This window comes from Pezoporus wallicus, unplaced genomic scaffold (genome assembly GCF_028554395.1).
Source record: "Pezoporus wallicus isolate ANWC-B61680 ecotype Strahan unplaced genomic scaffold, APGP_CSIRO_Pwel_v1 contig_6217, whole genome shotgun sequence".
Lineage (NCBI taxonomy): Eukaryota > Metazoa > Chordata > Aves > Psittaciformes > Psittacidae > Pezoporus > Pezoporus wallicus.
In genome coordinates, this window is record NW_026637336.1 from 2,307,083 (window position 1) to 2,377,606 (window position 70,524).

Genomic DNA, 70,524 nt, shown 5'->3' on the forward strand with positions numbered 1-70,524 from the left:
TGCAGCCACTTCTAGAGAGCTATGAACTACCCAGGGGTCTCTGTGCAGAGATCCTTTAAAAACCTTCCTTCCTTCGCTCTTTTCAGCTATACTTGCTGCAAGCATCAGTTTTAAATGTGGTTTTGTCAGGAATTTCTCTTACATAATACAACAGCTGAGATCCACACAAAAGGGAGTTCACCAGCTGGATAAACCTTTAAGGAAGTCAGAAAATTCCTGACACTTGGGCATTCCAACTTATTTAATCCTTCTTTTAATCAGCAGAGCCATTGAGTGATTCTGCTCCCTCTCATCTGCCCACCAGACAGCTTAAAGAAAGCAAACCTTGGTCCTTTAGCTCATTAGAGCAGCAAGACCTTCCCAAAGGAGATGTTTGCACTGCTTGCATCAGACCTCGATCCTGTGAAGAGAAAACAGCTCCTTGAAACCCACAGCACTAGGCAAGGCTCTTGACATCAGCTACAAACAATTTGTGCAGCGGGTGCGCTGTGAGTCCCAGCTGTCAGATAAATCAGGAACTGAAGAAAAGGCAGAACACAGTCATGGTCATGCAATGGGTGGGATCCATTTGAACAGGAGACCTGCGGTGGCTCAGCCTTTCCACTGAAGCAGGAAGGATGAGCTACCTCACTCAAAACATAAACCCCTGCTACCCGCTGGGGTGAGACAACCAACACCCTGCATGGAGCACCAGGAGCTGAGCTGCGAAAAGACAACCCAAGACCTGAATGCTGATAAAGAGGGGACCACAGCAGGAAGGTATTCATTAAAAAAGTAGCTAGCAAGAACAACTGTGTGGTCGGTTTTCTCAAGGAGCAGGTCTTTACCTTGGCTCTGCTGCCTCCAATGAGGCAGTGATGCCAGCTACTTCTGACTGCAGCGATGGTGCTCAGGATAATGGAGCTGGAGAGGCACAGGACCACTGGGCATTGCAACACACACAGGATGTACCTGGGATCATCACCTCATAGAATCTGAGACCGGTTTCTATTGGAAGGGACCTTAAAGCTCCTCCAGCCCCAACCCCTGCCACAGGCAGGGACCCCTTCCACTAGAGCAGCTTGCTCCAAGCCCCTGTGTCCAACCTGGCCTTGAACACTGCCAGCGATGGGGCAGCCACAGCTTCTCTGGGCACCCTGTGCCAGTGCCTCAGCACCCTGAGAGTGCTCTGCCTAAGAGCTCAGCTCAGTCTCCCCTCTGGCAGGTTAAAGCCATTCCCCTTGGCCTGTCCCTCCATCCCTTGTCCCAAGCCCCTCTCCAGCTTTCCTGCAGCCCCTTCAGGCACTGGAGCTGCTCTCAGGTCTCCCCTTCAGGAGCCTTCTCTTCTCCAGGCTGCCCCAGCCCAGCTCTCTCAGCCTGGCTCCAGAGCAGAGCTGCTCCAGCCCTCGCAGCATCCCCATGGCCTCCTCTGGCCTCGCTCCAGCAGCTCCACGTCCCTCTTGTGCTGCTGCCCCAGAGCTGGATCAGGACTGCAGGGGGGGGTCTCCCCAGAGCACAGCAGAGGGGCAGGATCCCTTCCCTGAGCTGCTGCTCACGCTCTGGGATCAGCCCAGGATAAGAAGCAGCCATAGAAATGGCAGCATGGAACAGCCCCCAAAGTGATGTCCTCGAAGGAGCAGCCCCAGCTGAGCTCAGAACACAAAACAAAGCCTCTCACCAAGCCCTTCAGCACAGCCCCAGATGTGAGCAGCTGCATGGGGGGAGCAGCGCACGTTTCCACCTTCCACTGGGGCTCCCAGGACAAGCCACTTGGCTGCCGTCAGGGTGAGAACCAGCTTTTGGCTCCTAAGAACACTGCAGCAAAGCCTGTCTAACCGAAGAAATGATGTTGTTTACAGCTGGAAGTTGGTGTCCATTACACAACATGGCCATCCCCGCCAAGCTTCCAGGGAGAAGCTGCTCTTTGGGGGGTGGCTGCTTGAGAAAAGTGAAGAAGAAAACAGAACTTGCTGAAGGCAACACAGATTTAAGGGCACAGGACCCTCTGATCACACTTTTCTCCTTGGTACTATGGATATGGGATCAAACCCAGGAAAGACCCTGAGGAACTGAGTTTTTAGGGACCCAAGCCCAGCTCCAGGTGCTCAGTGACAGGTCTCAACCCTGCCGGGGACAGGCAGCACCCTGAAAGGGCAGCATGCCCTTGAGGCGCTCTGCATCTCGTCCGTGTATCATCTCCTACCACTCATAGATGGCCCAGGGCTTATCCCGAGGAGGTGCTCCACCAGGACACAGCAATCCCTGGCGCATTCCTGGCTGGCAGCAGGCATGAGGCTTGACGTCCTGCAGGCATCCCAGGGTGAGAAACCCCATCACATCTGTGGGCAGAGCTGCTCTTGGTCACCTTTGCTGAAGCTCTGGCTGAAGAACAGCATGAAACTCCCCTCCCAGAGCAGAGATCCAAGAGAATCCAGGGAACAGCGACCAAGCTGGTAGCAAGAGCCTCTCCCAGGCAGATCCCGAGGGGAACCTGTTACCTGCTGCTGTGTGCAGAGGGCAGGAGGTGGGAAAAACCACAGTGAGAGCGAAGAGGTGCCCCTGCCTCTCAGTGGTGCTCCTCACAGCAGGAGCTTAATCGGCTTTTATCCGTCTAAAGACTTGATCCCGCTGCTCGGCAGCAGGAAGAACGAGGGTTCAGTTTCAGTGTGCACCAAAGCACAGTCCAACCAGCCCTGCGGTGCTCGCGGTTCGCCTGCCCGAAAGGTACCTGCTCTTTTTCTTGCCTCCTTCTCTGCTGTCCACCAGGTATTAGATGCAGTGGCTGACGGGTGCCTGGCCATGTTCTTTCCTGCTGTATTTCTACTTACTTGCGCAGCCGAGGCTGGGCTGAGTCTCAATACCTCTGCTTCGTGCCCGAGCGTGTGCCAGTGTGCACCCGGAGAGAGCATCCACTGTAACAGAACGGGGCTGCGAGCCCTCCCGGGAGAAATCGCCACCTCCAGCGTCTCCCTAAACCTCTCCAACAACCACCTGCGGGGCCTCAGCACCAGCACCTTCAGGAACCTGACCTTCCTGCACAGCCTCTGGCTGGATGGGAACAACCTGACCTTCCTGTCCCCGGGCACCTTCCATGCGCTCAGCCAGCTGCGGGAGCTGCACCTCAGCAGGAACTCGCGCCTCACCTACCTGCACGCAAACACCTTCAGGGGGCTGGTAAACCTCCTCAGCCTGGACCTGTCCCACTGCAACATCTTTGAAATCCACCCGCTGCTCTTCTCGCACCTGCCTTCCTTGGAGAGGCTGGACTTAGCCTCCAACAACATGCGGTACGTCCCACAGGCCTTTAGGAACCTCTCCAGCCTCACCCAGCTGTCCCTGGAGGGCAACCACATAGAAGCCATTGGCAGAGATTCCCTGAAGGACTTGGAGAGCCTGTACGAGCTGAACCTCAGGAAGAACCGGATATGGATCATTCAAAACGGCGCTTTCACAAAGCTCCTCAGACTGGGAATGTTAAATTTAGGACACAACTTCATCGCTGATTTGCCTAATCAGCTTTTCGACGGGTTGATCCAGCTCAAGACTATGCACCTTGAAGCCAACAGGATCACTGCTGTCGCCTGCACCTTCAGGCATTTGCTCAACTTGAGGAACTTGTACCTGAACAACAACCAGATCTCCTCCATCTCAGACTCTGCTTTCCTGTACTTAAACAAGCTGCACTTCCTCCACCTGAGCAAGAACAACCTCAGCTCCCTCCCCAGCCGCCTGCTTGCTGAGCTGCCCAAGCTCAAGTACGTCTTCTTATCCCACAACCCCTGGAAATGCGACTGCAGGATGCTGTGGTTCTGGAGATGGGCGTCCACGCGCGGTGGAGCCATCCAGGGGCTGCACTGTGCCTTCCCCAGCCCTCACAACACCACAGCACCCCATGGCCCCCGGCCCGGGGACCTGACCCACTGCACCGGGCCCCCTGAGCTGCCCAGCGAGGACAAGTGCGGGGGCGATGGTACCAGTGCAGGCACCAGAACTCCCACTGTCCACAGCGGGGTCATCCTGCTGGTGCTCGCCTGCCAGGCGTGGTGCTGTGGGAGGGGATGGGGCAGCTCTCTTTGAATTAAAGGCCGCTTATTTCATCACAGAACCCCAGCCTGGGTTGGGCTGAAGGGACCTCAAAGCTCCTCCAGCTCCAACCCCTGCCACAGGCAGGGACACCTTCCACTGGAGCAGCTTGCTCCAAGCCCCTGTGTCCAACCTGCCCTTGAACACTGCCAGGGATGGGGCAGCCACAGCTTCTCTGGGCATCCTGTGCCCGTTCAAGGGAAAGGTTTTACAGAAGCCTGCCTGAAACACAGGTTGGGAACAACCTCACTGCCTGTGCCCAGAGCAATAACAAGATCTCCTCAAGCAAAGCCCTTACAGAGCAATGGACCTGGGGTAACACAAAAAGCTGAACTGAAGCATAGCTGAGCACCACTGAGGACAGGCTGCCGGGCCAGGGCAGTGTAAAGAAGGAGAGAAGTGTATATTTAAACGTTTTTATTTCAACTAATGCTTTGCCACCATATTACATCACTTTGAATAGCTTGGAATAGCAATATGATCTCAAAATATAGCAAAACAGCTTGCCAAAGCAAGATAATATTAAATCCTATTGATACAGCATCTTCCTTCTTTGGCGACAACACTTCCTTTTATCTGTAAAAATAGTTTTATGTTCCAGCACAGTTGCTGTTCAGTTTATTGAACCCTGCTGTTTCTAACATTTGCCTCTTCCCCTGCACAAAACCTCCCCCCCCACAGAGTATGGGTTTATATCCAACAGCATTTTAAATAAAAAACCCTAGAGTTTTCATGCAGATCTTTTGTAAAACTTACTTTCTAGGTGCACAGAACTGAACCAAGATGCAACAAAAATGCATTCACTTCCGTTCGCAGGTGTAACCGTGCCATCAGCAGCGTGATGCCATACGTGCGAGGTCCAAGGATGGTGGTGTTCTCAGAGATAACATAACTTTAAACCAAAGCCAAACCAAAGTAACAAAAAGGCCCCTTTTTTATAAGCAGCAAGAGGAAAAAAACCTGCCATGCTTGATTTGTAAATTAATCAATATAGTTAGATGTATAAAAAAGCACCATGTACAGAGAATACCAGAGGAAGACCCACCTTCCCAATTACACGTCTCATTTAGCATTGCGAGCTGGCCTGCAGGTCCCAACTTGTACTGTATTGATTTGCAAAGGAAATGGTCAAACCTAGAATATGCTTGGGTTATGTAGCAGAAATTAAACTGGACTGCAGATAGGAATTAGAGGTGTTTCCATTGCTACTCAAACCAACCACCTTATAGCCCTCAGGGGTAAAACAACACCAAGTAGCTGAGAAATAATGAAGTGAAGACAGCTCCAGAGCAGTATTGCAAGACACAGGGCTGTTATGAATGCATTTCTGTGAGCTCTTGAGAAGTTAACACTTTCCTTTGGGAAAAGAGCACGGCTGTTGGTTAAAACTCCTCTCCCTGAGAATGTTGGTAAGAGTTTGTCTTGCAAAGCAAAACCAAGTCCTTTGAACTTCGACAGTTCCTAAGCCAACAGCATGTCCACGTGGCCGCAGCTGATCTGCTACTCATGCACCCAGGGTGGCAGGTTGGGTTTGTGTTGCGGTTTGGGTTTAGTTTTCGTTACATAGCTCAGCCCTTTTATACTCGCTTCATGCCCCTGCCCATCAAGCAGGCAAACACCGTCATGACCATCTTCGGTTTCACCTCCACAAGGTCTTCTGGAAGAGCATAAACCCTGGCACCGATCCTTCTTGCCATAGACACCGCGTACCTGTTCACCATGGAGAGAGGAGTGGGTCAGTGCTGTCACCAGCAAACCACACGTCAGCTCCTGCCTCATCCAACACCATTTCCCCTCTTGTCCTCTTGGTTCACATTCGCACTGCGCAACAGTCCCCAAACCTGTTTGCTTTATAAAAGCACACAGCTCAAATCTGAGTTATAGATTTTGCTGGGTCTTCTACAGGAAAGTGTCTTTAATGCACAAACTGACCCTTGAACATCAAGTCCTCTTCACAGACAGGTAAAAACGTGCAATTAATACTTGTTAGGGCTAGCAGGGAGCCCACCGCACTGAGGGTTCCCCAGCAAGCAGTCACGTTTCCCCTTCTGCCTGCTCTCCAACAATCACCAGGTGAGACTGCTCTCTGCAAGAAACTTTGCTGCTGCTCAGCCCTGCAGAACACGCGTTCCAAAGGCAGGTTTTAATAGGCCTGCTTTACACCTGACAGCCCCTGGTGATTCCACAAGACATGGGACACCAGGCTGAGCCCTTCATCCTCCTGAGCAAACATAGGAGGAGCACATCACGGCTACGGACTGCTTGGGCGGCTCGGCTTCAGCAAGCAGAGTCCAGCCAACTGCTCCCTCCAGCGTTCCAGGCAAGGACAGCAACTGCATTTCAGCGGGCTGCCTGTCTATGAGGGTGTTAAAGGGGCTTAAAACCACAGCAGTAAGATCAAGGCCGAGGCACATAGAAGGTGCAGTGCATCAGTGCAAACCAGCTTTGGAAACGGGAAACTTACTTAGCATTGTTTTGTTTGTCATCTTCTGATAGATGACCGGTCTTTACAAGGTCGTAGTTGATACAACCAGGCTGTATAGCATCAATTAAATCCACAACGGCCAGGCTCGTGCTGATGGTCTTGTCCTGGAGAAAACAGGGGCGAGTAAAGATGAATGTAACCCTTAAAGCATGCTTCTCACCTCGATCCAGCTGCTCTGCTACATGCAACCAAACAAGCTTTAAAGAAGCCCTTCCAAAGCAGCAGTGTTAGGGATTATTCCCAGCTGGACCACACAGAGAAAACCAAACTGCTGCCACTCCTTTGGAATTAGCACAAGATCATTGCTCCAGTTTGCTGCAAGTGCTCTGAGAACACAAGGCTGTACCCGATGCTCAGCAGCTGACCAGATCCCAAGGGACAGCCCTCACCCTCCAACGCTCACCAGCTCCAGCCCTGTTCTTGCCACCATCTGATCCCAGAGCTTTCCTCCCTCCCCTCCCTCCTCTGCCGCCCCATCAGCTGCCTTGCCCCACACTGGGCAGTCCTAGTGTCTCCTCTGTTAGCTTGAAGCCAGTTTGCTCCCAGCACACAGATTTCCTGCCTTCCTAAGACACCCCCGACTGCTCCTCCAGCCAAGGGAATACTTTTTGGGCACCCCTCTCCTTTTGGATGCAAGAGGAGAACCTGCACCTTGAAGTTCTGGATGGAGGTGGACTTGCCAGCGTCTTTCAGGGTCTGGTTTACCCAGCTGACTATAATGTCATCGTTGGCTTTCTGACCGTCACCCAGGTCCTCGAGGACATTCAGCGTGTACCTGAGAACCAGCAGAGAGAAGAAGATGAAGCAAGAACCTGGGCAAAGCCGCAGGATGCAGTGTGAGCTCACGGCAGCTTGGAAAGCCTTCACATAGTCTCTGCTTCTTTTAACTCCTTTAGCAAAAAAGGACTTAATTATCTTATCTGAAGTGTGCTTTCTGCTAAAGCATTTCATCTTCCCAGCCTTTCAAGTCCTTACATATGAGCTCACAAAACTGCCTGGGCTCAGGACACTTGTTAAACCATTTCACCATTGACCATCTGCTCCATTGGGGTAGCACATTACCTAAAAGTTGTGCATCAGCTTAGGAGTACTCTGACCTCTAATGCCAAATGAGGAGCTACCATGTTCATACAGGTATGTATTTGCATCACCTTCAGAACCAGGTAAGAAAAAGGATGGTCAACTTCATCTGTTATTAAGTTTCTCCTTCCCCCCATTCTAACGCAAATGGGTGCTCTCATGGCAAAATACCCTGCCCAAGCTGTGCTGCATTCACAAAGTGCCTGGGACAGGCCCTACCTTCTCATCAACTGCCACACTAAGGCCAGTGTCAGCGTTGGGTTTCCATCATTCAGATCCTGCCCTCCGATGCCAACCAGGGAGAACTTTGCCGGATGCTTTCCCAAGTCCACAGCGTAGTTACAGTTTTCCAGCTACAAAGAGTTCAAACAGAAACCTCCCTCACAAAACACGCTCACTTGACTCGAAGCCCCATATAGGAAGTTTTAGCGTCTTTGAAATTCTTACCTTCTTCATATTTGCCCCAAGCTTGGGGTACGGAGGCTTGTTAACCTTATTCCAGTCAACAGGAACTTTGATCTTCTCGTACAGCTGTAGGATTACCAGTGCGTCTTGGAGATCGCTAAAGGGAAAGCGCTGGTTAAGCCCAATGGTTCTAGATCTATGTGCTCTCTGACTTGGTCACATCAGGAATGATTACTGTTCTTTACAGGTTGCTGCTGTTTCAACAACTCTAATGAGAAAAAGGATTCAAGGCATTCTGTAGTTTTCAGGGTAGGAGGAATGCTCCGTGCTTAACGCCAGCAGCAAAGCAGGTTTCAGCACGGGCATCAGCAATGGATCTCCAGAAGAATTTTGTTACACAAAACCCAAAGGAAGCCACCTCTCTTCACTGACTACAGGGACCCAGAGGATCTTGCCTCCTAATGTCTTGGTTAAGCCCTAAAGTTAGGTGACAGGGAAATTAGTTCCAATTGCTCTAATGCAGGTTACATTCCTGGCCCAGTTGCTCAAGCAGATCTAAATGTATCGGGATGTCAGGGTACCAATTTACACAAGGTAAGGGAAGATAAGCAAACTGTCTTCAGCCCTGCCTCTATGGACTGCAGGGAGGGCACAGCGAGCATCTCCCACTCCATACAATCACCCTTTCTTAAACTCTTTCCTTGCCCTTTGGTGACCAAGACACTGGTGTGGGCACATCTCCAGTCTGATCTCATTGGGCCTCTCCCACGAGCTTACCCGTAGAGGTGATTTACATGGGGGCTCACACCGAGGGAGTTCATCCAGTTGCGGAAGGTCCGTTCCTCACGCGTCTCTCCTAAATGGGAGAAAACAGGTTCATTCAGCTTCTGCAAGCTCGAAGCTGGGCAGGGGTTTCCCCTTGCAAGGCAGGGCGCTTTGAGTGGCACAGCTCATCACTTTGGGGGTTGAGCAGAAAAGGGGTATTTTTTTCCATGATAACTTTTCCAAAGGAAGAGGCTGCCCTGGGATCTAGTTCAGGACAGCAGTCCGACTTCACCAGGCCTCAGCACTGCCTTTTGCTCCTTCTGCAAGATAAAGCAGCAGGAAGGTCTTTCCCGTAGGTGCTGGCTCACTGCCGGCTGGGAGCCAGGCAGCCAAAGCCCTAACCCAGTTCTGCCAACAATCAGTGCTCCCATGAACGCCTCGCTGCATTACTGAGGGGCTCAACCCAACTCCCAGCCCTGGCACGGGCACTGACAGGCTGCTCCTGCAGGTTCGGGCTCCGCAGGCTGCAAAATGCCCTCCTGATCTGCCACAGATGAGTAAACCAGCACTGAAGCCTCAAATCACAGGTGTCACTTCAGTGGGCACAGCCTCTTGTGTTTACTTCAGGTATTTCCCTCCTGCCAGTTCCATCACCAATACGGCCATCACCTTCCAGCAAGGTCCAGTCGATGTCCTGGTTTTCAGGCTTGGTAAGTGCTGGGTACTTGTTGAACAGGTTGGCCACAAAGGCCAGGTTCAGTTTAGGGTTGCCGCTGACCACGTCAGCCGGCGTGACGAACTGCCGGCAGCCGAGGCGATCTGCCTGCTGCAGCATGTACTCTGCTCTCCGCAGGTCGTCCTTCTCCTGGGGAGGAAGCGAGACAAGAGCTGCCATGGAAGAGAACGGGCTGCAGAGCAGATGGAAAGCTCCTGGATGTCAGGCTGAGAGCACTGGGATTGTTCAGCCTTGGAGACATCAGAGCAGCTTCCAGTGTCTGACGGGGGCTACAAGGATGCTGCAGCGATAGGACAAGGGGTGATGGGTTCACACTGAAACAGTGGAAGTTCAGGTTGGGTATATCAGTTATACCTGAAGAAATTATTTACTGTGTGAGAGTGGCGAGGCCCTGGCACAGGTTGTTCAGAGAGAAATGGTAAATGCTCAGTCCCTGGCAGTGCTCAAGGCCAGGCTGGACAGAGTTGGGTGACATGAGGCATCCCTGCCCACGGCAGGGGGTTGGAACTAGATGATCTTAAGGTCCCTTCCAACCCAAACCACTCTATGATTCTATGCTACCTGGGGCAGTGTCACAATTCCAGCCGTGTTCCTTAGGCATCAGCTACTAATCAAAGGGAAGAATTGTGCTCAGTGCAGTTGTCCTGGTTTCTCCTGGTGTTCTCCCTAGCATGGTGCTTTCCAACTTCCATGCTTTTTGAACTTGATGGTTGAAAAGCAGGAGTCAGCATCCTCCCCAGCACAGCAAACCACAAACGGGGCTTCAATCACTTATATTAACCAGCAGGTAGTGACCAGGCCTGCATCAACCCCTCATTTAGCACATCCCCAAGGGGTGCACATCCCACTGACACTTATGCTCTAGAAATTAAGATTCCAGGTTACCCAGATGCCCTGGGGCAATTCTAGGGCACAGGGAGTTCTCAGCTGTACAGTGTGAGGACACGACAGCCCCAGTACTTACATTGAAACCCGACATGTTAATATCAATCTGGGGTTCTCCCTCTTTCTGTCCTTTAGGTGCAATTTGATGCAGGAGGTGGAAATAAGCTCTAGAATCCTGAAATGGATGAAAAAGACAATTCAGGCCTCCCACACAGCAGTGAATACAAGATAACTGACTTCAGGCTCATCTTTAACAAGTCACTCTGCATGGTTGGCTTATGTACCTTTACTGAATTACCAAAATCTGTAAGCTTAAAGCGAGCAGAAGGGCAGGGATCCAGGCAGCAGGAAAGGAAACAAAGAGAAAAGGTTAGAAATAGGTGACATTAAAGTTATGGGGGGTGCCTGTTTGAAAGCTGCCTTTGCTGCAGGCTCTGGTGTCACAGCTTCCTCCCCAACAGCAGGGACCCCGTGCTGCTCACCCTCATGGTCCCCCACATCTCCCAGGGTGGCCCTAACCCCCGGTCAACCATCCCTAGTGCTACAGCAACAGTGAAAAGGGCTCAGTGAAGAGAAAGCCCAGGCAAAACAATGACGATGAGGAGTCTGTTTTCTCCTGTGCTTGCCCATTAGCTAGAACAGCTTAAAGGAGAGGCCAGGGATTGTCACAAAGCAGGAGGAGCAAATAGCTGCGCTAATTATTTATCAGCTACAAGTCCTTGTAGTCCACAGCACTAAGAACCACCTGGCAGCCTGTGGATTACACCAGACAAGCCAGCAGCTGTGAGTACTTCTGAAGCTGGCAATAAGAGTGACCACTCGTACGGGCACACAGGGGAGCTCTGGGCTCCACATGCACCTCAAGTACCCTTTTTTTCCCCACCCCAACAGTCCTTTAACCTGGAATCCACCTCAATCCTCTCTCATTGGCACAGGGTGCCCAGAGAAGCTGTGGCTGCCCCATCCCTGGCAGTGATCAAGGCCAGGTTGGACACAGGGGCTTGGAGCAACCTGGTCCATAAAACCCTTGCTAAGCCTGCTCAGTGTGCTGAGGTTAAGGAAGGTCCTGTCCAAGGAGGAAGGATGCAAACACAGCCCCAGCCAGCTCCCAACCTTTCCCCAGGCACATGCAGGCCAGGAGAGCTCTCGGTACCTTGATATCTGCACTGAAGTTATTGATCTTGTGCCAGCCTGCGTTCTCCAGGTGGAAGTTGGCCCATCTTAGGAGCAGCTCCTCCGGGGAGAGCTTCATGAGGTCTTCCAGATTTTCACCATCACGAAGTAAGGCAGCCAGTGCTAGAAGAGAAATGCTTGTGAGGGGAAGGAAGGAGATTTCAAGAGGCAAACCTGCATGCCAGAGGAAGAGCTGCAGCCACAATTCACGGGAAGAAGGCAGGGACAACAGCAACTAGTGATGAAGTGAAAATAACGTGGGTATTAATGGAGCTTTCCCAAGCTGGTTGTTACACAGAGAATTGCATATGAGAAATATTTTCCATTCTCTTGTATAACAAAATTCCCTGGATTTTACACTCAGGCTGATGACTGTAAGAAATGCAAATGGGCTCCAGTCTCCATGAAAAAGTGCTTCCAAGCAGTTTCACAAGAATAAGCCAAGATGAGCATCCTTCCAGCTGGCCAGTGCTTCCCATGCCACGGATTCTCAATCTAAGCCAAACAACAGTACCAGTTCACTATGGGCAAGTTAAATGGAAGACATGGAAGCCCCTGCATCCATCTGGGCACTCCGATAGCCCGTGCAGGAGTAACCACAGCTCTGCAATTGATTTGCAAAGTTCAGAGTTTGGAGGCTGTCAGTGCAGGACGAAGCAGCACAAGGGAGAGCTCTGCAGCAGCGAGAGCTCAGCTGCCCCGCTGCCGGCACCAGGGAGGGGTGTAGGAGAACCAAATCACTGGAGGAGAGGAGGGGAAGGAAGAGGCAGTGGTGGGGCTGGCAGTGACAGCACAAGCAACGCGGTGGTCAGGCTCTATCGTTTCATTTACCTTCATTTCTGCTGAGCTCGATGTCGGCGAACAAGCCGATCTTAATGATCTGCCAGAGGAGCCCCAGGACCAGGTGGGGTTTCCCCTCCCTCAGGTCCTCTGCTCCGATATTGACAACGTGACAGCCGATGGCGGAGGCGGAATTGAGCGCCAGGTTCAGGTTCTCCTGCGAACAGCGACAGCCGCGTGAGGCACAGCGCGGGGAGACGCTGCTTCGCCTTTCATCCAGCCCCAGCAGGGAGATCCCCCCTTGGCCCTTGCTCCAACAGCAGCCGCTCGGGGGAGATGCTCCTCGATGCTGAGCAGTTTTAGCAGCACTGTGGTGGCTGAATCAACATGAACTGAACGAGGCACCAGGGTTGAATTTCAGCCTCTGGTATTTAGTTTCAGCCTCTGAGTCAGTCGCATCGAGTGGTGCCAATAAGAATAAGGCTGAGAAGTGTTAAGTTATACTCACACGCAGGCATCCTCACAAAAACCTGCTGTACCATGGGAAGCTCCATGGACAGGCAACTCCGGTGACCATCTTGTTTTACTGTGTGTAATCACCGCAGCAATACAAGGTGCACACAGCATTTCAGCTGGTTTGCCCCTGATTAAATTCATTTTTGTCTCTTGAACTGCACTCATACCCCCAAAACTGCCCTTCATCATTAAACCCAAGTTATAAAAGTCCAGAGCTTCACAATAGCGATGCCTCAGGCCACCACGCTGCCTCCATCAGTGCTAGCAGAACCTGAATTCCAGCAAAAACAGGGGAACGTGTAATACCTGAATGATGAATGGGGTGAGCTTCTTCTTGTTAATCGCTCTTTCATCAATGGTGTCCGGAACAGAAAGATTGATCATTTTGCTGGTGGGAAGAAAACCAACACCATGTGAACACTGAGCAGTGAATCTCAACAAAGCCCAGCGCACCGATACAAAACACGTTTCCTTTTGCCTCTTTGGTTTTGGGGATTCTTATTTCTTAAAATAAAGGCTGTGTAAATCAGAAGTTAATATTTACACGATCAAGGATGTGTTTGTAATTAATAGCTAAGCCTGAAACCTTAAACACGCTCCTGGGCACTCCTGATCTCAGCTGCTGGAGCAAAAAGAGCACATGAATTATTCACAGCACAGTCTCGGAACTAGCGAGGACTCATTGCTCCGTTGATGCCTGCTGCAGATTCCAGTACAACAATGTGCTTCCTGCTCTTGTAAAGGTGCGCTGCTGCTGGCAAGAACCAACCTGCTCCCCAAGGCACGAACACCTCAAGAGCTCTGGGGGGAGCACCTGAGCACAGGGAATTAGGCAACAGCAAGCACAGGCATGTTTTCCCTTGATGGCATGAACTACATCCTACTCAATTCAGTCTTCAGGTGAAGCCCTGAATTACTTGAAACTGGGGAAATAAAATCTCATTAAAATAAATCAATCACAGGCTAAAGAAAAAAACAAAGCAGAAAATAAATGAGAAGCAACGGGCAGCCACTAAACATCTTCTGCGTATTGATGGAGTTACTGAAACTCCAGGCTGATCCAATTCTCCACTATCCTAATTCACTGCCATTTGAAAACCAAACCAAAACCACAAAGCCAAAGTGTTTAGCAGCCCTGGATACCTTCTGTTTCAGTATGCAGCAAAACAAGTTACTCAGTGCAGCCCAGAAAAGCCATTTTGGGGTTACTTCATAAGGTTACGAACACAACAACAGTAACCACAGAGGTTACTGTCTAAACAATAACCTATTAACACTTTTAACAGCATTATTAATGCTATTTAACCCTTCTGCCCTCCTCCAAGCTCCCTGCCATCAGGTTGAGTTTGCACCAGGACAACTCCTGCTTCTGCAAAGCACCTTCTCCCCTTCAAACTCAGTCTCAAGGCCAAGCAAACCCACTAGACAACAATACCAGCTTGTGAAGCTGGCAGCAAGGCAGGAGCATCACCATCACACAGTGACAGTGAAAGCCTGGATGGCCGAGCCCCTTTATACACACACAAAACATTAAGCACACACAATTAGTCACAAACCCAGCCTGGAACAGGAAGAAAATTCCCCCAAACTCCAGTTTCAGGAGCCGTCAAGACTCACCATAGCACAATCCCATCTCCCACAGCGTTGAACAGGTCATCTGTATTGGGGTTCATTGGAATCACATGCCTACAGTCAGGATCATTTTCCAGGGCTTTGTTTATCCAGTTGACAAAGGCATATTTTTCTTCCTCTAAGACAACCAATTGCAAAGTTAATACAGGCTTTTTCAGAACATAGCAAAGATTTTCCCCAAAGAAGCAGCCTACAACAGCCCAGGGAAATAAAAGCTCCACCATCACTTCCACACTATCTTATTAGAAATAAGGTATTATTTCCATAAAGAAATACAACATTCACTTCCAACTACCAGTATATTCTTGTTCTTTACTTGTTACTCAACAAGTTTATTACATTCAAGCGTGACACAAAGACTTCATCAGCAAGCACAGTTAACAGAAAGAAATACACATTTATTTTACACACACTTTTAATCTTGATTTACCCTCTAATTCTGTCCTGCTCTCACCTTGACGTGAGATTATTCAGCTCTCAGGGAATAAGAGTGCAGGGCAATAGAAATCAACTGGTTTGGCCACATGGTGTCCAGTGACCGTGGAGAGGGGTGGAAGGCAGGCACATACCTGAGTAGGAGTGCTGGGTCCCCTCGCTGGAGAGCTCCGAGGTGCCCCCAATGGCACAGATCCCTTCCTTCCTGTTAATGGCTCTTCGGAACGTTTTAGCGATATCTCTGCTTTTCACCTCTTGGAAAATCTACAATTGAAACAAGGAAAACCACCTTCATGAAGTGATCCCAGAACCGTTAGGGTTGGCAGGGACCTCCGGAGATCAGCTAGTCCAACCCCAATGAAAGGACCACAGCAGAAACTGTTTCTTCTCAGCTTTAAAGCAAACTTCATAGCAAACTCAGCAAACGTGAAGGGTCCAGCAGGGGCTTGTGGTATTAAACTGAACATGGAGAGTGGGCAGGGAGGAATCCTACTCTCTCAAACACATATTGCAAGTGCCTTTTGAAACACAAGCATTAGGCATGAAGGACCTCACATACATTTACCTCGTCAAGTAGATTTCAGGAGACCACAACAAAACCCAACGTGAAACCTTTGCAGTCCAAGAGCAGGTCCACATGCAGCAGCTCCACAGGACCAAAGCTGAGAAAGCCCTTGTGCAATTTTAACCTTTCTGCGTAAGCCAGATGCTCATGTAACTGTGACTTTAGTTCACACACAAGACTTTGCCCACAACCCAAGAAACCATCTTCTTCAAGTGTGTCAGAGTCAAACCTGTGATAGTGCGTAACAAGTGTTCCATTCACTGGCTTGAAAGCCTCAAAACTGAGCCCAATTACTTCCAACCGTGCTGAAGACACAAATGAAATGGGTACAGGTTCTCTAAACACTGCCCAGATGCAGCACGTTTAAACCATCTCCTGATGGCACACACGGGTTTTGGTCACCCCTGTGATGGGGCAGAGGTAAGTGAAGATGCAAGAGCCCAGAAACTTTGGGTTCTCTGCTTGGTTGGTTTTAGACATCAGGATTTTGATGGAGATCAACTTTGCTGGCCTAGTTACTGGTATTGCACACCAGCTTTAGAATATGTGCCTTAATGCTGAGGAAACCCTAAGTCACTCTGCCACGACCTCAAGTCGGTTCACGTCATCCTACAAGTAACCATTGCTTCTGCTCTCTAGCTTAGGTGCCCATAAGACACTTTGTGTTTATTTGGTCATTGCTACCATCCAGATGTGACAGAAGAGATTTATTTCTTCCTTCCTAGTGCAAAGTTAGAGTTAGGAACCAGCTCAAACCAACATGCACCCAGCATGCAAGTGTTCACAAACTGCAAACCACCTCCAACTTACTGGTTGACTCCGAACTGAAAAGTTCAGAGGGTCTGAAAACAATTAAGGAACAAAAGGTGAAGATAAATTAGGAAATAGCAAGAAACATAGCTGAAAACAGCTCCCTCAATGCACCGCACATACTGTCCTTACTCTCCCAGCATTCAGTCAGAGCATAAGAGGGATGAAGGGGTGGACATTAAACCTGTACCTCAGCAGTGCTGTGCTTTTGTAAAAATACAAATAATTACAAATTCTGACCTATTTCTACAGAAAAAGGCTGCAGATTAGACCCAGCCTCTAGCTTTTCCTTCCTCTTTACTCCTGTTCTTCCTTCTCAAGGCAATAAACGATCTGAAGTTTCCTGCATCAGCATCTAGGACTAATCTCCAAGTGTGTCGTGAAACACCCTCGAGTCTTTAGCAAATACTTGCAGTTCCATTAAATTGAGAAAGGAAATGATACTGATTCACTGGGAAAACAGGCATCCATCTATGTGCCTGGAAAAACTGAGCAGCTTCCAGTCAACACTGTAAGCCTGAGAGCTACAAGTCTTTTGTCCAGTTGTCACCCCATGTGGAAATGGTCTCTTGGCCTCCAATGACGCTTTTGTATAGGAAAAGCGAGTGAGTTCTATTTGTTTTTTGTTTAAAATCCAACATATTCCCCCCCGTCCAAATCTAAGTGCTGGCAGTGACAGCACAACACAAAAGTCTGCTCATAGTTGGAGATCTGTGCAAAGACCAGATTTTTACATGGCAAGTCCTCAAAAGTCATCAGTTTGTAGAAAGAAACCTGGATTAGGGTAAGAAGTAAGAAGCCAGGTTCAACCTCTTCTGCTCCCTTGCTGAGCTTTGTCTAACAGGGATTCAGAAACACCACTTACATAGACAAACTCCTCAAAACTGATCTTCCCATCCTTATTCTTGTCGCTGTCGATCATGAGCTTCTGGATGATCTCCCTCACTTTGTACCCGGGCAGAGGCAGGTTGGCTTCCTTGAAGAGCTCGTGCAACTCGTAGTCACAGATGAACCCGTTGCTGTTGAGGTCTGAGGAAGAGAAGGGGCAAGAGGAGCTTTTAAAACACGCCAGTACCCAAACATGACCAGCCCCAGGCAGCAGAAACACAGCCCCCATGTCCAGAAGTGCTTTACTGTGCACTGGGGATGTCTACAGGACGTGGAGGCAAGGAGGAACCTCTTAGTGCAGCTCATCACAACACACCTGGTTTGGGGTCACATTGTGCAGAGCATTCATCTCTGCTGAAAGCAAGATCCGTGCAGGACATGGACACATGAAAACACCGAGCCCAAGTAGTAACTGCTCAATGGGCAGCATCAAGAATACACCAGGAATCAAAGGCAGGTGGTAAATGCACATGGTGATGCTGAGAGAGGGTCCCAGCGCAGGCCATGAGACAGCTTTGGCTTTGGGCAGGGGCAGCCTGGAAGCAGAGCTGACCACGTATGACCGAGTGCGGTGGAGAAGTTTCACAACAGAGCATCTGCATTTTCCATGATCTCCAGCGCTTTTCTTCCTGCATCTAACTGCAGCTGGCTTTGTGTGAGCAACAGGCAGTAATGAAACACAGCACTTGCTCTGTTCCGAGCTGAAAACACCGAGTCAGCTCCGCACTTACACTTCTCTGTCACGCTGCTAATGATGTTATCCACTTACTGCTGACAGAAAGCTGCAGCCAATACTTTAATCCTGCCCAAGACTGCTCTGCAAGGACACTTGCTTTGACAAGCACCCACCAAGCCAGGGCAGCACCGTGTGCCAAAGGAGATGCTATTGCCTATGAGACTTGGGAAGAATGAAAACAAGAATGTGGAGCTTTTCACATCCACAGATCCCAACCCCTTGGGGATGTCATCACATCACATCAGCTGGGAGAAAAGAAGGCTCCAGGGAAGCCTTATTGTGACCCTTCAGTGCTTAAAAGGGACCTATAAGAAAGATGGGGAGAGAGTTTTCAGCAGGGCCTGTTGTGATGGACAAGGGGTGATGGGTTTAAATAAAAGAGGGAGATTCAGGCTGCATGTAAGGAAGAAAGTTTGTAGAGTGAGGGTGGTAAAAAAGACCCCTGGCCTGGCCTGGCCTCACCACCCACACCCACCTCTTCCCATAGCCCACACAGGATTTCCCAGCTATTCACAAGGCAGCAGCCTCTCCCTCAGGCCCTAGGGTTAAATTCCACTCAAGCAACAGCTTCAGCTGCCCCAAAGCGCTTGTGTCCTCCCCAGCCTGCACGATGGAAGAGCGCGTGTTGGGTTTTGTTCAAGAGGGAATCCCTCAGCACTGCCACTGGGGTCAGTACTTAGGCTTTAATGGGAAATACTGTCAGGAATAAAGGAAAACCATGACAGCTCTAAAGTCCTTACGCTTTTTTTTCTTTTTAGCAAAATCTGGAAGTCAATTTCCTTGGAATGAGGTGTCAGTGGTGGGGTTTAGGTTTCATTTCACAGCACTGTTCCAGCAAGCAGCATGTCCACATGGCCACTTCAAACATCCTCATTTTCCACAGCCATATGGGATTGTAAAATTGCTTTTGTAAGCTAGGGAGAAAGTGAAATTCAAATGCTTAGTGGCAGCCATCCAAAGGCAGACAGAGCAAACCTGTGCTGCCTCCTGCACCCCAGGCCCCAGGTCTCAGGGTAAAGAGCAGTATCAATTCCAGTGGGTGATTAAATACATTCAAATCCTTCACAGAATGTCAGTGTTTACAATAATGCTGATGAAATAAAGCGCTTTGGGCCAGTGATTAATGATGGCAACATGCTGCTGTCTGGCCTTCACTTTGAGAATTTTATTCCAAAAACATATAAGCTTACAAAGGCAAGCTTTATTAAAGAGGCCAGCCTGAGATGTCATCAGCAAACTATTTCCCCTCTAGATAAATCACAGCTTCTTCTGTTACACTTACTACTAAACCTAGCTCCACAATAGGCATCTTTTCCCTGCCTCACAGCCAGGGAAGGCAATCAGACAAGAATGGATTTGCTCATGTCCAGGGCCTATGGACCCCAAACAAACCTTTGCTGTCACCCTCAGCATGCCTTCAGCCAACTCGCTTGACTGAACAGACCACGATCCTTTGCTACGCTGCCAAATCAAGCAGGTAAACCCAGAAACACTTGTGCATCACTTCTTCCAATGGATCCACCACCTAAAACACCAAGTTTTACACCTACCCCAATGTTAGCAGGCAAAGGACAGAGAAAAATCAGACTTGAACAAGACATTGTACCCTTGATAAGGTCATGGATGCGATTTTGATTCAGATTTAGTAAAGCTGTTCTTCTTGACGTGTCTAACTTAAGCATTCAGAAGTGTTTCTGAACCAGCCTTCCACGGGCTGTGTCTGAGCCTATTCAGAAGTGAAAGAGGAAACCACAAAGTACGGTATTTCCTGCATCAAATGCCTGTTGGTCAGACAGCAGGGACCTGAGCTCCAAAGTCCCCATCTCTGCTGCACTGGAGGGATGCAGCTCTGGGGCTAGAAGACCACCGTGATTGACTATGAGGTAGAATACAGACCCATTCTTCTCTCAATATGTCTGAAAGCCTTTAGACCTGTGAACAAGACAAATAGGGCTGAGACCGCTATCCCACAGGGCAGCTGCTTCCCTTCCTGCTGCCTCTGCTCCCCAGCTGGCATCACAGCCAATGTTCAGAGGAGCAGGATTAAACAAGGAGTCACCTTTGCAGCACCAGCAAGCCCCAGGGCTGTTTCCAGCATCCCTGCAGGCCCACCATATGGTGCCTTGCTGGATGTCCCGCAACGGGGCCAGACTTCAGACGGAAGGCGGTCTAAAACCCCTCTGTAACGAAAGCTGAAACGGGATTCAGCAGCCCAAGAGCCTGTCAAAATAGAAGCTATTCCAAAGGAAACCCTTCGGCGCGCAGCCCAGGGTTACTAATGGAAGCAAGCGAGATGGGTTTAACAGACAAGCCACGGCCCGGCTCCATCAGGAGGTGCCTGATGCAAAGGAGACTGCAGCACGTCTGAAGTGTCCTCTTCCCATGGGCAGAGGCAGGGCCGGCAGCGGAGCAGGCTGGGAGAGGAGAGGTCCCGCCAGCGCCATGCTCGGAGCCATCTCCCGCCCGGGTGCAGGTGGCGCAGCGAAGCCGCGATAAAACCCAAACGCGGCTTCAAGCCCTGGCTCAGCTTCCTCCGAGCACTTAAAATAGCTTAAATAACAGGATGCAAGAGGGGAAAGTAACCCACACATGTCCTTTTAAGGCTATATGCTCAGCAGGACACACTCCAGCAGGACCACAGATCCCCGTTTGCCGGCAGCTCGGAGCATTGTTTCACCACCTTGCAGCACTGAACACAGTGTTCAGCCGGGGTAGGGGTTTTAAGTACTTCATGTTTCCAGAAAAGATGCTTATCTCTGCTATGAGAAGCAGGGAGGAGGAAGACAAATAAACAGAGCAAGTCTGCAGATAGGGTTGCTCCATGCCTCCCTTGTGAAGGGCCACTGCTCGGCCAAGGGCACAGATACACACACCTGCTCCAGGCAACAAATCCAGAGACCAGCGGGGATTCGGAGCACTCTGCTCTTCTCCCCCTAACCTGCAGCCACCCAAAGCCCAGGCAGTTCTTACACCCCACTTAATTGCTTTTGTCAGGTGGTAAGATGCTTTTTTCCCCACTGCTGTTTACTACTCGGATCATTCCCAACACAAAGACCTGCTTGTAGGATACTGGGAGCTGCTTCCGAAGATGCAGCTGACTTTAGTGCTAACTTTAAAGCATGGATTCTCACCTCTGGACTTCTAAATAAGCAAGAAGGAGTTCTGGGGACTCCTGCCTTTTGCTGGCTGTCAGCAGACAGCAAACCAGCTTCATGGGAGATAGGGGATACCAGCAAGCGGCATGGAAGGCAAATGGTGACAGAGAGCACAGTAACACCTCACTGTCTTGGTCTGGTCCAGCTGCATACAGAAAACCTTGTCACCACCCTTCAAGTTCATCAACCTGCACATCCAGGGCAGCAACTTGTCCCATGCTAGAATGAAAGCAGGTCTCCAGGAAGCCCATGCAGCCACACAGTGGAGCAGGCACATCTTGGTGGGCAGAAGCCACCATGCAAGAGGCTTCCTCCTTCCCACACCTACTTTGTGACATCCTAAGGGCCAACCACCTGAGCTTTGCTATAACCATGCTCTGGGCTGTGGTGCAAGGCTTCCAGGTAGCTGGGAGATAGAAACCCAGACTTGTTTGTGTTGGAGGGACCTTAAAGCTCCTCCAGCTCCAGCCCCTGCCACGGGCAGGGACACCTTCCACTAGAGCAGCTTGCTCCAAGCCCCTGTGTCCAACCTGGGGCTCCTCCAGGCTGACCCAGCCCAGCTCTCTCAGCCTGGCTCCAGAGCAGAGCTGCTCCAGCCCTCCCAGCATCTCCGTGGCCCCTTCCTCCTCAGATGAAAAAGGCTTCCTTTTAAACAGCAGCCTTAGAACAACTTCTCTTCACATTCACTAGAGGCACATTAGAAGTTCCCAGCCAAAGCCAGCAACCAATTAGCGACCAGATCTATATCCCAGGGCAAATACAGCTCCTTTAGGCAAGAATAAAAGGAATGAGAGCATTAAAGACACCCCTGACAAGAGCGTCCCACAGCAGTGCTTGAGGGCTGGACCATGCCTGAAGCTCACAACACAGGAGGCAGGTGAAAAGGCCTGGCAGGTCCCATCTCACCTCTGGGTATGTCCGGGCTAATCACTGCATTTCTCAGTGACACTGCCATGACAATTTAAAACCAAAGAGGGCTCAGCTCCCTGGGTGAGCAGGGTGAGCTGGTTTCCTGACCTGGGTTCCTCATTGTTTCCAGTGCACAGGCAGCCACCCAGCCTAATCTTGAACGCTTCCCACATACTTGTGACAAAAAGCCACCTCATTCCAGCCAGGTTAATCATTGTCAGTTTATCCAAGGACTGAATGGGCTGCCTGCATCCCAGCCTTATTAAGGGCTGCACTCTGAGGCACATTACACAACAAGAAGCACCATGGTCATCTATTTCCCTCTACAGCAGCTCACTTCCACTGGCTGGAAAAGCCCTGCACAGAGCAAGACAGGAGAGGGAATGTCCCAAAATGCAACTTACATCATGTCCCAATAGGAAATACTGCTCTGAGAGAATCAGTTGCCTTTGAAATTCATATTTCTCTCTGCAGATTGCAAATTTAGAGCAAAAGAGAGCACCCTGTTCTAGAGAGCAGTTTACCCAGTACAGACGCCAGGCAATAAGCAATTTGCTTCACCAAAAGGATGCTCAAAAAACGGATAAAAAGCACTGCAACAGCTGGAGTGTGAGCAGCAGGTTATGGAGGGGATTCTCCCCCTCTGCTGCATGAATGGGAGACCTTAGAGCAGCTCCAGTGCCTAAAAGGGGCTCCAGGAAACCTGGAGAGGGGCTTGGGACAAGGGCCTGTAGGGGCAGGCCAAGGGGAATGGCTTTAACCTGCCCGAGGGAAGACTGAGCTGAGCTCTCAGGCAGAAGCTCTTCCCTGTGAGGGTGCGGAGGCACTGGCACAGGGTGCCCAGAGAAGCTGTGGCTGCCCCATCCCTGGCAGTGTTCAAGGGCAGGTTGGACACAGGGGCTTGGAGCAAGCTTCTCCAGTGGAAGGGGTCCCCGCCCGTGACAGGGGTTGAAGATGGAGGAGCTTTAAGGTCTCTTCCAACCCAAACCAGGCTGGGATGCTATGATAAGAACTGGAGCCACCAGAGGGCAATGCTCGTGCACAGCAGCCGCAGACCACAAGCTGCTCCATAATGGCAGGTAAACAGCCACTAATTAGGTTTTGCCTCCAAGCTCCTCAAACAGTGCCTCAATGCACCTGCCCCAGCCAGAAACACAGCCCCTACATTTACATGTGCATGGATTGGCTGACCTGCCAAAACCAGCATCCTCCGAGCCGAGCTCTGTGCCAGCCCTGCCTGCTGCCTGGGCTGCAGTACTGCAGTACCAGCTTGGATGCATCTCCTGCCATCAGGAACCAACAAAGCCGAACCAGGAGCAACAGGGCAAGGCTCTGTGCCAGTGCTCATTGACAGCCCGGCTGCCACATCCCTTTGTGCTCCTTGGCTAGAAGTGACAAGCCAGAAGCAACAAGGCTGCCAAGAGACTCCTTGGCACGCAGAAGACCACGAGAGCACCAGACTGCCCATATACCCATGTACCATGCACAGGGGTGGGATAAATCCATTTCACAGCAGACAGGAGCAAGGTGCCCTCCACACTGGAACTTACCGACTTTGGCAAAGGCCTCCTTGAGGTCCTCCAGGTCATCTTTGGAGATTTGCATGGTGTTGGCCATCTCATGAACTTAGGGAGTACCTACAGAGGGAAAACAGACACTGTGAAACCACACTGCCTTCAAACACCTGCAGTGTTGAACAGCAGCACAGCAACAGGCAGCACCAAGGTCACTACAGTTCTCGAGGCCACGTTTATCTTTCCACTCAGAAAACAGATGTGTGGAGCTCAGGCGATGGGAAATGCACTGCTTAACAAGTCAGAAAGCCCATTAGCCTTGTTAATATTTAGCTGTGTGTATTTATTTTATGGGCACACGTGAAGGCACCTGCCAGCAGTGTGTTCTGTAGGTCGGAGAAGCTCACACGTCCAGGGATCTCCTGAACACAATCAGAATCCACAGTTAAAAGCATTAATGCAAGAGAGTGAATGCTCTGCCTGCCTGTCCCCGAGAGCAGAGAGCACACAGCTCCCACAGCCAAACAGCAAAGCCCCGAAACGGGGTCTTTCTGCACAGGGCTTTACCTGGTGCTGTTTGCAAGGAGGAATCAGTCTGGTTTCCTACCAGAAAAAGGTTTGAACAAACACCTGCCTATTGCCCCAGAGCCAGGCTCTCAGTGCACCGTGTAAGCACCAGGCTGTCCGCATGGCACCGACCCCTCCACTCCCCCGAGCGAGGCACGGCAGGGAGACCCCAGTGCAGAACAGCAGGCACCAGCCCCGCTCACACCCCGGCTGTGCACATCTCGATCAGACCTCGGCGCTGAAGAAACAGCGAGGATGAAGCACACGGTGCCTACACCCATCTGTGCAATCCTCCTTCCCAAGCACTACAGAGGTGCCACCCAGCCAGCCTGGACAGGAGCGATCACCATAAGGATGAGAAAAGGATGGGGCTGTTCAGCCTGGAGAAAAGAAGCTGCGGAGAGGCCTCAGAGCAGCTTCCAGTGTCTGAAGGGGGCTACAAGGATGCTGGAGAGGGGCTCTTCATCAGGGACTGCAGCGACAGGACAAGGGGTGATGGGTTCAGACTGAAACAGGGGAAGTTCAGCTTAGATCTTAGGCAGAAGCTCTTCCCTGGGAGGGTGCTGAGGCGCTGGCACAGGGTGCCCAGAGAAGCTGTGGCTGCCCCATCCCTGGCAGCGTTCAAGGCCAGGTTGGGCACAGGGGCTTGGAGCAAGCTGCTCTAGTGGAAGGTGTCCCTGCCCGTGGCAGGGGTTGGAGATGGAGGAGCTTTAAGGTCCCTTCCAACACAAACCAGGCTGGGGTTCTATGCAAAGGCCGGTGCCCTGCCCACGTCCCCATCCCATGCCATTCATGACAGCAGCATCAGATGTCCCGTTGGCACTCTGGCCAATACAACCAGAAGAGATCAGTGATGGTGATTTGCTCCATCCAAATAGGGCAACCTCTGCGCACAGAGGCAGGCTAGATCAGCACGTTCTAGCACTCGTGCTAGCTGCAGCTCAGGGGCTTTAAAGCTGGGGATCCAGGCAGGCTCAGTGCAACTTCAAATGAGACTTGCATCCCCAGATTTTCCAGCTCCACCTTTGTTAGCTACAACTGCTCTGAGTTGAGAAATCAAAGGTTCCTCCTCTGCCTATGGGAACAGGCTCAGCTGCCGCCTCCTTTGTAAGGAAAAGGCTGAGGGTGAGCTCAGGTTTACAGCCTGGCAGCAGGCAGGAGCCCCAACGGGCTGCTCGAGCAACAAGAAGCTGTTTGACAAACGCCTGTGCTCTGATGGAACCCCTTTTGTGTGAGCCCCCCAGGTACCCTCACAAGCACTTGCTGGCTTCAGAACACAGGTCTGCCTGCAGTTGTCCGTGGCAGCCCGTCTGGAAAGCAGGTGACGGAGCGATGGGCAGGGTGGCAGCCTGGGAAAGCGGCTCAGGCGGGTGCTCACAGCAGGGAAAGTCAACAAGAACTTGCATCACTGCAGGGACATGAAGGGAAGAACATCGGACCCCACCTCCAACAACAGCAGAGCTGCCAGCGGGCAGGATAACATCAGTACAAGACACCAGCAGCGAGACAGCCAAATCCATCGCTTGGCCTGTGCTGCAGGAACGGGGCAGGGGAGGAACCACGGCAAAGCTGCACCGAGCTGACAGGGAAGGGGAAAGGAAGACACCACAATTTTTCCTCTCCGGTTTCACATGACCTGGTTCCAGTGAGCCCAGAAACCCCCGTGTGCTGGGTGCACCCCAGTGCGTGAGCAGCAGCTCAGGGAGGGGATCCTGCCCCTCTGCTGTGCTCTGGGGAGACCCCCCCTGCAGCCCTGATCCAGCTCTGGGGCAGCAGCACAAGAGGGACGTGGAGCTGCTGGAGTGAGGCCAGAGGAGGCCATGGGGATGCTGCGAGGGCTGGAGCAGCTCTGCTCTGGAGCCAGGCTGAGAGAGCTGGGCTGGGGCAGCCTGGAGAAGAGAAGGCTCCTGAAGGGGAGACCTGAGAGCAGCTTCCAGCTGCCCATCGTGCTGCATACCCAGGCCACCACATCTTCCACACCAAAAGAAGCAGCAAACACCCCATAAGCTGAGAACTGTTAAAAAACCTGCTCTGTTTGGCTTTACCATGGAAATGCCATGCTCTGGACATGTCCGGCAATTGTTGGGTGGGGGGGGTGTCCACTTAAAAAACACCTCCCTTCCAGCCCCAGTGCTGTTCAGCTCAGTCAGGATGGTTATAAAGCAGGTTCACCTTTCAGTTTTCATACCGCTTCTTCCTTCTGTAGCTCTGCTTGAGAGCAGAGGGGGAGTTTGAAGCAAGAGAGAAAAAACAGAGTCCTGACCTCGAGAGAGCTGCCTGGGAAGGGGAAAGCGTGTAAAGCTGAAACAGACAGTATAGGAGGAGCTTAGTGGGATACAAAGGTAAGAGCTGACTGGGACTATGGAGCTCCCAAAGCAGGTTCACAGAGCTCTTCTGCAGTGGAGACACATCACTGCCAGCACTGGGCTGCAGAGCAGGAGAGCCTCGGGTTTTGTTGTGGGGGGGGTTTGTGGGTTTGTTTGCTTTTAACAGCTGAGTCTGGGGCATTCAGGCCGTGTTTTTCCATTCACAGTTGCATTGTTAAACAAGAGCCTTTGTCTTCGTGGATACAGAAAGCCCTTTTGTCACACTGGCAGAGGGATCACACATCAGCTGCCTCTGTGGGGACACAGCACCACGCTGCTCACGCCGCACCACGGCACATTCACTTCCACATGAGCAAAGCCCCTGCCAGGGCACGCAATGACAGCCAGAGACAAACGGTAGCTGTGGGCCTCAGAGGATGGGAAATGCACTGCTTACCAAGTCAGAAATCCCATTAGCCTCCTTAGTATTTAGCTCGGTGTATTTATTTTATGGGCTGTGTTGCTCTGCACACATAGAATCACACCCTGGTTGGGGTTGGATGTCCCTGATGAAGAGCCTGCAGCGTTAGGACAAGGGGTAATGCCTTCAAACTTAAATAGGAACGTACCTGCCACCAGTGTAAACCCATTTAGAGGGAGGAAGAGAGAGCAAAGGGGAAAGAGGAGGCAGAAGTGAGCTGGTAATCCCACACCCATTTTACACCCTGGTGACAGAAAGGCTATCAGTCAATGCACACATAAGCAGAGTGTATAAGGAAGCAGTTCCTGCTCCAGATCTCTTTTGCAGTGATTAGCCCGGACATACTGCTCCAGATCCCTTTTGCTCCTGCCTGCATCCCTCACTCCACAGCAGAAAACCAGAGGCACAAATCCATAACACATGGATGGACTAAAGATACTCCAGAGAAGAGTGTGGCTGGCAGATGGTGCAGCCTGTTTGTGCCACAGAATCCCAGACTGGTTTGGTTGGAAGGGACCATAAAGCTCATCCCATTCCCTGCAGACTTCACTTTAAGCTGCAGATCAGAGCTGCTTCAAGTGCATCTGAGGTTTTCCAGTATCAACTCCCTTCCCCGAGAGCGGCTGTATAGAGTTTCTGTGCAAACAAGTTTTATAGCTCCTGAGCACAGAGCAGTCATCAAACCAGGGTTAGTTTATTTGCTCTCCAGGCAGAGCTGCAATACCGACAAGTCAGATGGAGCTGCCCCAGCACCTGTGCTTTCACAGCTGGAGCCCACCTTCAGTGGGACCATCACCAGAAGGATGCACTTGTGTGCTCAGACAGCACCTTAACACCACTCAAACCCAGAGAAGAGATCCCCAAGGCTCTTTCCCAAGTGGACAAGTCCTGGGAGCTGCACCCTGCACAGAGGATCAGCAAAACATCACAGAACCCCAGACTGGGTTGGGCTGAAGGGACCTTAAATTTCCTCCAGCTCCAACCGCTGCCACGGGCAGGGACCCCTTCCACTGGAGCAGCTTGCTCCAAGGCCCTGTGTCCAACCTGGCCTTGAACACTGCCAGGGATGGGGCAGCCACAGCTTCTCTGGGCACCCTGTGCCAGCGCCTCAGCACCCTCACAAGGAAGAGCTTCTCCCTAATGTCTATGATACTTGCTCCATTATAAAGTGTATCTAAGTAATTCTTACATCAGGATTTAAACACTGCTGCTGATATTTGTCATTTTTTTAAGGGATGTGGATGGAATTTGGAGACATTTATTTCTATTTAGGAAATAAATGCAACCAGCGTGAATTCTCAGACTAAATCAGGCCCACACTGAATATTATGAATACCTACAAGTATCCACAAACTCCCTTGCTTCATCAGCAAAACAAACCTTTACTCTAAAAATAAATTCTCCTTTCATGTTGTAGTAATTCATGGAACTTCCACTTCAATTCAAACTTACAGCAGCTCAGCCTGCTTTTAAACCGCCTTTTAAAGCGGGTGGGGGGGTGTATGCGCACTGAGGCACTTGCACATCTCCCTGAAAGCTGGAGGTTTAGTCCCATTTTGAAAGCACATGGCAACCAAATATTTCCCAACAGCCGCTTGAACACTTCCAAGAGAAACAGAGCTGGAATTTGCTGCTGTTCCAAATGGAAGGATTTGCTTTCTTAGCAGCTCCGTGTTCATTTGAAAACCGAGCTGCTCCGTCCCTCCCAGACCCGCCCTGCTTTAATATCTCTACAAGTGACTGATTAACAGCACCGAGGTGTTTATGCAAACGCGGACGCACATGGAAGCGCCAGGGAAAAGGCGTTCATGGGCCCCTTTCCCACCCGAGCAAAGAGCCAGGAGCGAGCGGGGTCCGGGCTGGAGCAGCGGTGACTCAGCCCCTGCGCGCTGCGCTCCGCACGGGCACCTGCGGGTCTGGGGCTCGCTCTCCGCGCGGAAGGCTCCAGAGAGAGCACGGCTCACTCGGCATCAGCTCAGCAGGACAGCTCAGAACCTGCCTGTCTGTGACCACGGACCCGGCACCGAGCGCTCTGCTGTTAGACACCGAGGCCAGGCAGGCGGCAGAGCGCCCGGGGCTGGCGGCACTGACGGCACTGACGCAGCGCGGCTGGTTTGGGGCTGACTGGGAGGGAATCCTGGTGATTCAGCCCCAGGATTCCTGCGGTTCACCCCGTCCTGCCCCTTCCTCCCCGTCCTGCCTTGCCCCATTCACCCCACCCAGCTCCTCTGGCAAGAACACAGAACCCCAGCCTGGTGTTGAAGGGACTTTAAAGCTCCTCCAGCTCCAGCCCCTTCCACAGGAGCAGCTTGCTCCAAGCCCCTGTGTCCAACCTGGCCTTGAACACTGCCAGGGATGGGGCAGCCACAGCTTCCCTGGGCACCCTGTGCCAGCGCCTCAACACCCTCAGGGAAGAGCTTCTGCCTAAGAGGTCATCTCAGTCTCCCCTCGGGCAGGTTAAAGCCATTCCCCTTGACTTCTGACATCAACAAGAGGAAGTGAAAGCTTGCATTGCACAGGCTCGGTCTGATGGGTCCTCAAAGATAAATACTTACTGCCGCTTTGGGGGCAGCCAGGGAAGTTTAGGGATGGATGGCTTGTAAATGAAAACCTACCACGGAATCCATCCTCTCCTGCTCATAAATCGGTTTGCGTGTTTCAAGCAATGTTTTGTTCCTCAGGTTCCTCCCAGGCAGCACCCACAGGTTGGCTGTTAGCAAACGCCGGGCCGTGGGAAGCACAGAAACTTGGATTTGGCAATTTCCATCCATCCAGTCAGCGAGCACAGGGCTGCAATCAGACTTTCACCACGCTTCCATCTTTACTGCCTTTACCCACAGAGAACACACTTTGACTGGTCCACGCTGCTTGTGTAGCCCACCAGCTACTACAGAGCCATGTGGTGCATATCTCAGGGAAAGGACACAAGACTGCAGATAGCAATTGCCACTGCACAGGCACTTTACAGCTCAGTTCTTCCCAATCCCATCAAGAGATGGCCTTCAGCTGCCGGGCTTCTGAAGCATCTCTATGTCAGCAACAGTCCCATCAGTGGGTTTTGTTTTGTATCGTCCCAAATCCCTGTAGCTGTCACGTGGGAGAGACCAGCTCCCTGCTTTGCTTATCATCACCTGGGAGCAGACCTTGAGACTTTGCTCCCATTGTTACACAACTCTGCTGCTGCGGGGAAAAGCCTGTCAAATCCATCAGGAGCAGAGACAACACGCACTGGAATTAGTCACTGCACTTGGCTTGCAGCCGCTCCCTCCGGATTGGGGGCATGTCTTTATGGGGTGTCCACCTCTGGACATGCACCTTCCTCCAGGTTAAAAACCCAGTTTCTCCAAGCTAAACCTGTGCAGAATGATGCCAGAGGTTCTTCTAAGCAGCACCTGGGAGATGCCCAGCAGGGATGTGGGCTGCCCAGAGGCAGGGTCACTCCATGGTATGGGAACGACAGCAAAACAGCTTTCCTGTGCCTCCTGCTCAGACTTTAACCCAATGCCCGTGGACAGCCTGGACAAGCTGATCCTTCACTTTTGCATGCTCAGAGTGTTTTCTTTCCCTTCAAGACAGAACCAGATTCACCAGCTTCAAATCCTTCAACTGCTGACCCATCAGCCAATTCACATGCCTCTGACACCCTGCACAGCCAAGGAGGTGGCCCAGAAAATGGTCAAAGTGTTCAGCACCCAGAACTGAGCTGGAGCCGGTACCCACAGAAAACCCAAAATCAGCATCAAGTCTGCTCACAGCATCAAACAGGGATCAGCCCCTTGCCAAAAGCCCAGGAAAGCCTTGACCTTAAGAGCAGCCTCCAGAATGCTGCAAAGCTGGGGATATGGCACAGAAATCTGCAGGGATTTGAGTACACAATTCACTGGATGAGCTTTAAGGTCCCTTCCATGCCAAACCACTCCACGATTCTATGATCCCCATGCAGCCCTGAAGGAATATGAACCAGAGCTGCTTCTGATGCACATTAAGCAGTGACATGCAATCCTGGAGCAGAGCAGATGGATGCTTGCCTACCACCATGACCCAGCATTTACTATCAGGAGGCTGAAGTGGCAGAAACGTAAAACTGGTTTGGGACTCAAGGGGAAGGAAAGCATGGATAGCTTGCTGCAAACCTACATCCTTCTCTGAATGCTCCTGATGTGGACGACCAGAGCCAAGGGGATGGGATGAGGGTCAAAGCAGGAGCAGAGCAAGCTGTCAAGGAGGAGAGCAGCTGCCTGCTAGACCTTGCTGCTGCTGCACTCATACATACTCGTCACCTGCTGTGAGCACCTTGCTGCTCCAACTCTATTACATGTATCTGCAGAGTACTTACAATCTGCAGGGAACAGCAGAGACCGGATGAAACACCGCTCAGGGCACCAGTGAATTGGTCCTTAAGAGCTTCTTTGCAAAATACTTCTCCCAAATGTTGCATTTTGGCACAGTTTTAGCAGAGCAACTACCCCAGGATGAGAGCACAGTCGCAACCATGACCTCCTAGATTTATCTCACTCTTGAAGTGCAGCAGTTTGCTCCCATCGGTGGAAACAGAGCAGCAAAATTCCCGGTTAACCCATTAGTCCAACATGAACCAGGTGAGCCTTTCGAGACCTCTCAGGAAAGGAAGAGCTGAGCACTCATCCTGCCTGGCACTTGCAAAAGCAAGTAACATTCATAGATAATTTAAACCTAAGTGCAATAAGGTAAAAGAGGAGGGGGCAGGGTCAGATGTCAGCTAATGGACTGAGACTTGGAAGGCTTAATGTAAATTCCTGGCTCAGGCACAGAAAACTCATGCTGGCCTCTCAGGAAATTCTTACGCTGATAATAACTCTTACTCTTGCATAGTTCCCCAAATAAAAGCAGCATTAAACACTTCCTACTGCACATTCAGTACCTTAACCATAAATGACTTCAAGAAAGGACCCACCTCTTACCACCCACTGCAAAACTCAGCATAAGGCATCCCTCACTGTATGACGGGACTCTCAGTGATGGTGGGAAAGCCAGCATGTTCCCCACCTGCATAAGCAAGGAGAAGTGAGGATCAGAAGGCTAAAACAGATGAAGCAAGAAGCATTACTCGGTCTCGTAACCTTCCCTCCTGCCCAGGCAGGGCAATCAGCAAGATCCCTGAATTAAATCACAGCACACTCACTGCCTACGCAGTGCCAGCAAGCAAGCTCCTGCAAGCCAAACCCCCAGTGCAATGGTGCGAGCCCTGGAGAGCTGGACCAAAGTGAGCCTCAGCAGTTCAGCCTGGCAGGGGGGGTTCTAGGCAACCCTTTACCAGGTACAGCCGTGGTGGAGCAATTCTGTAGTGTGCGCATCAGTCTGAAGGTGAACGGATCTGGCCTGAAATGGGACAGCCAAGCTCAAGGGAGACCTCATTCCAGCCTTCCAATACCTAAAGGGATCTAAACTGGCAGAGGGGAGACTGAGATGAGCTCTTAGGCAGAAGCTCTTCCCTGTGAGGGTGCTGAGGCGCTGGCACAGGGTGCCCAGAGAAGCTGTGGCTGCCCCATCCCTGGATTCTATGAAATCCCAGCAGCTGGGCAACTGCAATCCCATGATAAAGATCCAGAGAACTGTGTTAGAGAATCACAGAGTGCTTTTGGTTGGGAGGGACCTTAAAGCTCCTCCAGCTCCAGCCCCTGCCACAGGCAGGGACACCTTCCACTAGAGCAGCTTGCTCCAAGCCCCTGTGTCCAACCTGGCCTTGAACACTGCCAGGGATGGGGCATACCTTAAATAAGAAACAAACCTCTAGAAACTGCAAACCCTGCTCCACGCATTGCAATTATGTTCAAAAGTCTCTTAGAAACCACAAATTTCAGTAACTGAACTCTTAGTAGAAAAAACGAGTGATAAAAGAAGAAAATCCTTTTCCCATCTTCCCCCTGCTGCCTGTAATCTTGTTCAGCAAGCACTTGGGGAAAGGGAAAGACGTCAAAATAATTTGATCCAGAGGAGGCAAGCATCAGTAGTGCACAATACATCAGTGTCACGGCATAGCTGTCCTAGCAGCTTCTGGAAGTATAAAACCAATCTGTAACTTCAACATTGACTTCCTCTAGAGAAGCCGGCTCAGATCCTATCTACCTTGACAAAAACAGAAACATCAATCTCACAGATGAATGTGAAAGAGCTAGAGGAGCAGGAGAGCTGCTGTCTTTGCCTCCCAGGAGGCTGCCACGACAGTGCCATCGCATTCACTCTGACAGCAGGGTGTTCCCCACACTCCTCTGTAATCTAACTTCCTTTGGGGAAGAGCCATGGGGAGCAAAGGGGAGCAGTGGCAAGCTCTGCTCCGCGACCCTTGGACTGTGAGCAACCCTTCCTAATCCCTACAAAACGCACCCATATCACCAGTTTCAAGGCCAGGCAGGATCTCCAAGGTGCATCCAGCATCCACACAAGTTCTGTTTGGGACCCTTTGAGCTGCTTTGCCACCTCCTCCTCCTTCTTCACTGACTTAGCAGCTCTGCCAGTGCCCAATACCCCTAGGACAGGTGTAGTGGTTAAGATGTATGCACCATGAACAGCACACAGCCTCGTCGCTACTCCAAGCTTCAGGAGGGTGTGAGAGTCCTCCAGCTGTGAACTCATTCCTTACAGCCAGATGTTTTGCAGATTAAAAGCAGGGTAAGAGTAAAATATAAGCAAAACCTCAGAGCAAGACGTTCAGCATAAACAAAATCAGGCCACAAAGCAGCCGCATGAGGCGTGTTTTATGGGACTCCACACATGTGAAGTCTAAGCTTTTCAGCACAAAAAGCTCAGCTTTTCAGTCCAATACTTAAAAGTATTCGCTATGGAAGAGTTTGAGCTAGTAGTGACTGCTAAAGCGTTTGGAGAGGGTCTGTGCTGACATCCAGCACCGAGCACAGCCAGCCTCCCCCAGAAAACACAGCAAGTTCCTCATTTAGGACACAAAACCCTGCCAGGCTGTGATGCCGGATGCTGTTCCCGCTGGAACAGCACTGGGAGCGCAGCTCCTCCAGGCAAAAGACCCCCAACACCTGGGGAGCCACCGCAGCCAATTCCCCGAGAGCTCTCAGAGCTCCTCACGCTTTCTGCAAGCGGAGCTTTAACGATTTAACTCTCCAAACATGCAAGTTTGAGCGGTTCTGCTCTTTAAAAGGCTGCTGCAGACCGAGACGGGATTAAGATGTGCCGAGACCGAGGTTTCTGGGAAGGCAACACCCTCAGTCCTCCCCTGGGACATTCGCAGCCCGGTGATGTAAAGTCAGCGGCGGCACTCGCTGCTGCCCTGTTTGCATGTGCACAGATAAATCCCAAATCTGAAACACATCAAACCCCCAGATTAATCTTTTCCTTCTGCCTCCAGCTATTCCCCTGGACCCACTCCAGCAGCAGATGCCTCGCAGGCACAAATCAAAGCAAAACAAGTCGCTGCAGGATGATCTCTGGCGTGTGCTCGCATCCCTGCAGCCAGGACCCCGAGCGGCAGCATCCCAGGAGCACCCTTACCTCTGCTCCTCACCGGAATGGGTCCGTCGGCCGGGCTGAAGCGTGTCCCAGCCGCGGCGCGGATCCGGACAGCCAGCATTCCTCCCAGCATCCCCGCCCCGCAGATGGGAGGTCGTTGGAAAGGCTGAGGGACAGGCTGCTCGGGCGCGGGATGCTCCAAGCGCTGCCGTGCTTTTAGTGCTGGGCACTCGGGAGCAGCAGCCACTCAGACATAATAAAGCTTTTAGGTAAGCAAACTGACTTCTAGTTATTTATTGAAACAAAAAGAACTCTTTCACCTTTAACGGTTTAAATTCAGTGCAGCTTTGCTGGCTCCCAGCTTGCCCAGCCAAACAGTGACATGGGGCTTGTATTTTATGTACTTATTCTATGGATATCCTTAAAACCAACAGCAGCTCACAGACAGAGCAACACAGATCCAGACCTATTTGGCCCCAATCCACACTGAGGGAGGATGCTGCCTGCTATTTCACAGCACACTGGCTCCAAAAGAAACCAACAAAGTGGTCCGGATGGGTGGCAAATACTGAGTGCAGAGCTGGTCCATAATACAATCCATTTCATTACCTCAGTCCTCCCTGTCTGCTCTCACTGAATCCAGGACAGACATCTGCTACTAACCAGGAGGGCACAAGCAACAGAAGCATCATGTTCTGTGTTACTGCTGATGCAATGCACGGGAGCAGAATCAGTCACCAGAAAGGTTAAGTGGGATTTCCAAAGCATCATCACCCATTGCAGAAATTTCCATTCCTGTGAAACCCATCATGTTCGAGCCCTCCCATAGCTGGAAGGAAAGGGCATCCCTTACTAATGCTCCAACCAGTGAACAACTGGGACCCTTCCGAAAATTCAGAACACTGAACCAACAGGGTCAGTTTTGGCTGTTTCTCTTTAAAAGTGCTGCCAGGCAGGACAGGGAGTCAGTGCCCAGTGCCATTACTTGGGTAGCACCTGAAAATTTGGCTTCCATCTGTAAAGTTCTAAAGGAGGTATGAAAAGAAGCCCAAAGCCCAACCCCAAAGCCACAACCTGACAGCTTCCTCAGGACGGTAAAAATAATGGGAACCAAAATAGACATTTTTATGCCCAGAAATGCAGCTGCAACTTGAAAGGAAAAACACTGGCTTGAAAAACACTTTTGCACTCCACCGAGGTCAGGCTGCCTGAGCATCACACAGGGCTTAGGGGAGAGCAACTCTTAACTCTGCTCTCACCTTCAGCAAGAACCAGCGTTAGCATCACTGCAGCCCCCGGCTCCACCCAGGGACTGCATCCACCACATCTTGGAGCAAACACCAAACAGGGGGAAACTGGTTTTGGGAAGTTCAGTCCCTCCGCACCCCGCTCCGCATGTGAGCACGCTGCACAGTGTAAATGCTCCCTGTAAGCTTTGGGAAGTGCTGATGCTTTGAGGCTGGGCAGGTCCCGGAAAGACTGAGCCAAACCCAGCTCTCAGCCTGGGTTATGTGACTTCTATCAATGGCAGAGCCAGTGCAGGAGCAATGTGCGCGTTTGGGAGAGAAAAGACAAAACTCTCCTCTCGTTGTGCCTGGCATGCATGCTGCTGGGATAGGAAAGCAGCATGTGCCTGTGGCAGACGCTGCGGACACCTAAAAGCCACCAGCCCATGGACCTTCACACCTCTGCTCCTTTCTTTTCAGGTAACGCATCCTACAGGGCGCGATCCCCATTCCCTCTGCTGGGACGGGAACGGGCATTGCCACCCACTGCCCCCAGCACAGATCCCCAGTGGCCCCACCTCGAGTCCCGCTGCCATGTGGAACGCCCGTCCCCACATGTGCCAAGGCTCCGCAATAGCCAGTTTTTCCACGGCTTTCGGAGCCCTCTGCTCCGCCAAAGCTCCGAGCCCAGCTCTCCCGCTCCAACCTGCAATTACACTCAAGCCCAAAATAGCAGCTCAGCGGTGCCAGCACCACTCACGGCTGCGTCATGCCCCGAGAGCAGGGTGCGGTGATGGCAGAGCGCTGCTCCCGGCACTCCCAGCCCACTTCCCCCAGCGGGGCTGGGCACGCACCGCTCCCCGCAGTTCCAGACTGGGAAGTTTTCTGGTCAAGGCAGCGCACGCCGCGCACTCCCCTGCCCCACAGCGCTTTGGGGCAGCACGAGGTGCTCGGCAGGGACTCGGCTCAGGTGACACCGCGGAGGGAGGGAGCAGGGGGATGAGGTGTGCGCACCAGGAGCATCGCGGCACCGGCAGGATCCCTCCAGCGCATCCTTGCGCAAGGACCCGGCTCCTCCCCGGCCCCGCTGCCAAGTTTCGCTGGGAGGCCACTGGCAGGTATTTGCCCTCCAGAGATTACTCAACAGCAGCGGAGGGAGCGGCAGCCGCTGCCTTCCAGGTGATGATGGAGCAAGGGGTCAACCCAGGAGTCACCCCGGCCCTCTGCCCTCAGCAGGGCCCTCAGGAACAGCCCCTCTGGCAAAGCTCTAGGGGAGGAAAGGAGCACGTTCAAGATCTTGCCTACAGGAAACCCGGAGAGGGGCTTTGGACAAGGGCCTGTAGGGACAGGCCAAGGGGAATGGCTTTAACCTGCCCGAGGGGAGACTGAGATGAGCTCTCAGGCAGAAGCTCTTCCCTGTGAGGGTGCTGAGGCGCTGGCACAGGGTGCCCAGAGACGCTGTGGCTGCCCCATCCCTGGCAGTGTTCAAGGGCAGGTTGGACACAGGGGCTTGGAGCAAGCTGCTCTAGTGGAAGGGGTCCCTGCCCATGGCAGGGGTTGGAGCTGGAGGAGCTTCAAGGTTCCTTCCAACACAAACCATTGCTTTCCAGCCCACTCCAACTCCTTGTTGGCAGTGTCAAGAGATGCCATGACAAGACAACTAACGAAAACCATGACGATGCACCAATCCCTGGGTATGCTACACCAGCCCCAGTGATTTTTGGGACGGGTTTTGCCTACAGGCACCTGTAGTTCCTGCCTAAAACAAGCTGTTTGATGGGATATAGCCAGCTCCGCTGGAGAAGACAGGGCCAAAAGAATAACCGGCTGGAGGAGAAGCCAGGCAATGTAAATTGTCTGCCCCATGATGAGGATGACACCACACTTTGAGCCTGGGCTCTAGAGAGCAAAGCAGAGCGGCCATCCACTGTGGCTGGGATCAGTGACCATTTGCCGTGTGCCAGATCTCCTCTCCTCTGGTTCTGTCCACATCCTCTTTCAAAGAGAAGGATTTAATGAAGTTATGCACACATGGACAGAAGCACCCTCCCCTGGGCTTTGTGACACAGAGGCTCCGTGCACTTCTTGCCTTCACCTTCAGCTGCAACCAACTGCAGAGAACATTGCCCCGATGTAAACAGCTCTGGAAGGATTTGACAAGTGAGGAGCAAGCATTTGGCCTCGATTCCTCAATTTATCAGTCTTTTTAAAGCAAAAAACACCAACCCATCTTTGCTAATTTCCCCCCTAAAAGCTTCCTGAGCTGCTCTTTCAGTGAGCCTGTCATCAGGAAGAAAGCAAGACATCCGTCAGCCTCATGCTTATTTAATCAAACCCTTGCATATGCAGCAGGGATGGAAAGCTCGCCTTGATTGAAAACATGCTTGCAAACCAGAGGATTCTGCAGCGCAAAACAGACCCGAGGACTTCCCTTGTGCTCCAGCTTAGCAGTGAACAGCGGGGCTATGGGGCAGCGTCGAGCAGGGAGCCCTACAGCCACCAAGGAAGCCAGCGGGCATGGCCAGAACATCCTGCAAAGGACATCTCATGCCTTGGTATTTCAGAAGGAAATCAGAGGCTCCACTGATGTCAGCTCCAGGAAATGAGCCACAGGCAGATGATGCCGGAAGCAGCTTTATATTTAGTACTGAGTCACCCAGCTGATTGAATTCAAAAGACACAAAAGGTGGGTGTGGAGAGGGGCGACATGGGGGAAAAATGAACAAGTTATTCCCTTGAGACCACGAGCAAGGGGGACTGTGCTGTGGGGTGGCACTTTCCATCAAGGAATAGAGAATCTCAGGCTGACCTGGGATCCGTTCCTGCACTTTCACTGGAAAACAAGTGTCCAGATGTGCTGCATTGCCCAGGGCCAAGCCAAAGATGCTGCTGGCTTTGAGTACCGCTGGGATCTGCTCCAGTCCATCCCATTGGCAGGTCTCAGGCCTCAGCAGGGCACCAGCACTTTGCCATCCTTTCCCCTACGTCTTTGGTGAGACAAAGAGGCGTCTGGGAGGAACTTGGAGCTGAAAAGATCTTTAATCCAGTTTTGCAGCCCCATCTGAACCACCGGGAAGGGCACCTTGCACCTATCGCATCCCAAAGAGAACACTTTCCTTTGGGGTGATGACAGCAGCATGAGGTGAAAGCTGATGAAGACAGAAGCACGCACAGAGCAGCTGCCCCAGGTAGGGCTGGCATCACGGCAGGCTGCCATCCAAAGGCCACCCTGTCCCTCCCCATACTCCTCCTCAGCATTCCAGGGCAGTCTGGGGTCAAACAGACATCAGCACTGGGAAGGAGGGGCAGAGCACAGTACCCCAGTCACATCACAGAGCTGGTCACTGGAGAAAGGGTGGCACTGGACTGGTAGGAGGGTTGCACAAGCACAAACATCCTATTCCATCTTCCACTTCAACTGCCAGGTCTATCCACCAGCCAAACTAGTCGTAAGATTAGGTTTTGGTGTCTCCTAAAACTTCCCTTTTTCTGCACGTCAAAAGACCTCAATGCAAAGAGCTACACTTCTATTAAACTGCAGTTTCTGCAAATGAATCTAAAGTTTAGTCTACGAGGATGCAGTCCACAGGGATGCTTTATACACCTCAGCTGTAAATGTGTCGAAACTGGATGTTGCCAGAAAACAGATCAGAACAGTGTCGCTGTGCAGAGACCTTGGGCTATCGGTCACTTGTGTTTTGCTACTACAAAACACTATTTTCTTGAGTAGTGACTTCAGGTGGATCACCATCTATAGCATCTTCTCCAGGTGAGCAGGGGACTGCCTGAGCCATGTCCAGGTCTAGTTACTCAGAGAAGCTGTGGCTGCCCCATCCCTGGCAGTGCTCAAGGCCAGGTTGGACACAGGGGCTTGGAGCAAGCTGCTCCAGTGGAAGGGGTCCCTGCCCGTGGCAGGGTTGGAGCTGGAGGAGCTTTAAGGTCCCTTCAACACAAATCAGGCTGGGGTTCTATGGTTCACCCGTACACAGGAAAGGGTTATAGCACTGCTGTCACAGCCTGCTCCAACCAGCAAACAGACATTTAGCCAGCTGTTGAACCCTGTCCACACCAATCTGCCACAAACCACCCCTGCCTGGGGGGGTGGCTGTGGGACACTGCCACTGGGTGGCTCCTCAGCCCCACGTAACTCATCTGCAGGTTACTTCCCACCATCAGGAAGTGGTTTGGTGCTGGGGAATCAAGGCAAAGCTGGTAGAGTCACAGACCAACAGTGGCAGCATCCCACACACCCAGCCCAGCCCAGGAGGACCTTTGGGGAGTCACTGGTATCTCACTGCAATGTCCTGCCAGATGCTGGAGGTAGAAGATTTCAGCAAGTGGCTCATCATGTTATGCAAGTGGGCCTAGAAATTCAGCTGTGCTGAACTAGTCCAGAATCGCATCCCAAGGGACCTTGAAGCTTTTCCTGGTATTTAGCTCATGCCTGCATTTGTTGGCTTTCTCCTTTAAGTGCTCTTTTTGCCTCAGACCCCAACAGAAATCTTCTGTAGGATTCCAGTCACTGGGACGTTCCAGGGGACTGGGATTCATTTCTGTTCAGAACAGTGGGGATATTGGGACTGTCTACTTTTATGGGGCTTTTTCTAACAGTTTTTTGAACAGGTAGGGGAGGACAGGGACATAAAACAGGAAACGTGGAGAAGGGCTTTGGACAAGGGGCTGTAGGGACAGGCCAAGGGGAATGGCTTTAACCTGCCCGAGGGGAGACTGAGATGAGCTCTTAGGCAGAAGCTCTTCCCTGTGAGGGTGCTGAGGCGCTGGCACAGGGTGCCCAGAGAAGCTGTGGCTGCCCCATCCCTGGCAGTGTTCAAGGCCAGGTTGGACACAGGGGCTTGGAGCAAGCTGCTCCAGTGGAAGGGGTCCCTGCCTGTGGCAGGGGTTGGAGCTGGACAAGCTTTAAGGTCCCTTCAACACAAGCCAGGCTGGGATGGATGTGCTGGGAAGCAAAGTTCAGGAGCTCCCTTTCCAGATGTGTACAGAGGTGATGTGGAGCTGGACCGCCACTCACGCACACACTGCAGCCATCATCCACAGCCTTTGGGTCCCCAGAGCTCAATCTTCCCCACACGGCTCATTACACTGTTAATTCTAAGCTATCTCCCATTTTCCAGCCCATAAAAACCAGCTATTAGCAGCAAACTGATGTCTATGCTGTGAAGCCGGTCTTGGCTCTGCCCGAAGGTTTCTTACACTCAAGTCTGTTGCTGCTGCAGAACTTAATGCTTTATGGATGAGTATTTAAAAAAATAAGCTAAAATAAAAGCCCGACACACAGAACTCATCCTACAAAATAAAACTGAAAGCCAAACACAAACATCTACAGATCCTACATAAAGTCAAGCCTCAGCAGGGCGTCTTATTTGACAGATGGCCCAAAGCAACTTTGCAGCTCAGGTAGGAAGGGAAGATCTATAGCTGGGAGCAATAGCACCACTGTGCACAACGCAGTACACCAAAGAGGTCCAAATGGTGATCAGGAGCAGTAGATACGAGTGTTACACGTGATAGACAAAAGAAAGCGCAATACCTCACTATGTGTCAAGTTGATATCAACCCAATGCACAAAGTTTTAATTGCTCAAGTCAATTATTGACCAGTCCTGGTTGTAAAGGCTCATGTGTACCGCAGGGTTTCGAGGCCATTAGTACAGACCTCTTTATATACACCTCCAGGGAGCAAAGGGACCAATTAAAACAACCCTATATAACCCACACAAAGGGTATATACCCCTTAGACAAGAGTGAGGCATGGAAGAAGGCATAAAAGGTCTTGCCATTAGCAAGGGTCTAACTAAAGCAGGCTGGATGCTGCCGTAACCATCCATCCAGGAGCTTCTTACCTGGGCAGGAACAACGTCAGTTCGAGCTTTCAAGCAGTCTGCCTTTGCTTGAGCATTTGGTTTGTATAAAACAGTGGCAAGAGCCCAGCTGGAAATGAGATCAACAAGAACATTACAAAAGGGTGGGCAACAAGGGCAGGATCGCACTGGAACCTCCCATGCGTGTCCCCAAGGAAAGCTTAGTCCTGATCTCAGCCAAAGAGTGCAGAAAGGAGCAGGCTAAAGTTTAGGGCAGGCATTAAGGCCACCACTGAAAATATTTTTAGTGCAGTTTCCCCTTTCTCCCTCTGGAAAGGTGAATTCCACTGAAGTAAGGATTCAGAAACTTACTTATTACTCACTAAGAAACATGAGCACGTCTGCAAATGTATTTCCATTTGTTCCCTGTTGACCTCCTTCAAAGTGCTGCTGTCCCAAAACAGGTCTTAAAAGCAGGGGCCTGTGTTTGCCCGCACAATACCCGTCATAACTGTACCCAGGATAACTTCAGATACACCCATAACACACCACGGAGTCCCTAAAATAAAGTCCTCATCCGTTCTTGGAGGCAAATCATTTTGTGCAGAATTCAGGAAGAAAAAAGCTTAATTGCAATTGTTTTGGAACTCACTTCCTTTGTTTCTGTGGCCAGCTGGAGACAAGCCCCTTGTTTTATGCTGGGTCAAACGTTTAACTAGAGGATTTATATAGAGTATCTATATATATATATATATATATGTGTGTGTGTATATCACCACAGCACTGCAGGTGCTCAGCAGTTATAGCTGAAAGCAAACACTGTTTAAACCCAAGGAAAACAGCATCAGGCTGGAGCATAAGCAGCTCATCAGTGTCCTGCTGCAGAGGCTCCGAGGCAGGAGAGCATCCAAGCCTGTCCCTCGGTTGAGACTCAGCAACCTGGAATCTCAAAACCACAGCCCTGCTCCAAACCCAAACAAGGCTCCAGAGCCCCTTCCCGGCTGATGAGCAGGAAGGAGCTGGAGACTGCGAGGCAGTGTAAACAAGGAGCTGGGATTTATGATCCTTCAGGCATTGTTCAGCAGCTGAAGCACTGCTTCCCAGAATACCAATGCCAGTTACAGGGATGGGGAGCTGGAGGTCCAGTTTCCACTCCATTGGCACTGGTCTGGACACAAGGGGAGCTCTGGTGCAGGGGTTCAGGGACATCAAGTGCAAGAACACGTGGGACCTCAGCCACCATCCCTATCCGTCCCTGCAGGACACAGGCACAGGGAGCAAGTTCAGTGCCACTGCTTGTGACAGCAGAACAGGGCATTTCTACCTTGTAGCAATAGAGAGACACTGGGAGAAGCAGATGAGCAGCTCCCCTCACTATAAGAGAGACACTGGGAGTGTTCAAGGGCAGGTTGGACACAGGGGCTTGGAGCAAGCTGCTCTAGTGGAAGGGGTCCCTGCCCCTGGCAGGGGTTGGAGCTGGAAGAGCTTTAAGGTCCTTTCCAACACAAACCAGGCTGGGATCATGACACCTCCTGCAGAACACAGTGTCTTCCTGGACCACAGCCTCCTACTGGAAACCCCACACGAGCCAGCAGCACTTCTGGAGTTATTCAGCCTGTCTCATCTCTCAGAGTATCTGATTTTCTTCTTTATGGTTTTTTTTCCCCTAGATTGGTGTTTTTCAGGTTTTTCCTTGTCATGACCTGAGCTGCAGTAGGGAGCAGCCCCCCGGTGCCTTGTTTAAATCCATTTATACCATTTGAAAGAGCAGCCCAGACAGCATTTTTTAAGGAAAATTCAGTTTCCTCGAGCAAAAACCCCGTCTGCAGTAAAGCCGTAAGTGCAGGAGTCAGATTTTCCACTGTAAGAATGTGAGATCTGAACAAATAGCCCCTTGACTTGCAGCTAAAGTAAAAACATGCAACCAAGTTAGACAAAGGCTGAAGGCTCTGTTCATAGGCTTTGAGAGATACAAAATCCTTCTAGAGCCAGTTTCATCACTGTCTACAAAGGTTTTTACAAGGCAGGCAATATTTCACATCAAGTTTATGTTACAGCCTAGTCTGGGAGAACCAGAACAGGCCAAAGCAGACTCTACGAACTCCAAGGAAAAAAAGGCATTTCAGGGAGATGTTTGATCACCAAGGTCACATAAAGCATTCCAGGCCTGCAGAGCACACGAGGCATCCACAGTCATGGAACAGCAGCTCCCTGCCTCCTCCCATCGCACTCCCCTGCTCATTTATCCCCAGCCCTAAGGACCCAGGGAGGCTTGTGGCTAAGCTGGTGGCTTCAGTTCTAGGCAGCACCTCCCTCCCTCCCATCCAGCCAACTCTCTCCACTAGCAGGGATGGACCCAAGGGCTCTCTCAAGCCGCTGGACTACAGAGCCTGTGGTGCAGTTTTCAACTACTACAGGTCTTAAAAGCAGCATGGCTAAAGCTTTACTCGACGTCTACAACAACGAGGTGGCTCAGTCAGGCACTTGGCTCTACACATCCCCGACACCGGGCGCTGCAGCCCTGCTGGATGCATGAGCAGCAAATGCAGAGCCCCAGATCCACCGAGACGTGAATGTGCTGTGGGCAGCTTTCAGCCTGCCCTAAAGAAAGGCTATTTTTAATCCAAGCCTACGTAGGGTGGAGTTGTCTCCAGCCAGGCCAAAAAGCCACTGTAAGCCACAAGCCCAGCGTCTGGCAACCTTTGCTTGCAGGCTGATGTCTGCTCTATTTTGGGGATGGGAAGAATTTAGAATAAAGAGAGATATAAATTAAAAACAAAAGAGGCTGTGAAAAGTGAATAGAGGGAAGGGCCAGACTTGCCCTGGGTATTTTGGTCTAAAGAACAGGGCTCTGAGAACACAAATCAGAATGACTTTATTTTCCATTTCCTACAGCTGTTTATAAAGTATCATTTATACCCTGCACCAACAAGAACACAGCCCCAGTACATTGCACAAAGAGCCAACCTGCAGCTCCTTGCACAGCGTGAAACCCCTGGGAGGGTGACAGGAAAATGGTCACCAGCCACAGGCAGACCACCACAAGGTTTTCCATCTCAGACACCAGTCCAACAGCTGTTGGGACACTTGGCTGCTTTGTGATGTTGGGACTGCAAATGAAGGCAGAGCAGAGCCACCAAAGCGACCCGAGGATTGGCCAACAAGAGTTTTGCTTATTTAGGGTTTATGGCCACCAGCCCACTGAGAGCACAAATGTTCTGTATGCCCTCAGCCCCTAAATGAATCCAAGATCTCCTACCTCAACATCCCAGTGGGTTTTATTTGTTACAGGCACTGCCTCAACTTGGCATTTAAGCCAACTCAACACAGCCATTTACTTCACCCTTTTAGCCCCACCTTCCTTGCACTACATACACGGGTCATTTGTCTCAAAGAGGGTTATGTAGAGCTTCTCTCACCACCTTCAGATGCCCCTTTAACATCCATCCATCCATAAACTGTGAAACACTCACACAGGCATCAGCATCCCTGGAGCAGCTTCACCTGACCAGGGCTGGATTATTAACCCTGCTACAGAAGTCTTCAATCACTTCCTGGCAGAACAAGCACCGGGCTAAGTAGAGGACCAGCAATGATGAACCTGAAGCACAGCTGTCATTTCAGTTATGGACTTCATAGAGTCCCAGCCTGGTTTGGGGTGGAAGGGACCTTAAAGCTCCCCCAGTTCCAGGCCCCTGCCACAGGGAGGGACACCTTCCACTACACCAAGTAGCTCAAAGCAACACGGTGGAGTTCAACCTGGATGTTATAAGCACAGCAGCAAGACTGGATGCTAAATGCCCCTTAATATACATGCTTGTGGGCAACATCACTTCTTCCTTCCTTGTTCCACCTGTAAGTGACAGCACCAACTACCTGCTCTCTCACTTCCATCACTAAGGGCTGTATGTGATGGGGAGAACGGTGAATAAGGCAGCAAACACTGTTTTCAGCTTTAAAAAGGAAAACCAAACCAAACCAAACAAGCTTACTTCAAGACAGGACAGATTAGGCCTCCTGCAGGGACACTACACCTTAGCTTCTTTTGAAGATCACACTAGTAGTCTCTCTTCCCAGCCCTGCAGCAGGACTCCCAGCAGCATCTGTGAGCTGTCACTCCTTTACAGGAACAAAAAACCTACTGAAGAGGCAGGAGAAACAGCTGTGAGCATTTCAGAGAAGGAAATGAGACAAGGAGACTGGTTAGGAGCATGTGGCCCATATGGATTGACATGAGCAATCGGCAGCAGTCCTAACCAGAGCTTCCCATTTCAGACACTTGTCCTGCTCCCCACATCCTCAGCTGCCTGTCAAACCAATCATCCTTTCATTCCCTCCGTACCAATTCCCAAATGTCAGCAGCGCACAGCCTGGATCCCAGCCTGGTTTGTGTTGAAGGGACCTTAAAGCTCCTCCCGCCCCAACCCCTGCCACGGGCAGGGACCCCTTCCATAGAGCAGCTTGCTCCAAGCGCCTGTGTCCAACCTGCCCTTGAACACTGCCAGGGATGGGGCAGCCACAGCTTCTCTGGGCACCCTGTGCCAGCGCCTCAGCACCCTCACAGGGAAGAGCTTCTGCCTAAGAGCTCATCTCAGTCTCCCCTCGGGCAGGTTAAAGCCATTCCCCTTGGCCTGTCCCTACATCCCTTGTCCCAAGCCCCTCTCCAGCTTTCCTGCAGCCCCTTCAGGCACTGGAGCTGCTCTCAGGTCTCCCCTTCAGGAGCCTTCTCTTCTCCAGGCTGACCCAGCCCAGCTCTCTCAGCCCTTCCTCATGAAGGCAGGGTGCTCTTTGTGTGACTGGCAGATCACACAGGGAACACCAACACCTTGGAGAAGGAAATCTACACCTAATCTAGCCCCTCACTCAGGAAAGGAATCTGCAAGAACCAAGAGGCTCCTCACGGGCTTCAAGTGAATCTTGCAGCACAGAACATGATGGAGAGGTGTTACTGAAGTCTATACTTCAGAAAAACCTGACCTAGAGGCAGGAAGAATATCCAGGGAGGAAACCTGAGCCAGGACAAACCTGATCCATCACCTACCCCTTCAGAACTGAAGAACACAAAGTAGGCAGCTGCTAAGGCTGAAGCTGTACTAAATGCCCAGACCACACTGGGGATACCTACTTCCAGCTCCCTGCTATTCAATAAATCCAAGAGAGATGGCACACCCATATGAGCATCCAAACCTGAGCTTGTGGAGCAGGTGACACAACAGGAGCACCTTCGCAGCCTGCAGTCACACAGCTGAAAGCGATGCAGCCAGCAAGTCACTGCCAGCTGAGCTCCAGCATGGCATTAGCATCACCCCACCCAGAGCCCAGACCTTAGACCATCACCCAGCTGTCCTCAACCACGAGATCCCACCTTTTACTCTTCCCACCTCCTCATCTACCAGCAGCAAGAGTAGCAGGTACCTCCAGGCTGGAAAAGGACTGCAATGGTGCAAGCAGGGAAAGCTGGCTGTGTCAGAGCCAGAAGGGTCATAGGGGAAGCAGTCTTTACATGCACCCACTCCACAGCCAAGACCTACTCGCTACAACCACAGCCACTGCTGCTTGTGCAATAACCCAATTCCCAACAGGAATGCATGCGTAAAGACATCAACAGATGCCTATCAAGGGTTTGGGGTCCAGGGACAGGAAAGAGCAAGGTGATATTGTGCCACCAAACACCTATTTAGTGCAACCTTGCATCACCCTCATTACAAGAGTTGGGCTCAGTTTTGCAATGTACCTGAAATGAAAAGCTACTCAGGAATGTTTTGCTCTGCATGTGCATCAAGGTTATTTGATGAAGTTGTACAGTTAAGTACCAACCATCACCTTTCACACAGATCTGGTGGTAGAAGCCTCTCAAATGATACCTGGCTTTTTTTGCTGTTGTTACCAACTTGCATTATTCCATGGGCTCAGTATCCCAGACCCTATACACAGGACACTTAATGCATTATAGCATTTAATTCCCAGGTATCCACAGGTCAGTGAACAGTTAAAAACCATTAACACATCACACTGTGGCTACTCAGTGTGACAGGAAATTACTCGGCAGTAACTAATACATTAAAAATGAATTTCTGGTCTTGCCCCTCGCAGGTTGATGCTGATGAGCCCCGTGTTTGTACAGCTGAGGGGCGAGAAGCTGCTTTTAAATGCTGAAGTGCTGCTCTGACATAGGTGGGGGCACAAGTAATGATCAAAACACCAGCTTTAAACCATGTTTCTTTTGCTGCTTATTGCTACATTGGAGCACAGGATACAAACCGTGTTGCAGCCACTTAAATGCCACCCAAGGGACACCCTGCGAACTGCAGACACTGTAAGCTGACATCTCTTGCGCTTCCTTCTCCACATCTGCTTTGTGGATGGGCCATGCCCCTGCACAGGGCTCACCTGCCTCCCAACACACAGCTCTAGAGCCACAGGGCACCACTGGAGCTATAGGAAACTCATGCTGGAATAATGCCAAATGGCCAGACACTGCTTTGCCATCGCTGCCACAGGCAGTTCACAGACAAGAAAATCAAGCCAACAGGCCTGTATGTGAGGTAGGACAGAGGATTCCGATCCACAGCACTCAGCACTACAGGAAGAGATGCAAAACGTTGTAACTTAAACCAAACAACCCACACGCTCTGCCTCTCTCCGTTTTGCCACCCATGATTTAATGCCACGTAAAATAGGTTACCAAGAACATAGGGTGTACTTGAGCAACGAACGTCACCAGACAAACTACCAGCACATGAAATATCACCACCACGACAACCTCAAGTGCTAAATGAAGCTCTTGTAAGCAATCAAGTGTACTTACTATGATCACTACCATTTACTTTGATAAGGAAGTGGATCCAAATATCTCCATAGAAAGATGATGGGCACACACTCCTGAAGCTCGCTGCTGATCGTGAAGAAAAGCATCACACAGAAGTGCAGCTCCTGCAGTGATGCTCCCAGCAGCAGAGCACGTGCAGATTTACTACCCAAAAGACAGAGACAGCATGAAGTTTACTTATAAAGCTGTTCACAAGGCACTTGGATCACTCACATCGCTGGCAGCTGCTTAAATTAGATTACTGAATTACTGTCCCCAACACCCTTCTCACTCCACCTTTGAGCTGCACTCCCATCTGCTTCCTGCTCCTTCCACCCCTCCAAAGCCAGTGAAGTTGCTGCACTAGAGGCAAGCGAACACAGGAAGGAGCTACCAGAAGATCCCGCCTGAGTGGATTCAGCAGCAAACCCATTTCACAAGGCTGCAATTCCTTCACTCACCATCTTAATCTCACAACAATTGAAACCCGGAGCTGAGGAGTCGGTAAGGGAGCCGCAGGGGAAGGAGTTCCTCTGCACTTACCCCAGATGGGAGCATCCATCAGCCAAATACCTAATGAAGTCAAAGACCTACTGAAGTCATCACTCCCCAGAGCCCTCCCCACTATGAAGAAGCTAACCTAGCCAAAACCGGTAAAAAGGTTTCTGGAGTTCTGGGCGTTCTTTAATCTAGGGAGATGTTTGCCTACTTTATAGGAAGGGAAACTTGGTCACACCAGCTTTGATAAGAGAACAAAGACCCTGGTTAAGCATAATGCTTTACAGCTAGCACTGAATCACTGAGTTTAATAATCACATTATGATCTCTTAACCCAGACAAAGAATGAGTAATTCAGCTTTCCCAAGCAGAGAATTCCTGCAGAGGAGCTTGGTTACAACCAAGCAACATCCTCAAATTGTTCAAGTTTTGGCAAGATGGACGGGCTGTGATAACAGCCCTGGTTCAGAAAGGGCTCTCTTAGCAAATCATGTTAGAACACACTTCTTTTTGTTTGGAGTTCCAAAACAAACCAGCAGAGCTGGAATTTAAGCTCTCTGTGTCCACCACCCCCACCCCGAGCCAGCAAACACCCCCGGGGCAGAAATCAGCTGCACAATATTGCACCCAGGGGACTCCTGTCCCTAATCCCCCCCCCCCCAGATCACTGCTCTCCACTGACAAACTCCCAGCAGCTCCCCTTTGCACCAGGTTTCTTTTCAAAGCAGATTGGATTTCCAGCCGCCGTTACGCGCAGCACTACCACATGTTGATCCCTGCAACTATTCCCTCTTTATAGCCAGGTTCCAGCTGTTGTCTTTAAAGTTGCCCCGAGCAAGTCCCCCCGGTATTAAGGAGTTTTTCTTCTCGGGTTACCAGGCTCACTGGAGAAGTCACAAGTGTTACTGGTGGAACAATAGCCCCAAGTTGTCATGCAAAAGCAATTTACCCGAGATACGTATTATCTTTTATAGTCTCTTCTGCAGACCGACTAAAAACAGGAAGCCCAGCTCTCGTGTGCATTCCACTGGGATTGTGTAACAGCACAAAGGCATTTGCTCGGAGCTATACCAACAGCTCTCCTCAACAGACATAAATGAGTTCAGGGGATGCCCTGCTCGGAGGTATGGATGCTATTACAGAGCAAACACGTGCAGCGCGGCCCAGGGAAGCGTTAACCGGAGGCGAGATTCCCATCCGCGTGCCTCGCCGCTACTTCCACTTGGATAGAAACTTCCAACTGGAGCGCGGTGGTGCCTGCAGGGCTGCTGAGCATCGGGGTTTGTCACTAGCCGTTAGAACCCTCACAGCCCGCGCCGCCCAGCCTTCCCTATGCAGAGGAAACCCAAAGCTCCTGACAAACTCCCTGCTCTTCCCCTTCCCTTCGCAGGCTCCCAACAAGAAGCCATTGTTCGGGGGAGCGGGGTGACGCTTCCTCTCCCAGTCCCAATTAGAGACGTGTAAAAATAAACCCACGCAGCTGTCCCGCCGCTCCTCTCCAGCCGGAGCAGGAGCCGGCTCCGATGCCCACACACACACACACACACACACACACACACACACACACACACACACACACACACACACACGCACAGACTCACTCACTCTCACTCACTCTCACTCACTCTCACTCTCACACTCACTCACATCCCACCGCCGGGATGCTCCGCTGGAGACCCCCCGGCACTCACCGCGAGCAGCGCTGGAGCCGAACCGAGCCCAGCCGAGCCCAGCCCCGCTGCCACAGCTCCGTGCGCCCCAGCCCCGCCTCTCCAAGCGGATTGGCCGCGCTCCTGCCCATCCTGGCGTCCCCGCGCGGTGATTCGCCTAACGCTGAGCCAATCAGGGCGGGGCGGAGCTGACCGAGCCAGGGCGCGTCCCCGGCCCCGTTCCGCGTGTCCCGCACCGCTCATCCCCGCCGTGCGTGCGGAGCTCCTGCAGGCGCGCCCCGCTGCTCCTCCGGGGCATCCCGGAGCCCTGTGCCTGCAGGGAGCCTCTCTTGGGTTGGAAGGGACCTTAAAGCTGTTTCCTTCCACTGGAGCAGCTTGCTCCAAGCCCCTGTGTCCAACCTGCCCTTGAACACTGCCAGGGATGGGGCAGCCACAGCTTCTCTGGGCACCCTGTGCCAGTGCCTCAGCACCCTCACAGGGAAGAGCTTCTGCCTAAGAGCTCAGCTCAGTCTCCCCTCAGGCAGGTTAAAGCCATTCCCCTTGGCCTGTCCCTCCATCCCTTGTCCCAAGCCCCTCTCCAGGTTTCCTGCAGCCCCTTCAGGAACTGGAGCTGCTCTCAGGTCTCCCCTTCAGGAGCCTTCTCTTCTCCAGGCTGACCCAGCCCAGCTCTCTCAGCCCATCCTGACATGACCGCATCCTTTCTCCCATGCATGAGCAGCTCTGAGCTCCTCTTGCAACCTCCCCTTGAGCAACTCAGCTGCTGGCACTGAAGGTCCCCAAGGGAATCTGGTGCTGGACACTGGGCTGGAGCTCCACATGTTGGGTGCCTGCTCCCTTGCACCCTGTGCTCTGTGCCCCTGGGTAGGGAATGCTGCCATGGCCTTTCCCTGCCCGTCCTCCGCTGTCAGATTTGGGAGAGGTGGCCTCATAACTGTCCTAATTTCTGCATTGCCACGCAGACATTCACACTGAAAATCGCTAGAAGGGCTCAGGAAACCAAGGGCCTTGGGGACGCTTTTGCGTAGAAGTGGTGGAGAACAGAAGTTAATTCAAAAGAGGCCTTGAACTGAGAAAGGAAATGCAAAAAGCTGCTGTGGGAAGAAGGAGGTGAACAGAGAGAAGGAGCCAAGAGGGCAGAGCTGCACTGCAGAGCCAGGAAAGGAGGAAGGTGTCCATGCTCCCACTGCTCATGAGGGTGACATATCAACCAGCACCAGGAGAAAACATGGGTTCAGGTGTTAATACCTTCTCCAGGTTTTGGGAGAAAAGCAAGTATGCATTCAGCCACATCAGCCCCTTTTCAGGTCAGAAGGATGAGCCGTTCCCGTGCCTGTATGTGAGAACAGCACAAAGCAATCGGTTCAGACATACACCAGGAACATCCACGCAAGGTGCCAACTCATGCATAAACTAACAGCACACGTCCCATTTCTTTGTGTTTAACTATTTTCCACCACTACCAGAGAAACTAAACTTGCCAAAAGGTGGCAGTTTATTAATAGAGAAGGTGCCCACCAATATTAGATCATTATTTCTCTTCTCTTTGAAACCAAGTAAGTGTAAGCCATATTTAACTAGAGCTGCCCGCTGTAATGAGTAGTTCTTTCTTGGTGGTGCTGGTGTTACAGGTGCACATTTGTGGATCTGAATTGCAGTCACACCCAGTGAGTGTTTGCATGAATTATTTACAGAAGCGCTGCCAGTCTGACCATTACAGAATAAAGCAAAACACGTTGCAGTGCCACAACTGTCAGGAAAACCCATTCTGCAGTTCATTTTCCAAAGGCACAAAGTGACAAGGTCTCACAGAGTGGTCCCCTGTGATGGAAGTGACACGGCTCACAGTGGGAGTTTCCTCATCCCATTAGCAGGAGCAGTTTCCTGATGAGAATTAGACTCTCTTCCCTTCGTCCTCTTATTCTTTTTATGCAGTTGGGTTTCTCATTGGATGCCAGAAGCTCTTACATATTCATCAGTTTATTAGACTAGCTCACAGGAGAGGGGAATACTCATTTGATACTGATTTAAAAGGTTGGTTCAATTTTACTCTTGATGGTGGTAGTCCCGTGTTCAGGTTAGGCTGGTGCCTCACATTGCATTACAAACACAACAGAACTGTGAATATCTCTGATTCTGGTTGCAAACTTTAGCAAAAGAACTCCAAAACTTAGGCTAATTTTTGGTCAGATTTTGCTACTATGCCCACATTAAAGATCTAAAGACATGAAATCATCTTTGTAGATCTCAACTCATCAGAAAATGCAGATGACACATTCCCATGCCCTGCTTTTGTCCAACCCAGTAGTATGAGACAGGCAACTCTTTGTTCTCCAAATGAGGGAGCCAAGTATTAAACATATTGAACATTTACCAGTTGCTTCTATTAGGATTTCCCCTTGTCCTCATGCACAAAGGGAGTTAAACGAGAGTAGACGAATGCCTCAATTCAGCTGCAACCAAGTCTCAGTACCCTGAGAGACTCATCGAACTCCTTTTATTACCTACTCAATGTAATTACTATATCCTGAGTGAGACATCAAACTGTGCAGATTCATTTACACATAACTGGCAATTCTTCTTTGCAAAACCACACAACTGGAAGCTCTTAGGTGATCAGTTATAGTTAAAAACACTAACACAGATACTAGTTTCCCTTTCTCAGGAGAAACAAAGACAAGGCTCAGCAATTACTGCTTTGTGAGCAAACTTTTCCACAAGCACCTGAGAGCAGGCAGCTGGGTTCTTATCCACAGGTGATGGAGCTGAGGGAGGAAAGGTGGAATTTTGGCAGAGATCATGGGGAAAACCAGGGCTCTTACAGAAAGTCCCATGGTGAGTTCAAGCAGAACTGAAGCGCAGGGTGGATCCGGAATATCAGTGTTGGCCAATGTGTTCAGGGCATTTTGAAAGCCCTTTCAAAAAGCTTGCTATTTAGAACATGACAAAAAGCACTATGTGCACAAAGGGACTTTCCACATAATGGCATTCATGAGCAGGGAGGTGAGGGCCAGACAGGTAACAGGTATTTCCAACCTGACTTACAATGTGAGTGGCTTTATTTAATATGACTTTTAAATCGACTTGGAGTGAAATACCTTTGTAGAAAATATGCACTTATAAGGCGTGACTTCACCAGCTACCAGCATATCGGAACTTGGGAGGAAGGAAATAGGCCATACGTTTTGCAAATGAGTTTAAGCAGTGTTTCATTCATGCTGCTCTTCAGCAGAGTATGGTGGATTTACCACGAGGCAGAAAATGCCACATTGGAAGGACTGTGGCCTGCAGGATTTCTGTGCTGGACATTTTTCACTGGAAGGATATGGATTTCCATAAACCAATGGAGTTTACTGTAATAACCATCACCAGACAGACAGAGAAACCCTGCCCTCGGTACGACTTTGCTGCTGACTCCAGTAGGAGCTGGATTGTCCCTTCATAGCCTTTGTCACTGGCAGATTAATGAGTTTTAATTATGTCTGTTTAAATGTAAACGTCTCATCTGCCAGCTCAGCCATACATTTCCTGTTGTATAAAAGTTACGTCTTTGCTGGTGGCTGGGTTATTGAATAATACATGGGTTTAGCATGTAATTATAGTAACTTAGGTGTGAGAGTGTCTTACCTGAGGCAATGCTTGGACGAAATAAAGTTAGAGAGGGACTATGGGGATAAATAATCATAGAATCATAAAATGGTTGTGGTTGGAAGGGACCTTAAAGAACATCTACCTCCAATGCTTGTCTTCTCAGTGGCAAATGTAATTCATTTCTGATTGAGAGCCCCTAACAGCATTATTAAGAAGAAGAAAGCCCATTGTCTGTTAAAGAGGAGGTGGTGCCTTTTGGAAAGGTTATGCAAGAAGCAACGGGGCCTAAGAGATGCTGTGAAACCACATGGCATGTGCCTCAGCAAGGTATACCTGATATCCCCTGCCTAAGCTTGAGGAGCAAGATCATTGCGCACCATCAGTGAGGGCCAGTGGCAATCAGGAGGAAGGGAGGCCATAAAAATCTTGTGTGTCTGACATAGGGTATGCCAAGGAGACAGGGAAACTGGAGAGCAACCCAGGGAGTGGTGAGCACACGGGTTCACAAGTGGACTTCCGAGAAACGGGCTTGAAAGGAGTTGGTGTGAAGTTCTTCCATTGGAATTAGGTCATGTGTTCACAACTAGACTCCTGCTTTCTGCAAATACTTACCCACAGCATTAGCAGGATGTTAATGTCGAAAACACTTGTCGTCAATCGAGGAGAACAACTCAGTGGCACTATGAATAGATTAATAAGCTGGAACCATATTTTTTTCCATTGCAAGAAAGCAGATGGAAATGTGCATCACAGTTTGAACTACAGCAAATTGAATTTACCTCCTGCTAGAAACATTTCCTCAAACAATGCTGGGCACTTCTGTACTTCAAACCAACTGTGGGGAAGTAAATATCAGTGAGTTTATCCATCAGGGTTGAGCCACACAAGGAATTCATGCTGAAAGCATGAAGGAGTGTGTGAGGCTCCTCACATGGATGTAGATGTCCCACCAAAGCCATTAGGCCGTAGGCAAGCTGCTGCCTCCTGCCTTTTCTCTCCTTGGCCCATGCAGCATAGGAGAGCTCTGCACTTCCAGCAGTGGCAAGCCAGAATTATTCATGTTCTGTCTTTGTACCACCCTTAACTACAGGGTTTTTATGGGGCCAGCTCCCAAAGGACTCATTGACCTTTGAAGCATGAGGGAGTGGGTGACTGGAGGCTTAATTCGCAGTTCATATCAACAGGGTGAACTTCCCTCCTTCATCACTGTAGACCAAAAATCCAAGCAGCATGGCAAAGAGAAGGTGGGTTTGTCTCTTCTCTTTACTTCATTTACCAGCCCATCAAGACCAGGCTCTCAAAAGACACTGAATCCACACTCGCTTTCTCCTAGGTGAGGTACAAACAACGGCTTCCAGAGAGGATCACGTTTCCGGAGAGCACAGGATGCGGAAGCTCCCACATGGGCAGTCTGGGGCTGAAGGCAGCAGGATTGCTGGCTGCAGAGTGTCCCTGCCATGCAGCTGACACTCATTTTGGTCACTGATGCAGGCTGCCAGTTCGGCACGCGGTAACCTGGTCATTGCTGCGGCTGGACCTTCTGCGTGCAGCTTCTGATTACCAAATCCTGGCACCCTGCTCAGGGCTGGAGCACGGTGCCCTGGAATGAGCCTTTAGCAAGGGTCCGAAGGGGGAAAAGCCTGGTGGTTTGGCAGGCTAGGACCGGGTCAGGATTTCAAGCAGTTGGTTCTGTGCTGGGACAAGACGTGAGGCGGGAAACAGAAAAGCTGCTGACACAGGCATTTCTGCATGGGATGGGGTGGGATGAGTTGGGAAGAGCCCTGCTTTGCTCTTTCTTTCTACTCTGCCTTCCTCTGGCTCAACTCGGTTACAATGAGGTGCACAGAGACTGCTTGGAGCTGAATAATATTCATCTGGTACAGGATGAAAGCAGGAGTCTGTGCTCTGTAACGGAGGATAACTCGTGCTGCTCAAGGACACTATTTCTGCTGTTCCAAATATTCCCCCATTTGCTACTAAGTAGTATGGATTTTTCTTGTTTTTCTAGTCCATAATATGTTTGTGAATATTATGCTTTCATTTTCTCTAATCTTTCTTCTCCCTTTTCCCCTCTTCTCCCATTTTGCCCCTCTAGCTTTTGCCTCCTCCTCCATTATACTCATGCTGGCACAACATTCCCCTAGGTCCTACAAAACCCAGCCATCCCACAGCCTCCCAAATCCACTGTGAGTGGAAGTAGAGCAAGGGCTGTCTACATTCCTACAAGGCCAGGGCTTGGGAGATGGTGTGGCTATGTGGTTGTGCTAATGAACAGGGAACTATTGGTGACTGTGTAAAACAGGGAAATTGCAGAACACGATAAGACTCACAGAAGTCCCACAAGCTGATTTCGGATAAGGATATTTACCAAGGAGGGAAAAATAGGTTACCCTTACATGCATATCTCTGTATCCAGTCACACGTGTGCTCGTGCAGGCGCTGTGCGGGGTACAGACAGCAGCAGGATCATGGCTTTAACCTGCCCGAGGGGAGACTGAGATGAGCTCTTAGGCAGAAGCTCTTCCCTGTGAGGGTGCTGAGGCGCTGGCACAGGGTGCCCAGAGAAGCTGTGGCTGCCCCATCCCTGGCAGTGTTCAAGGGCAGGTTGGACACAGGGGCTTGGAGCAAGCTGCTCTATGGAAGGGGTCCCTGCCCGTGGCAGGGGTTGGAGATGGAGGAGCTTTAAGGTCCCTTCAACACAAACCAGGCTGGGGTTCTGTGATGTGATTCTATGATCCCCAGCTCCCTAAGTGGTGCTCGGCTCCATCGCCCCTGGCACAGGAGCATGGCTCAGTCCTCGGGGCAGCAGCACTGGACCCAGCTGGCAGCAGCGCTTTCTCCTTCCTGACCATACTCCCTGTGCCTGGCTCCGGATGCTCCAGTTTTTGCTGCCCTAGACGCGATAAAATTAAGTTGAGCTGATATTCACAGCTGCAACGTGGCTTCCAAACAGAAGAAAATAATACTTTGGTGGAAAAAAAAAGAAGGTTCTCTAATGGTCTGGGCAGGGGCAGAGTTAGGAAACAGGCTGTGTTGTCCTCAAGCAAGGGCACTCTATATCTTCCTGCTGCTGCAGAGGCATTGGAGGTCTCTTAAGGATGGTGGATACCAGTGAGAGGTCCTCTGAGGTTTAAATGCAGACTCTCTGCACCTCTTTTGTGTCCCTGCTCCAGCCCCACTGCAACGGAAGGTCCCAAAGCTGCACTTCCTTAGAGATCCAGCTGGTTCTGACAAGGGGTGGATGGTCCAAGGCGTCTCCAAGGGCCACCCTTGCAGGAGAGGAAGCCAAGTGCTCACAGCCTGAAGCCAGCTGCCTGCCTCCAGGCTGTCTGCGGCTACAGCCCTCCTGACCTCCGCTTCTCCTGTGCTCCAGATGAGACAAAACACAGTGTTAAGAGCTACCAGCACCAAATGCCCCACATGGAGTCAGAACAGCACATACCTGGCCCACAGAGATCCCGTCTCATGTGTAACCTCAGCAGCGTGGAGAGTTTTCATCTCTTCCAACACTTCTTGCTGCTGTTTTAGCACTATCTGCCCTCGCTTTTCGTATTTTTAGTGCTCCTATCCACATCAACTTCAAGTGATGTGAAAGCCATCAATGAAAGGCACTACTTCTAGAAGCAGGGTGAGAAACATTTCGCCTTACGTTTGATTCTGCCCCAGATACTCTTACAATTCATAGAATCGTAGAATCAGACTGGTTTGGGTTAGAAAGGACCTTAAGATCATCTGGTTCCACCTCCTTGCTGTGGGTAGGGACACCTTCCACTAGTCCACACATGGGGAAAAGAAGGCTCAGGGGGGGACCTCATTGCTCTCTACAGCTGCCTGACAGGAGGATGGGGCCAGGAGGGGGCTGATTGATTCTGTGATATCTCAGAGCCATGATTATGGATGACTACTACAATATTGTAGTCATGCAGCAGTGATGTCACCATGGGATACGGGAGGGTGATGGGCTGCCAAAGGCCATGGCAATGCAAACCCATCTTTTCTGCAAACAAGCTCTTCAAGGACCCCTCTCACCCAAACCATTCTATGAGTCCCTGACTCTATGACACACAGGCTGTGATCCAAATGACCTTTAATGACAGCTTTGCCTTCCGCACACTCAGTTACCAGGGCTCGCTGTCCCACAGCACCCCTCGGGATGTGCCCTCAGCATCTCGTGCGGCCGGCACCGCTCCCCTGTGGGGGCTGCCATGGGGCCCTGCACAGGAGAGCTCTGACCTCGGGGAGCAGGAAAGGGAAGGCTCCCGGAGCCCTCCCTGCCCCACGCCCCAGCTGCTCCCCCCCCCACCCAGAGCTGCTGGCATCCCTGGGAGCGCCGGGCATGCCGAGGGAGCAGTAACACATGGCAGGGGGATTAGGGAGACACAGCTGCTAAAGCAACAGCCTGGGTGCAGGCAGCTGCTGGCAGCGGGGGCTATGGAATCCCCTGTTGCATGGGGGCAGCCCCTGCCGCACTCCTGCGCATCCGTGTATGTGCAGAACTCATTTTCAGCCTCTCTGGGCACCCTGTGCCAGCGCCTCAGCACCCTCACAGGGAAGAGCTTCTGCCTAAGAGCTCATCTCAGTCTCCCCTCGGGCAGGTTAAAGCCATTCCCCTTGGCCTGTCCCTCCATCCCTTGTCCCAAGCCCCTCTCCAGGTTTCCTGCAGCCCCTTTAGGCACTGGAGCTGCTCTCAGGTCTCCCCTTCAGGAGCCTTCTCTTCTCCAGGCTGCCCCAGCCCAGCTCTCTCAGCCTGGCTCCAGAGCAGAGCTGCTCCAGCCCTCGCAGCAGCTCCGTGGCCTCCTCTGGCCTCACTCCAACAGCTCCACGTCCCTCTTGTGCTGGGGATCCCACACTGGACGCAGGGCTCCATGGCCTTGGCTCTGCCCAAAGCAGGACGTGCAAAAGGAGCTGCTGAGCTCACACGGGCTCTTTCACAAACAAAAACCCACCTAGGGTCAGTGCCAGCATCTTTGTCAGCTGAGGAACCTTGATGCTGGCACTCAGGGCGTAGCTCCATGAGCCTGCTCTGCCTCCACTGTTGCAGTGCTGAACACACCTTTCCTCAGCTGGCAGAGCAGAAAATACACTAGGAAACAGAGATGAAGGCTTCAAATTCAAAGAGCTCAAGGCAGATGAGAACAGTGGGGGAGAAGCACAAAGCACAGGGTGCACCGACCGCACCGGTGTGGCAGCTAAAGCAGACCAAAAAGAGAGCAGGTCTGGGTTAGCAAGGCAGGGAGGAGAAAAACATTTCATCTTGAGCAATCAAAAGCACTCAGTTCAACCTGAGCGTTGCTGTGTTTCCTAACCCTGTGTTTAACTCCCCTATACTTCAGGTCACTGGGAGTGGAAAAAGATGCATTTTACAAACTGCCACTGGAAATCCAAATCGTTTCAGAGGTCCTGCCATGAAACAAAGGGGGAACAGAAGGGGTTAAAAGCCATCTGTTTTCCAGCTGTATCTGTGGTCAAAGTCATGAGCAGTTTCTGTCCTCCCCGCATGGCTTTGTGCACTCATCTGTGTGAACCCCTCCTGGGCCGCAGCTCAGGGGTATCCAGCAGCAGAGGAAACTGAGTTGAATGAGGAGGAGGAGGCAGCTCAAGCCTGTACGTGTGCCCTGGTGTGCACGCGGTGAAGCGGGTCCTGACCGTGCCGAGCTGAATGCGCATTTGTTATGAACACACCATCACCCAGCTGCACGTAGCAGGAGGTGCCAGAGTTCACCAGCCCCGGGGGCTGGTGTCTGCCTCGCACCCAACAGCTCCCTCCTGGCTTAGCTTTTGGAACATCCACTCTGGTGGAGGCAGGGATGAGAAACCAGCCATGGAGTGAGCCGGACTCAGCACCTTAGAGACACCGGTACCGGAGAGCTGAGGGCAGTGCCCAGCCGGGGAGCCCAAGGGGTTTGGCTTCCATGTTCTTTAGGGCAGAATGGTGCCAGAGAGACCTTGAGGGACAAATCTCCTTTGAGTGTTAACGTGGGACTCGTCCCTTAGCCCTGCAAAGTCAGGGGGCTCAGTTCGAGAGCAGCAGGGCAGAAGGGGGGCACAGGTTAACCTGCGGCACCTTTGCTTCCCAGCTCCCAGCCCATGGACTTTGTACCACTGCTTTGCTCTATGGGAGCATTTAGACTCGGCATAAGGTACTTTGCCCCCTGTTCTGCAACAGGGTATAACTTTCCCAACAGCTAAAGCACGAAGGAAACAACTTCATGCTTCCTCGATTTAAGGGGGATCTTTGGTTATGAAGAGCTTTGGAGAGCAGCTCCCGATGCACAGGTGGATGACCCAGAGTACGGATGAGAGAAGCAAGCATGGCCGTGCAGAGGGGCTGCTCTGTTGGGCTCCACAGGGCAGGTCCTGGCACAAGCTTTTTCTGTTTCCCTTCCCAGAGACATCCCACATTCCAGCCGTGTATCCCAAGGACCCCGTGCCTGGTGAGGAACACTCAGGAAAGCTGTCCCAGAGTGACAGTGGCATCTACCCCCCCCAGCAAGCTTCAGATGCATTGAAAAGTGGTGTCAGCCTTAGCAGAGTGCTCCTCACACACTGTGACAGTCCCACTTTTGGACTTTACATTGGACTGCATCCACTGCAGAGCAAAGCAAGTCAAGCCCTTGAACCTTTGCAGTACCTTTTTATATCAGAGGTGGCTTGATCCTGATCAGATATGAAGTTATTGCTTGCCAAATACCAGAAGTTCTTTGAAACACGGTGGGGAGCTCCCACAGCCTGAGCTGCTGCTGCAGAACCGGCCCCCAGATCCCATTGCATGGACACAGCCCAAGTGCTGCCACTCAGGCTGCCCTTGGGAAGCCCGAGAAGCTTCTCCTGCTGTGTCCCCTCCTTAGCTCTACAGAAGGCACTGAGACCATGGCCCCTATCCACAGCAGTCATGATGCTCTCCCCCTTCCCCTCTTGCTTACACTGTTCTGACTGTTCCCATTTAAATAACCACCCCCCCCATTACCCAGCGCAGCCAGGGAAATGAAACACGTGTGTCTGAGGAGCCAAGGCCCGATTCGTCCGCAGGCCTTGGGGTGTCAATGTCAGTAAATCAGTGGCATCTCCCTTGAAGGAGCTGCGGGCAGCAGCCTGTTTCGGCTGCCTCTGTGATTCCTGTGCTATGATTCACCTGCCACAAGTATCCAAACAAGCAAGTTTGCTGGCAGCAACACGTGGCGAGAGGCAAAAAGCTGTAAAATAAAGAGCCTGACTCTGAATGGAGAGAGCTCCTCCTGGCATTGGCTGATGGGAGATGCTCTGGCTGAGACCCTGCGACAGCCGGTGCCGGAGCAGGTTCCCATCTCCTAGGAGCGCATGTTCTTCCACTGCGCTGCCCTTTTGAGTCCTTCCTTCGAGAAGTGTCAGTAAGCCTTGTTCCAGTGTTCTCTTTGGTTTTGCTGATCCTGGTGTCTGGAAGTAGATGATGTGGCTCCCAGGACTTCAGCCCTGCAACAAGGATTTCTGCCTTATCAGAGACTTCCACAGACTTTTCTTTCTCAGCAGATTCTGTTCCTAACAAAGGCAGCGTATTTCCCAACGGTAGTCTTCAATGGAGCCGTAGATGCAGTGATTTAGGTGGATATTTGGTATCTAGCCTTGCTTTTACTTTTGTGGACAAAACCCTTAGAATTTTCATGCGTATTATATAGAACCATAGGATCCCAGACTGGTTTGGGTTAGAAGAGACCTAAAGCTCATCCAGGTCCAACTCCCCGCCATGGGCAGGGACGCCTTTCACTAGAGCAGCTTGTCCGAGCCCTGTCCAACCTGGCCTTGAACCCAAACCAGTTAATGATTCTGTAAATCACTGAAGATGCTCACTGATGCATACTGTTAGAACATGTGATTTTATGTATGCTTCGCTTTCTGCTCCAAGAAACAAAGAAATCAACCAAACCCTTCCCTCAGCTCATCTCTATAACTGGCCACGCAGGTGCATCATCAGGACAAGGTGAGGAGTCCCTGCCCAGGGCCTGCAGCTGTGCCAGGCTTACAGTGTGACAGTGACAAAGTGCAACGTGGCCTCTTTACACAGAGCGGAACCCTCACGGCGGTGCCTGACAAAAACCAGTGCAGTTGCAGGAGAGAACAGCTTGCAGCATATCTGAGATGCTGAAATATATCCAGAGGACAACTGCTTTGGACAGGCTGACAAATGAGCCTCTTATCCTCTGCCCCTCAGCAGATCTCCTGCCATAGATCAGCTCCTGTCAGAAACGGCTCAGGGCTGATCCCCTGGGAGCAATGCTGTTATGCACATGGGTCACACAGGATTCCAAGGCCTGGAGCACGCAGAGCCCAAGGCTGCAGCCACCCACAGCCCCACACAGGAAAGTGGGTCCATGCAGGGGTGAAATGCAGCAGAGAGGGAACTCTCTCCCAAATTCAGAGCCCCAGATGGCCTCCTTTCCCCCTCTCTCAAGGAATCATTCACTGAGCATTTCTGGGCTTGTGCTATTTGGGTGTTTGCATCAACACGTGGTTAAGATGCTACTTGGAAGGTATTCCAGAAAACAAGGAGGCGCCTACAGGCAGAGGTATTTTGAAGAGTACAGAATGTCCAAATCCTTTCACTAAAGCTAAGCTCAAATCTAAAACTATTCCTTCCCATTTCCTCCAGCCAGTGCATGCTTTCAGGATGCAGAAATAGCCGAGCATCCCTTTCCAATAGTTTATGAGTTGTCAATTGATGCTCACGATGTTCTGTGCTTAGCAGTGATCCAGGGCAGCAGGATGCCTGTCCCAGCACAGGGAGTCTGTTTCTGTTTCATACATGGGGTTACTTAGACCAGGCTGGGAGAGCTCCTCACGCTACTGCTGCTGTGCAAAGAGCAGAAGACACTGAGATCCCACGCTTCAGAAAGCTGCTAAGTGGAGGTGTTTGAAGTCTTGACTCATTGGAAGCCTTTTAGAAGTCCCAGACAGATCAGAGCGTCTCTAACTTGGATTCCTGGAGCCATGTGGGTATTTCAGGAAGCCATTCAGAGGAGCGGCTTTGGGACAGGAAATGGTTCACAGGAGGATCTTTTCCTCCTAAACCAGGTCCCGAGCACTCGTGATGGAGCAGCGGTGTTGGTTGTGTGTGACCGTCCCTGCACTGCTCCAAAGACGTGCGCCCAAGGAGGAGCCCGGCGCGGGCCACAGGAGCTCGCACTCATCACGTCCCACCCAGCAGGTCCCTTCCCCGCTGACAACAGGCACGAGGAGATAATGTGCAGAAATAACGAGCACAGGAGCAGCTGGGGAAGGGGCAGGAGCAGATAAACACATGGAGACACCGGCCAGCACCATCCTGTCCCTAACAGGAATCTGCATTCATACGATGCAGACTTTGCTGCCTGCAAAGGGCAGGGATGCCCCATGAGAATACTGCAATAGCCACCATGAAGGAATGCAGCAAGCACTCTCAGCTGGCTGTGGAGCTGCCATTGAGGATGCAGCTCCCTGTGCTCCACTGCGCAGCTCGGCCACGCTGCTGTCTGCCCCGAAGGACAAACCCTGCTCCAGCTGCAGGTTCCCCTGTGGAGAGCAAAGGAGCTCATCACTTCCAGGCACGTGTGTGAGGGAGTCAGAGCTGCCCTATGAAGGCTGCTGTTGTATCAGCTGCTCCCTAAGAGCAGCTCTGCAGGCACTGGAGTGGAGGAGGAGGAATGGGGCATCCCCATGCAGGATGGCCATGGTCTCCCTAGGTTGCTCCTGGGTCTGTAGGAGATGTGGCAATGGCTGGGTGCAGAAAGCAGCCCTCTAGCAGGGAGAAGCTGCTCCCTGGGGCTGCTGTTGCAGACAACCTCCAGCAGGCAGGAGCTTTCCAAGTGAAGCAGAGTTTGCCTGGAAATGCCCGTTGGGTGCAATAGGAAGCGCGTGGTGACAGCCCTGGCTCCAGGATGCAGGCTCAGGGTCCGTGTGTGGAGCCATGCTTGGGAACGGAGTCATCACAGCTCTCCTGGGGTGCACTGTGAGAAACCTCTCAAACCCCAGACACAAAGAGGATCCTCCCTGAACCCTCTTTGGGCAGGCGCAGATGGGGTGCCAAGGAGGAAGAGGCAGAGAGACCGGCTGCTGCCAGGGCAAGGCAGCGCTCGCCCAGGAGGGGCACAGCAAACCAGCTTGTTGGTTTTGGATCAGCGCACGCAGCTCCTCTCTGGTTTCCTGCCAGGGCTGCTCGCAAACCTCTGACTCCACATTTTCGGTGGTTATCGGGATCGCTGGTTCCCACAGCCCCACATATTTTCCACCCAGCTCCTAAGCACTCGAGTGCAGCCCCGACGAGCCAGGTCCTGCCTCTCTGCGTACCCAGCTGCTGGGGTGGCTCGTGCTGGTGGCGAGGGGGAGGATGCAGGAAGCATCCTGTTCAGATCTGATCAATTCCATTCCAAAGCTGGGAAAGTCCAGAGGGAAAAATCGGGATCAGCACCAGGCGCCACTGCTGGGTGTGAGGAGCTGCTTCCAGCTGGGAAACTGCCCTGGGTTTAGTTGGAGGAAATAGCAGAGGTGGTGCCAGGAGCAGGGGAACACCGTGTACATGTCCTGCGGGCAGTGCTGGCACATGGCTCTGAATGGAGGACCGGGGGCACATCAGCTCTGCAGCTCACGGCATCACAGTGAGCCGCTGACACCCTCCAAGCACTGGATGTTGGGGTGCTGTGTCCTGATGATTCCTACTGCAACCAAACCTCTTTGCATTGGTCGCATCCTCAGGCTTAGGTCAGGCAAGTGGCTCAGGCCAGCAGCATCCCCTGAACTGCAAGTGTGGGGCAATGATGCTCTGAGAAGAGTCTGCTTCACTGGGCTGCCTCAAAGGCAAATAGGGACGTGGTATCTTGTAGGCTAGGAGGCACTGTGCTGTCCTGCCATAGCTTCCTTCCTTAGTCAATATAATAGATGCTGAGCGCTCTCTTCTTTGCTGCCACCCTCACAGGTCCCTTAATTTTAATGACAGACAAAGCAGAGGCCAACAACAAGCATGCCAGGTGCATAAATCCTGACTGAGAACAAGTGCACCATAGCAAGGTCTGAAACCTTACTGCAACACATCACCTTGACCCCCATCTGTCTGCAAGGAGCATCAGCAGGCAGAAATGGGGATGGAGGGAGCCGAGCAACCCAGTCCTACCGTGCCCTGTGCAGCAGGGCCAGGGCTGGCCCCACATGGAGACACTGATCTGTGCAAGGCATGGGGCAGGATCTGCTGCCCATCTCCTGGGCAGCTCAGCTGACAGCCTCGTGCAGCACAGGCTGATGCCCCTTTGCTCGCCTCTGCCTGCAGTGCTGTTTCAGAAGGGGTTTGTTATTTCTGGCTCTCAAACAACCGGTGCTCAGCCACCAAACAAACTGGCCTCCTTTTGTTGCTGTTAAGTGCCTTCAGTCCCTGGGCCCTGCAAGGAAAAAGACTGGCTCCTGGCAGAAATACATGCAGGAAATTCAGGAGCATTTGAGGCATCTCAGCAGCGCACGAAGATGTTCAAGACGCAATTTAGGAAAGCTGCCCTTTGTTGAACTGCTTCACCGCGCTCCATTTATTGCAATTTCTATTTCCTTCCCTTGAATAACATATATAATAACCCCGTTAGTCTTGCTCTCTGGTGTGTGAATAACAAACAGCAGCAATGGCTGTAGGCCGGCTCCGGTGCGGAGGCACGGCGCTTCCAATCTCATCTCCGCAGGGAAGGAAGTCAGCAAACACTGCCAGCCCTCATCCAATAAAGATCTAACACACTCCTTGCGCTGTGCACACGCTCCTTCCACAGACACATCCACGTCCTGGACCAGCCAGCATCACCCCCAGCTGAGATCCATGTGCTCAAAGCACCATCAGCCAAGTGAGGGGCTGCAGCATTTGGGAACGGGTCAGCAGGAAACACAGCAAGGGAGCTCCTGCCCTGGGGAAGGTGGACAGAAGTGCTCCAGGCATTGCCAGGCATCAGGATGGGGATGGAGAAGAGATCTTTACCCAAGTGATGCTTTGTTCTAGTGACCCCTGGAGCAAGGATCATCCAGGAAAGATTAAGACACCCATATGGTGATATGGCCCTTGGAATATACAGGTAACAGTGACCTGCGGTGCTGGGCTGCAGAAGGAGACTGAAGCATGAAGGGGAGAGCATCAAGGCAAGGTCCCTGGGCTGCAGCAGGGCAAGCAGCCTGGAGGAGGAGGAGGCATTAATAAACATCTTTTTCCACTACGTTGCAAAACGGAGTCTGCAAACAGCCATGGAGGAATTTAAAGTGTTTTAACAGCAACCTCGGCTCTTACCAAGGGGATTCCGCCAGTGGAACATGAGCACTTCACCAGTTTTAGCCAAATCCTGCTTCTCCGTGCATATGGTCCAAAGTGCAATGAAAACAGCAGCATTCCTCAGGTGCATGGTCCTAACATTCCCCACAGCCTGCTGCCACCACCCTGCCAACACCTAAATGAAACCTGGAGAGGGGCTTGGGACAAGTGCCTGGAGGGCCAGGCCAAGGGGAATGGCTTTAACCTGCCCGAGGGGAGACAGATGAGCTCTTAGGCAGAAGCTCTTCCCTGTGAGGGTGCTGAGGCGCTGGCACAGGGTGCCCAGAGAAGCTGTGGCTGCCCCATCCCTGGCAGTGTTCAAGGGCAGGTTGGACACAGAGGCTTGGAGCAAGCTGCTCTAGTGGAAGGGGTCCCTGCCCGTGGCAGGGGTTGGAGCTGGAGGAGCTTTGAGGTCCCTTCCAACCCACCCCCAACCACACCATTCTATGAGTGATTCTCTGATCCCACTGGAAACGTGCAATCACAAATCACGCGTTTGTGCGCACTCCAGAGTCCCAAGGAAGGAACAGGAAGATGCTGTGGCACGGTGCCCCCTCTTCTACTTCTGGCGATTGCTGCCAGAGTGCCAAGCTCTCAGGCTTTCAGAAGGTCTGAACTTCCCTGGGTATTAACGCAGTGGAGAGCAGGAAGGCAGCAAAGTGCCCTACTTCTTGCTTGCATTTTCATCTTGGCTTGACAACACACTGCTGCCACCGGCACATCTCCTTTCCCGGTCTCTTTTATTAGCTGATGCACTCTGAGTGGTTGTAAACACTTTAGCAGGCCACAGAAGATGGGCTTTTCCTTTCCTGAGTTTCCCACAAATGAGCATGCACTTTCTGCACTGATGTATTTGCTGCTGGTAGCTGCAGTAAAAAGCCTGCTCGTACCCGAGAGGGTGAGTTGTGTGCAAGCTGCTGCTTCCTTGGCCTGGCCTTTCTCTGGGTTGCTGGGGGAGAAAAGCAGGGAGCAGCCAGGCATGGAGTGAACACGGAGATGTCTGACCCCATTTATACTGCAAAACACCCGAAAAGCATCATCCCTTCTGGCTCACAAGCACCCTGCTTTGTCAGAGCAGCAGCCGCTGTGAGTGTGAACGCCAGCAATCCCTGCCTGCGTGAACGTTTGCATGGGACAAGACAAGGGGGCACAGAGCACTTCTGATTCCCAAAATCCGGGTATGAAAGAGCAGAGGACACCGAGTCATCGGGCCCGTTCAGCTTAGGGCAGTCACTCCCTCAGGCAGAGCTCACCCCAGCACTGACGGCTCGGCTCGTGCTGCCTGACCAGCTCCATCACATCCTAACTGAGGACAACCGCATAGCAAAGCAGGCAAATGGCAGAGGGGCTGACCCATGGAGCTCAAGGCTGGTCAGGTGTTGGACCTGGGTACGCTGCATGGGCATGAGATGGCCCCTTGGGTAATGGGACAAAAGGAAGCCCACGTGTTGGCTGCTGGTGGCTCGCTCTGGGATGAGGGAATGGTGCTCCCCAGCCACCCTCCCAAGCTGTGGCAGCCGCTGTCTAGACCCAGACACTGCAAACCCAGACCTTGTGCTGGCACAGTTCAAAACCTCAGCTCAGGTCTGGCGCTAAAACTCTTCTCCTGTTCCTCAGAAAACCAATGGCTCCCTGCGAGGAGCACCAGGGTCACGCTCAGCTTTCCTCATACGGATTAACTCATGGTAACCTGGGGTCCGTGAGATCCATCGTTACTTGTGCATATGGAGAAGATTGCTCTGAGGGAGTGGAAGGGAGAGGAACAGACAAACAAACCCCAGCCCCTCCCATTCGGATGTAAATCTATTCCAGGATGCTCAGCGCTTGGAAGAGGTTCAAGAGAGACACACAAATGATCTGCAACCTAGAGACATACCTTCAGCATGGGAGCAGGGAGCTGAGCAGCCTGTTCGTCCAGGAGAGGCGAGGAGGGCAGCTCAGCCTGCCTGCGCGAGGAGGCATGAACATGAACAACCGCTCTTAAAATTGACCTAAAAGGGAAGAAGTTGAAATGAAGATGTAAACCGCTAATAATGAAGCCAGGAAATCCCTCAGACAAGTCAGAAAGAAGGTAAATTTGCCGTGACATCAACAGCAACAGTGGCTATTGGGCTTTGGCTGCAGTACAATGAGGAGCGACAGGCTGGGTGCAGAAGCTGCTCAGTGAGGATGTGCAGCCCACATTAACATCTTCCAAAGGACATCATCCTGTATCCTTTCCTTTGTTTGGAATATAACCATGAGGAGCATTCTCGGATGTGAGTGATGCCATCTACTTGGCTCAGGCAAATCTCATCTATTCAGCATCCTCCTTTTAATAGTAATAAGGCTTGCATAATTTATCACTATTAACATTAAGGAGACAAGGCTGGAGAGAACGGTTATTCCAGCAACATTTCCAAGACAGTTGTGTCAGCTGATTCTTTCTTCAAATTCCCAGTTCCTAGGACCTGGAGCCCCGAAACTGTGGGATAATGACACAGCAATTCTGGGATGAAATGATGCAGGAGGGAAATTGTTCACATCCTACTGCAAGACGATCCAGCATCTCTAGTAATGTTGAACCATGTATTTCCTATAGAGCTGCTTTCCCAACCCACATTCTCTGGAAACTCTCTCTGCTAAAACACCCTGGTTTGTGGGGACATTCTCTGCTGGCTCTGCTCTCTCTTGACGAATGCATAGCACCGGCCAGGAATTAACTGGCTGCGATAAACACTTGGTGGCTGTCTTAGATCTTGCTGATGCACTTCTTTGTTGCATTCAGCTCAAAAACTGGGGTTTGATGCAGTAGCTATGAGCGCTTCCAGAGCGGCATGTGGGATGATGGAGCTACAGGGAAAACAAGGCTGCAATCTGCCATCTGGCTGCTCTTAGAGCCAGCTCAGGCCTTGCTATGGCATTCACGGGACCAGGGTACATGGGCTCGCTTTAGCCCAGCACCCACAGGAGGGCACAGGATCCCACAGAGCATCGAGGCTGGGATGTGGCATGGGGAGCTCTTGGCTCCCCCCCACTTGGGGATACCCACAGGCAGAGGTGCTGGTTCAATGTGAGCCACGTGCTTCTTTGCTCCATGGCTCATCGCACTGGTCTGGAGGTGGCCCAGGGTATATCCAGCTGTGTCACAGCCATGGGCACCCCTGAGACCCATCACCCTGAGCCTCAGGCTCAGCAAGACCCTTCTGTCACTGCTCCTCCCCTACAGCATCAGCTTCTCCTCTAGGACTTGCCATTGGAAGCGATGCTGATGTGGCAGCTCAGGCTCCAAGCGCCAGGCACAGCACTGGCCGCTCTTGCCAGCTTGTTTCCAGTGCTCAGGCTGATCCCTGAGGTACCTCCCAGAGCACCGAGGGACCAGTCCAGCTAAAATGCACAAGTACTTTAACACGCATGGCCTTGGCATGTCCGATGGCAGAGGCACAAGGACGCCATTACTGTTATGCATTACACAGACCTAACTGACCAGCTATAACAGTCAAACACAGAAGTGGCTGGACACTGAACTCAAATGTCTCCACCTCACACATAGAAACTCAGATTTTGGTTTCCAGAGCTGAAATAAAACTCCTGAGTTTGCTGCTACAAGAGCTGGGTCTTTTTCTGTTCTTTTTAAGAAGGAAAAAGGAGTCCGAGATGCAAATAACACTTCCTGATATGGAAAGCAGAAAATGCTCCTTGCACATTTTCCAAGGTTAGCTCCGAAGAGGAAGCTGCTCCCAGACTACAGCTACAGAAATGAACAAGCCAAAAGTTAGAATCCTCTTCTATAGTTAGTGTGGTTATAAAAGGACTGAGCGCTTTGGTCCTCTCTTCATCCCAGAAGCATCCTGTCTGGCTTCAATGGGAGACTCTGGTTACTCGGTACTCTTAAAACTTGAGCAAGTGTCTAAATATACACTCAGGAGCCAACACTTGACTCTGTTATGTAAAAACCCCTCCAAGTCTGTCATTTCAAGCAGTGAGACAACAGAACAGTAAATCTGTAGTTTCAGTGGCTTCACGTAACTGAAGGCTCAATCTATTCCCTCTCCTCTTTGGTTACTGTGCAAACTGCTTCTGCATTAGAGACAAGAAGAAAGTAGAAAAGAGAATTGTGCCTTTGTTGTCCCAGCATCTCCTGAAACAGCATCTGTGATCCAGCAGCAAGCCCAAAGCCACAGCCACTGTGACACCTCCCTGCCAACCTGCTCACAGCAGCCACAGGACCCGCTGCCCCAAGGCTCTGGTTCCACTGCCCTGGCTCCGAGTTTAAACAGTCCTGGGCTGTACTTGCTGCAATGAATGCCATCAAGACTA

The 70,524-nt window shown here is 51.5% G+C and overlaps 2 protein-coding genes across 3 annotated transcripts; one reads left to right on the forward strand and one right to left on the reverse strand.

The window, feature by feature from the left end:
- The first annotated feature begins 2,778 nt into the window (after positions 1–2,778).
- Positions 2,779–4,056, forward strand: LOC130596907 (nyctalopin-like). The gene has a single exon (XM_057404977.1). It carries the CDS (start codon positions 2,779–2,781, stop codon positions 4,054–4,056), a length of 1,278 nt encoding a protein of 425 aa, XP_057260960.1.
- A 410-nt stretch (positions 4,057–4,466) lies between these two features.
- PLS3 (plastin 3) lies at positions 4,467–34,497 on the reverse strand. 2 transcript variants are annotated; one of them, XM_057404938.1, is made up of 17 exons: positions 34,383–34,497; positions 23,568–23,654; positions 17,195–17,358; positions 15,089–15,218; positions 14,505–14,637; positions 13,194–13,275; positions 12,423–12,588; positions 11,572–11,714; positions 10,703–10,729; positions 10,498–10,593; positions 9,467–9,662; positions 8,810–8,888; positions 8,075–8,189; positions 7,847–7,980; positions 7,199–7,322; positions 6,527–6,651; positions 4,467–5,772 (listed from the first exon to the last, which is right to left on the reverse strand). In XM_057404938.1, the coding sequence occupies exons 2-17, from the start codon at positions 23,632–23,634 to the stop codon at positions 5,640–5,642; spliced, it is 1,914 nt and encodes a 637-aa protein (XP_057260921.1). In that variant the 5' UTR covers positions 23,635–23,654; positions 34,383–34,497; the 3' UTR covers positions 4,467–5,639. The 2 variants fall into 2 exon arrangements, with proteins under 2 accessions (XP_057260921.1, XP_057260922.1); XM_057404939.1 differs by lacking the exon at positions 10,703–10,729 and having other exon boundaries at positions 34,383–34,489.
- Between the last annotated feature and the right edge of the window lie 36,027 nt (positions 34,498–70,524).

Coding starts and splice junctions, on each gene's coding strand:
- PLS3 (XM_057404938.1), bottom strand. CDS start 23,634: ATGGCCAACACCATGCAAATCTCCAAAGATGACCTGGAGGACCTCAAG. Junction 15,219..17,194: donor GTTTTGAGGAGTTTGTCTAT/GTAAGTGGTGTT, acceptor TTTCAATTGTAG/ATTTTCCAAGAGGTGAAAAG. Junction 8,889..9,466: donor CGACTGGACCTTGCTGGAAG/GTGATGGCCGTA, acceptor TCTCCCATTTAG/GAGAGACGCGTGAGGAACGG.
- LOC130596907 (XM_057404977.1), top strand. CDS start 2,779: ATGTTCTTTCCTGCTGTATTTCTACTTACTTGCGCAGCCGAGGCTGGG.